Source organism: Lactuca virosa, chromosome 6 (assembly GCF_052849685.1).
Source record: "Lactuca virosa cultivar CGN04683 chromosome 6, Lactuca_virosa_CGN04683_v6, whole genome shotgun sequence".
Taxonomy (NCBI): domain Eukaryota; kingdom Viridiplantae; phylum Streptophyta; class Magnoliopsida; order Asterales; family Asteraceae; genus Lactuca; species Lactuca virosa.
Genome location: NC_136431.1, coordinates 178,218,934 through 178,286,098, shown reverse-complemented (window position 1 = coordinate 178,286,098; position 67,165 = coordinate 178,218,934). Strand labels below are relative to the sequence as shown.

The following is a 67,165-nucleotide window of genomic DNA, read 5'->3' as shown; positions in this document are numbered from 1 at the left end:
GTGTATGGGTGTATGGGTACATGGTCATGGTTAGATCCTAGTTGTAATGTATAGTCAGGTTTTTGGTTGAATGCTTGTTTGATCAGTGTGTGTATGGGATGTTAAATGTAATGGAATGTAGATGTAATGGGATGGCAGTACATGGGAACAATTGTAATGACTTTGTGTAGATTCAATGAATGATATGAAAGATCCTAGTTGTGATATACCTTGCTAAATTTTATAATATGCATGTGCTCCTTTTAAAAATTCAAGTGTGGGTACCACATTGTCGGCCATAAGAACTCACTTGGTCAACTTAAAAGTGCATTGTGTTTAGAGTTATGTGCAGGGGTATATATGGAAAAGTAAGGGTTAGTAAGGGTATATGGACCACTGACCACACGTGGTATATAAGGACATAATCAATGACAATTTTAAATTATCTATATATGAAAATATATTCCCTTGCCATGCAGTTTAACCAGACAAGTCCTTGGCATGCATGCAACTTCAAATAAACACAACAAAAAGCTCAAAATAACAACCAACTTATTTAACACAAAATACACATCACATAAACCAACATAGTTTCATACAAACTAACATAGTTAATAGCAGTTTCATAAAAACAACAACAATACACCAAAACACATCATTTCACACTACATACCATGTTCATATCACATAAACCAACACTTAAAGTTATTCTAGAGTAACAGGTTTAGCTTCTGAATTCCTAGGTGCATCTGCACCACCAACTTTCTTGCCCAGCTTCAACTTGATAATCCTTTCAGATTTCTTTTTCCTGATTTTCTTCAACAGGGTTGCAACTAGTGTTTCTCTAGCCTCCTGTTCTTGCACATGAACCTGACTAGGTTCTCCATTTGTTGATGCATCAAACTCCAAAGGAGTGAATCCCACCTCATCATAGTCTTATTGCACATGCACCTCATTGACTGCTTCTCCACCATCATTTACTGCTCCTCCATCATCATTTACTGCTTGATCACCCTCATGCACTTCATCACCTTCATTCATTGCATTAGCTTGATTACCTTCATCATCCTCATTGAGTGCTTCAACTACACCCTGATTGACCAATATGAAACATTATTAGAAATTTAAAAAGAAATTGTAAAGATTAACCATTTAAATACTTATGGGTTTAGGTTATTTTTGGTCACTTAACTTTTCGTTTTGTGCTCATTTGGTCACTTAACTCTTTTTAAGTTTTAAAAGGTCATCAAACTTTTGGTTTTTTGCTCATTTAGTCACTTAACCTTTGGCTTGGTCACATTTAGTCACCTAACTTTTAAAATTGTGCTCATTTAGTCACTAAACTTTTAAATTTTTTCAAAAGTTTAGTGACTAAATAAGAACAATTTTAAAAGTTAGATGACTAAATGAGCACAAATCTAAAAGTTAAGTGACCAAACCAAAAGTTAAGTGACTAAATTAGCACAAAGTCAAAAGTTTGATGACATTTTAAAACTTAAAAAGAGTTAAGCGACCAAATGAGCACAAAACCAAAAGTTAAGTGACCAAAAATGACCTAAACCCAAATACTTATTTACCTGTTTTGTTTTTCTTCTAGCTTTGATTTTAGGAGGCCTTGTCAAAGTACAAGCTCTTTTGTTGTGTCCTTCAATCTTACAAAGGCTACATTTTTGTTTTTTTCCAGCCTTGGATACCTTCACCTGCTCCTTACCTTTGTTTTGTGTTTGGGTAGTTTTCTTTGATTTTTTACTTGACTGGTTTGAGTTTTCTGTTGCATCCTTTTTCCTTTTAGTTGCAGGTCTCCCAGGCATAGTTCTACGAACAGGAGGTAAATGTGGGGTGTAATCAGTTGCAGGCCACAAATTACTTCTATTCATAGGTGCTAACCTAAACTTGTATGACTTTATGTAAGTGATGCTACTAAACAATTTGTCCACATATGACTCCACATCCCTATTCATAAAACTAATAGCTGCAACAGAATGGACACAACCGATTCCATTAAGTTGCCAAAGCCTGCATGAGCAAGTTATTTCTTCAAGATCCACCTCATAAGCATCTGTAGTTCCTCTTACTTCAAACTGATTTAGTCCACTAGGTAAAACTTGGTAATGTCTTAGACCCTTCTTAATCTCATTCACTATTTCTCTAATTATTGGACAAATTTGGTTGCCCCATCCTAGACCCTTGCATTTCTTGTTGAACACCCTCTCCATCATATACATCCTCAACTCCTCTAGCATGGTGATAATTGGCTTCTTCCTAGCATCAACAATCACAACATTAAAACTTTCTGACATTTCATTCTCTACAGCATCACAACATCTTCATGGTTGGAAGTAGGCCCTTGACCATGTTTTGGGGTCTTTGTCCATCAGATACTGATAAGCACTTGGGTCTAGCACTTCAAGCTCTTTCATGGAAACCTTAAAATCTACCTCTGTTGTTGCTTTACGTGCCTTCCAGAATATGCTTTCATATTGGGCACCACTATACCTTTTCCTAAGGTTTTGGCTAATATGCTTGGCACACTGCCTGTGCTCTACATATGGAAGGAGTTCTTTCACAGCCTCAATCAAACTCTGTTAACAAATTCCAAATATAGTGAATAAGGATGCAAATAGATAGGGAAATTATTTACAAACAATTAAATTACCTTGTGTTGATCCAATATTACATTGTATCCATAGCCTAAGTTAAGTCCCAAGTCATCAATGAGTAAATCCAAAAACCACCTCCAATTTTCCTTATTCTCCACACATACTACTGTCCATGTAATAGGATAAATCCCATTGTTTTCATCCCTTCCAACAGCACATAATAACTCCCCTTTGCATATCCCTTTAAGGAAACAACCATCTAAACTATTATCTTCCTGCATCCCTCCTTCCACCCCATCTTCAATGCATCAAAGCAAACATAGAACTTACTAAAGTAGTTCTTCCCATCTGGCATATGATTTACATCAAGCTTCACAGTGCTACCTGGATTTGATCTCCTAATCTCTTCTGCATACGACCATAACTTTGCATAATGTTCAACTAGGGTACCATCTATTAGTTGGAGTGCATATTTCTTAGCTCTCCATCATTGACCAACACTAACATGAATACCAAACTTATGTGACACAGTTGTTCTTAGCTTTCTAACACTCATCTTTTGTCTAAGTAAGAACTCTCTTGTATAATGACTCCCTATCTAAGCATAAGTGACCATGGACCCTAACTTGTAGTTCCTTGCACATTTGTGGACTGGCTTTAAAGACTTAATTTGGAAGCTTGATTCATCACTCATCCAAGATGCCCACAACCTGAATGTGCACTCACCCTTGAAACACTTAACCAACAATCTTTTCCTATCATTTTTCTCAAAGCAAAGTTGGTACCCATTCGCAACAGCATAGTTGCATAACATTGATTTTAATTGAGATGGATCTTTGAACCTCATACCAAGTATTGGGAACTGCTTTTACCATGGAACTAACTCATTCAAAATGGAATGTTGTTGAGTTACATTGGCATCCTCTTCACGCCCATCATCATCATCATCTATGTTGTTATCATTCTCATCCTCCTCTTCGCCACATAATCTATTTAGAAATTCATCACCCTTTGTCCTATTCATAGTGACTATGTCCTCATTAAAGTCCACATCCACATCTGTTAGGTTATCAATTTCTTCCTCATTCTCACCACCATCAATGCATGAATCATCTCCATCCTCCTCTTCTATTTCAGAACCAAACCAATCTTCTATTCCTTGACCATCATGGTCCACATACATACAAATTTTACCATCTGTCCCATATGCCTGAAAAATGAAACCACCATAGTCTTCATCATTAGCGATAACAGTTATCCCAGATATTAAGGGCTTACCTAGTTCACAATAGTATAACTTCTTTATACTTTCTTGCATGGACCGTTCGAGAAAGGTGATACATTCACCGTATGTCATTCCAAAAAAATCGTGATCATTGAAAGTGAAGTTGATACCATGGTTATACGAGAAAGGATTTCTAAGAAAAACACCTTTGAAGTTCAGCTCCACTATAGGGTGGAGTCCATCAGGAGTTGGCCTCGAGCTAGACATTGTGGGTTGGTTGACTGCTCACTGACTTCGATCGGAGAAAACGACTTCGAACCCTAGGTTTAGTGCTTCGTATTCACTGTAAGATGAGAAAAAAGAAGAGCGAAGAAGGAGTCATCTGGCTAAATAAATGTGTTTATTTTGACTTCTAAATCCTACGTGGATAAAATAAATGACATATATAATGTAAACTTATTCCACATTAGGAATACCACCGGTTGTTCCGTTTACCAGGTGCATAAGGGGGTAATTAGCCGGTATTTACTAACATTAAGGATCAATTGAGCACAAAAAAAAAACTTTAGTGACTAAATGTGCAAATTGACCAAACATTGATGTGCTACACTGTCAAAAACCCATATCTAAATTGGTCACATTCTTTATTGAAATTGCAGTTTGGTCCTTACTCTGTTCCTATTGGTTAAACAACATCTTTAATCCTTCTAAAAACAGAGTTTTCATATTACACCTTCTCATTTTTTTTTTGTTTTCTACCCTCCGTAGATATTTTCCTTTTTGCTTTTTTGCTTTTCTATCACTTAATGCTCTCCATGGTTGGAGAGCTCATTGTACACGTGCTCACTTCGGGATATCGATCGTATACGTGTTTCCCTTTCAATATTGTTTTGTTTTTTGATCACCGATCAACTCTCTTCTTCACTTCTTTCAAGGCTGCTAATAAATTTTGGGTCACAAGTTTATTCGTTGGTGTTCCTCGCTTGTTTCTCCAGGTGTTTCACTTGCTGCAAGGTCCCTCCTCCTCTCTCTGGAGAAAGAGGTCGTCGTCCCTCGCTCTTTCCCCCTTCTCTGTCTCTGCCACGATCAAGAAGAAGATGTGTTTGTGCTTTCTTACATCCACCGCCATCGCGAACTTTTGTGGAATCCAGGTTCCGATCTTCTCCGCTCTACTTCTTCCTTTTCTTACGGTCTCCAGAAACATCTGACACGAGTACTCTTTCTGACAAATAAACTTCAGCCTCCATGAACCATAATCGACGTCCCAATCAGCCATCAAGGATTGGACCCTGTTGCTCGATCAGATAAAGGATGGATGTGATGGACCAGATCATAAATTTCATTTTTTTTACAGATGGAGTCAAACAAACTTCAGATGATGAATCAAGAAAGAACAAAGCAGAGCAGTTAAAGCTTTTCAACCTAACTTGCTTTTGTCTGCTCCTCCCTCACTTAATGATCAGGTTAGCATTTCTCTTCCGATTTTATAAAATTTATCTTAATTTTAGCCTTCCAGTTGTTAGATTTGAATGGAATTGGACTTTGCTGAAACCACCATTGATAGGTACAAAGAACAGACACATGTTATCTTTGCAAGAGTTGCGCATACCAACTGTTCGACATGTTGCTCCAAAGAATAATCATCTTTTCATTTTTTAATCTATTGGCTTTCTTTGATGTTCATTTACTGAATTTGAATATGAATGAAGATTTGTTTACACTTTTTCAGGTAACGATTTTCTTCTCTTCTTCTTGTTGCACTGTAGACCCAAATCCATAGTGGGCACCCCTGCATACATTGCTCCTGAGGTTTCTGTGTACTTTGTGTATCTGATTGCTGACAGCTTGAAACTCAGTCATTTTTTTCAACCGAAATTTAAATTAATGATTTGTATCTAACTTTATAAAATAAGTGATGACATTAAATAATAAAGTAAGTGCTAAAAAAATAAGTGATTTTTTGTATCTAACTTTATAAAATGAGGCAAAGATACTCCATCAAGTGTAGCCCTACGAATGACACGCCCAACACTCCGAGAACAACATTCCATGTTAGATTGGGAACAGATAGAAATATAGGAATACATGGATTATTTTCTTCAAAACCTGGACATTATCAATTCCAGAGAGGTACAATTAACTTCATTGAGCACTCTTTTTTTAAACTAAAATTGTTTTTAAAGCCTAAGTTCGTTTGGTCTGGGAGGTAATGTTGGCTTTTGATTATTGTAATTGTTTTCAAATAGTTCAAGAAAAAAAATGAAAAATGTTAAAATTTTCAATCATTTCTCTTTTTGACACTCAAAACCAATCAATGGACCTAGGGGTGCATGAAAAGTTTGAGAGAAAACGGAGAAATGAGCAAGTATTTTGTATCTTTTTGAAAGGTAATATGTGATACATACACCGCACAAGGCGTACCTATCCCAACAAAGAAACGTGGTAAGGCTGCTGAGATTTCAATGATCCTAAAGTTGTATCACAAGTTCCCTCGTAGGTTTTTTGAGTGAAAATTTTATGATTTTTTCATGCAATTAAATTTTGACTTATCTTGGTTTTAAAGATAACTTATACATCTAGTTCAATGATATATGATTTAAGGTTTAGAATTGAGCAAGAGTACACTTTGCCTCGAGAAGATGTCAAGTGGCCTTTGGGTTGACATGTTGGAGGGTACCCTGCTGCTCCTCAGGTATAATCATGATCTTTCTTTCTCAACTCTTGTCTGTTTTCAAAATTTATTCCTAAAATGCGTATCAGGGGCATAACAGTCAACATCACAACACCAAACGGTCGTAACAAACTCCACACATTTCCAAGAGCAAGGGACAAAAGAAGTTTCATGACGAGTTGGGTACTTATCTGCACTTTAGCACCGCTTTTCACCCGCAGACGGATGGTCAGAGTGAGCGGACCATCCAGACTCTGGAGGATATGTTGCGGGCGTGTGTTTTAGACTTCGGAGGTAGCTGGGATACTTACCTTCCTTTGGCTGAGTTTTCCTATAATAACAGCTATCATGCGAGTATTGATCGTCCTCCGTTCGAGATGTTGTATGGGAGGAAGTGCAGGACCCCAATATGCTGGGGCGAGGTTGGGCAGAGAGTCATGGGGAGTACCGAAGTGGTACTCAAGACTACAGAGAGGATCCAGCAGGTTCGGAGTAGGCTTCAGACTGCTCAGAGTCGGCAGAAAAGTTATGCTGACAAGCGTCGATCGGACCTGGAGTTCCAGGTCGGGGATATGGTGCTCCTGAAGGTGTCGCCTTGGAAAGGCGTCATTCGGTTCAGGAAGCGAGGCAAGTTGGGCCCCAGGTACATTGGACCTTTCAGGGTCGTTGCCCGGGTGGGCAAGGTGGCGTATAGGCTGGACCTGCCAGCCGAACTCAGTCTGATTCATAACACTTTTCACGTCTCCCAGTTAAGGAAGTGTCTGGTGGACGATTCGGCAGTGGTGCATTTGGAGGATATCCAGGTGGATGACAGCCTGAACTACATTGAACGGCCTGTGGCGATCCTCGACAGGAAGTCGAAGGATCTAAGGAACAAGAGGGTGGAGCTGGTGAAGGTGCAATGGCAACACCGCAAGGGCTCGGAATGGACTTGGGAGTCGTAGGATGAGATGAGGGAGCACTACCCCGAGCTTTTTCAGGACTCAGCAGCAGACTTCGAGGACGAAGTCTAAAATAAGTGGGGGAGATTTGTAACACCCGGTTCCTGTTACGTATTTATATTCAAGTAACTCCATGTTTTGCTTTGGGACTCGGCGAGTTGGAGGCCCAACTCATCGAGTAGACTCGACTTTCGATCGGGGGTTAAGTGACCTACTCGATGAGTCGGGAGACCGACTCGACGAGTAGGACTGTCTGGATGAAACCCTAATATTTGGGTTTGCACCCTATTTAAACAACTTATAACGCCCAAACCCCGCCCCCATCGTCCCTCCCAACCCAGAGAAAACCCTAACTCGAACCCTAAGCCTCTATTGTGTGTTCTTGAGCTTGTTAGTACCTTTTTGTGTGTTTTTTAAGTTGGAAAGGAGGAAGGAAGCTTGGGAGTTCAAGTAGAAGCAAAAAGATCCATAGGTTTTGCTCCATTCTCAGCTCATTCAAGGTAAAAAGCTGGAACCTTCACCATCTATGTGACATCCCCATTTTCACGGCAGAAAAGATCGATTTTGTTTATGCTTCATAAAAATCAGAGTACCTCTTTTAGTGAAAATGTTGCGGAATTTGTTCCCAGTAAAACATGATAAATATGTTATCAAAACATTTCCGAAGAAATGTATTTTTATTCATTTTAAAACATTTGGGATGTCATCATCAATACAGAAACATAAGCATAAACAGAACTTACATTCATTTACACTAAGTAGCTTCGTATCGACACCTGTGATACAAATAAGCTTGAGTGGGTCAGGTTGGGAAACCTGGTGAGTAGATAGGGTTTTCAACCCACAATAATATAATTATTATGTTTAACCATCAAACAATCAACCCAATTACTCATCCCCATTATCTTCTTTACTCTTAAGGGTCTACCCTAAGAATCAACAATTTCTCATTCATTCATTCCCAAGGATTATCCTATGGAATAGACACAAAGTCCATCGTTACCAGGGTTTATGGATTACAATTGGTGAACACGTAGTCCAAAATATCTGGTGAACACTTAGTTCAAAAATACCTAGTGAACACACTCAGTTCAAAATACCTGGTGAACACTTAGTTCAAAAATACCTAGTGAACACACTCAGTTCAAAATACCCGGTAAACACTTAGTTCAAAAATACCCGGTAAACACACTCAGTTCAAAGTACCTACAGGTTACGAGCCTGCTAGCGTTCCATTGGAATGTCTAGTAAAGTCTGTGGTCGTCATCTATACTCCACTAGATGACCGGATCACTGTCAACCTTGAGGTCTTTCATCGTATTATCACACAACAACTATTTCATCTACCCATGTTTTACCCAACACATTTTGTAGATATAAAATATATATACAGTTTAAAACATTTAAAACATGTATAAAAAAAATCTTTCACCCAGCATAGACAGCAAATATTCAGACAATATGCACACATAGCACGTAATTTATATTAAATACTTCATATTTATGTGTAAGATGAAAGGAACTATGCACTCAAATGATAAGGTGGTGACTCGGTACTCGGACAGCACTTCGTTATCTCAAAACAATTTTCCCTTTACAAAACCTAGTATCAATACCATTAGGGTTTAGTCTAACGTTAACCGCGACTAATTAATAGTCTAGCTATTATTATTATTATATAAGCGTTAAACAACACTCTATATAACTCATAATAATAGCCAAAATAATTATTTTAAGGTCTTAATAATGTTACTATAATTATTTAAAAGCTATATTAAAAATTGCATAGGCGTAGCTCACTTACAGCGGGTTTTATAGAAAACCGGGCTTCGCTTGGAGCAGCGTTTCCGAACCGAAAGACCCTTTTTCTCGGGACTCCGGGAGCCTCGGGGCTTCCTTCGGGTGCTAGGGGGTTTACCTAGGCTTAGGAGGGTTTTAAGGGCTAGAGAGAGAAAGTAGTGAGATAAGGAATGAGAGAATTGTGTGTGAAATCGGCTGGCCCTCGCATGCCTTTTATAGGCCTGATCTGCGGAGCACGCTGGGCGTACTCTTCGGAGTACGCTGCGCGTAGTGATTGGTCGTACAACACGCGTCGCTCTTCGGATGGGTCATCGTGGCGAGTTCCGGAACCGCACAAGGTTAGTCCGTTGGGCGTAGAGACTTCGTACGCGAGGCGTACTCGTACGCGGGGCGTCGGTTGCGAACACTGGGCGTCCGAGGCGATACGTGGCATCATCTTGTGCGAGACGGTGGGGATCAAGCAAGGGTCGAGATTTGGCCACGTCATCACCCCCTCGCAGATTCGCAACTTTCCTTCCCGACTTCAAAAATTCATAACTCTCGCATATGTGTAACATCCCAATTTTCAAGTCCAAAAATTTCTTGTAGATTAACTGACTCATAAAAACATTAATAAGAAAATACTGTGAAAACACATCATCTCATAAAACAATGTATCATATCTGAAAGCCAAAGTCATAAAATAATAACATATCAGAGTACAATCCCAGAAAACTCCATGCGGAAATCATGTGTGTGTGATGCGCTGCTACACTGCCGGCTCCTTCCTCTTAGACGAAGAGGTACATGGAACCAAAACTAAAACTGTAAGCACAAAGCTTAGTGAGTTCCCCCATCATACCACATACCATACAGACATATCGCATACATACTGCCGGACAATTCTGGGGTGCCCGACCTACCCAGTACGGCCATTCTGGGGTGCCGACCTACCCGTGTCAAGCCATTCTGGGGTGCTGACCTACCCATGTCAAGCCATTCTGTGGTGCTGACCTACCCTTCGGTCCTATCAACCGAACCTCGGGGACTATTCCACCCCTACTGCTACTATCACATATATCATAACGTAAACATGCTGTCAGACGTTTCTGGGGTGTCCGACCTACCCTTCGGTCCTAACAACCGGACTTGAGGACTATTCCCTCCCTACTACCACTATCACATATAACATATCATGCCAGAATATAATCATATCATCACATACTGTCAGACATATCTGGGGTGTCTGACCTACCCTTTCGGTCCTAACAACCGGACTCTACTACTGTCACCTATACGTATCATGCTAGCATATAACATATCAAGTAGTAGCAAACATAGCAAACATAGACAATTATCACGAAAACAATCATCTATAACAACTCCTACTGGTGGGCCGGCATTGTGGTCGTAGACCCACCGTTACTGGAAGGTAACTCACCTCGTACAAGTAGTTGCTGATAATTTGTGCGGGAAACCTCTGTCTGCTGCCGCTCCGGAAATCCTCCGGCTACAATCCCCACAAAATACTTGATCAGAGTCTGATATCTACTCTTAGGGTAAAATGACCATTTTACCCCCAACCAAGTCCAAGTCAAAGTCAAAGTCAACCTCCAGTTGACCCGACTCGCCGAGTTGGGCCGTCAACTCGTCGAGTCCCTATCTCTTCAACTGTCCTCATCCACGATTCTACTCGTCGAGTTTAGCGACGACTCGACGAGTTCCTCTTCGATATGAACATCGAATGAACCTTCATCCGACTCGCCGAGTTGTATGAACACTCGTCGAGTTCACCTTCATCAGATGAACAAGTTCTGACCTTGACTCGCCGAGTTGTATGAACAACTCGTCGAGTTCATCTTCAATCATAAGGAGATTGCCTTGGACTCGCCGAGTCTGTTCTAGCACTCGTCGAGTCCCATGAACTCCAGGTCTAAAACTAAGTTCAATGCGTTGGGTCACCCTTTCTGTCCTGCTACAACCCTTCTAACACCCAACTGAGTTCTTTGACCCTCAACAGATATGAGACTTAAAGCCTTGGACTCGTCGAGTCCCAAGAACGGACTCGCCGAGTCGATAACATCCACACCCTAAATCCTCGATTTCTGATGTACAACACTTGACCAAATGATAGATCCAAGCCCCTAAGCTCGATCTAGCACGTAAAGTTACGAACTTTACGTGCATGCATGAGACTTTTGAGCCAAAAAGGCTCTAAAATGGCTCTAGTGTTGCATGGGGCCTTCCTTGGGTGCAAAAGCAACCCAAATCTGTCTTGTGACCCCTTTAAAGACCTGATTCCAAAGCCTCAACCCCCAACCATGTTTGCAATCATGGTTGGTTACCAAAAATGGCTTATAAAAGCCCTAAATCTCCCCAAAAAGGGATTTATCAAATGAAAGAGCAAGGTACAGACTTTATACCTCTCAAAGACTGCAAATGATGAACCAAACTCGAATCTTTCAGTTCCCTCTTGATCCTTCTATGCTCTTCCTTCTTCCTTGTGAACAAAACCACCAAAATCACTCAAAAGCCTTAGATCTTGCACCAAAACACTTAGGGTTTGCTATGGAGGGTTTCTGGGAGCATAAAGGGGCGATGGAGGCTACATAAGGTTGTTTAAATAGGGTGCAAACCCTCATATTAGGGTTTTGTCCAGTCAGAGCCTACTCGTCGAGTTCGGGACCCGACTCGACGAGTCCATCACTTAAATCCCGCGCCTCATCCCGCTTCTACTCGGCGAGTTGGTTCTTCAACTCGCCGAGTCCAAGGTCAAAAATGCAAAATACTTAAATAAAAATACATACCAAGAACCAGGTGCTACAATATGAGCTCTGTTTACGACGTTCTTTATATCCACGTGTAGGCGGGAACGTACTCTACAACTTTCGTTTAGACTCCGTCGGCTAATTTTGACTTTATTTTAAAAGTTATATTATTAACAGGCCGAGACAGGATTGGTCCGTTAAAATCTCATAACTTCTTCATCCGACGTCCGCTTTCGTTTGTCTTTTTATCGTTATGCTACTATTAATGAGGTCTTCGATTCTCGTTTAGGTTGTGTCGGCTAAAAACCGCTCGATCTAATATTCGAACTTCGGGTTGTACACTGCTAAGCCGAAACTTCGAAAAATCATAACTTCCTCATACGAAGTCAGATTTGGGCGTTCTTTTCATGCACGCTCTCGGTTGAGCGTATTCTACGACTTTCGTTTAGATTGCTAAGGCTAAAAGTCGCTCTATCGTAAATTCACTATTTAAGTCTCCCGGTGTCGTGTTAGTTCTGTCGCGAAACTTCGACAGGTCATAACTCCTTCGTTATAACTCGGATTTCGGCGTTCTTTATATGTACGGAACCCTTGTGACATATTCTACAACTTGGTTAAGATTACTCCTTCTAAATAATCTTCCATTAAAAACTCATTTTTTTATGCTCATTGTCTCTAAATTGACTAGCCTGGATCTACGAGCGTTACTATCTATCTCTTAGATCTTGATTTGGGGCTATTTCCTACCCTTTTATGAGTTTAGAGAAGCTATAATTGGATTTGAGAGTGTGCTTGGAGTTGCACTTCAGATCTGGAGTTATTGGGGGTCCTTATGACATAAAGGTGCCAACTTTGTTGCCATAAGCACCCCATGCATCTTATAGACTTCTTTTTATGGTCTTTTGAGTCAAAAACCCCATGCATGGACATCAAGTTTGTAGTTTTACGTATAAAATGGACCCTAGAAGGCCAGATCTATGGTTTTGATGCGTTAAGACCCATTAGAATCGACTGAATAGTTTTGGACAAAGAGGGACTCGGCGAGTCACTTGGGTGACTCGGCGAGTCGGGTCGCATTTTCCCCCAACTGTCTTCTGGATATGGTTTTTGGTTGATTGGAAGGAACACTCAGCCTGTTAGGGGTTTGTTATGGACTTGAAGATCGAAGGACTCGACGAGTTCAAGGAGGAACTCGGCAAGTTCAAGGCTATGTCCCAACCACATGAAGACGAACTCGACGAGTTCAAGGATGAACTCGGCGAGTCATAGACTGAACACCTTCATATGGATGAAGATGGACTCGACGAGTTCAAGGACAAACTCGGCGAGTCGGTTGAAGATAGTCTGATGTGTTGTTGAAGGCGAACTCGTCGAGCTCTTGCTAGACTCGATGAGTAGGGACGAGATTATGGCATTTTGTGGACGTGGGGACTCGGCGAGTTGGTAGACCAACTCGTCGAGTCGAGTCAACCAGATGTTAACTTTGACCAAAGTTGACTTTGACCAAGGTGTTGGCCTTGACTTTGTCTTGGACTGGAGTTGACCCTTGTAAGGGTTACGAGTATGGATTGATGAGTTAGAAAAGTTGTTGTGTAGGAATCGAGGATTCGAGGAGAGTTGGTTTTCATACCGAGATCAGTGCAGACACTACACGACTTTGAGGTGAGTTTCCTCCTAGTAGGAGTGGGTCTACGGTCACAATGTCGACCCACAAGTAAGAGTGTTGGATATATGATTGTCTTTGTGATAATTATCTAGTGTTGATATGTGATATGATTATTGTGTCTGATATGATTATTGTGCTTGATATGTTATTGTGCTTGATATGTGCTTGCAGTAGTATGGGGTGAAATAGTCCCCGGTTACCGGTTGAAAGATACCGAAGGGGAGGGTAGCTCCCAGTTACCGGTTGCAAGATATCGAATGGGAGGTTAGTTCCCGGTTACCGGTTGAAAGATATCGAAGAGGAGTCCAGCTCCTGGCTATGCTCGACAGTTACCGGTTGAAAGATACCGAGGGGCGAGGATTATGCATTATTTGGTATGGGTATGATGGGGAACTCACTAAGCTTTGTGCTTACAGTTTTTAGTTTTGGTTTCAGGTACCTCTTCATCCAAGGGGAAGGAGTCGGCGGGGTAGCAGTGCATCACACATATACACACGACTTTCCGCATTTGAGAAACCTGGGATTGTACTCTGACATTTTATCATTTGAAGTCATGGTTTTCAAGACTTGTGATTTTTACTTGATGTTTTGAAACGATAACAATGATGTTTTCCGTGAACTATTTTATTAAGTAATATGAAATAAAAAAAATTGGGTCTCGATTTTGGGATGTTACACTAATATTAAAAAGACCATTTACCATGTATATGATAAGTAATATTGAGTTTTTTTTGGTGTGATATAGCATCTTAAAATGAACAAAATACTACACTTATTATGTTTTACATGACAAAAGGGTAAAACAGTCTTTTGCTTTTACAGGTTAATGAAAGTTTAACGAGTTGGAAAAATAAATGGCTTGGTGAAGTCGAAAGTGATTTGTATGGTTAGTCTCTTATTTCATTGTTATAATGATTTTTTTACGATTAAATCAATTTAGTCACTTGATTATTTTTTGTAGTGATTAAGACATTATTATACTTTTTTAGGTGAAAACGCTGGGGAGATCACAACTTCATTATCAGTCAAAGTCGTGGTCCCCTTTTTACACTTAAAGAAGGATTCCAATAGGTATTGTTTGATTATTTTTTCCAAATGGAGTTGACGGGTTAAAGGGTTATTTCTTTTTTGACATTATTTATAATTCTTTGCCTGTTTCGAAGCTCCTTTAATTTTTCACCCTCCACATTTATGAGTTATTATATGTCTAAATGATTCCTTCTGCACTAATTCAAGTACATCAAGGGTTTTCTGTAACTAGGATGAGAGATGATAATGGCAGTAAGGGAAATAGGGGTAAGTTGGTCATTTTTGAGGATCACCGAGTGTATTATTGCTTTTGCAACTTAGGATTACACTTTTAATTCTTATACAATTGCTTTTGCAACCTACTTACATTTCGATACCAATATGAGCAATGTATTTTATATGTTTTCTTTTTCTTTTTGTTTTAATAATATATATTTATTTCACAGGACAAATGACAAAATATTTGGAAAGCAAGTGGTCTACTAATGGGAAGCAGGATATAGGTTAGTTATCTTATTTTATCTTCTATTATTTGAATGCCACTAATCTTTATAGTTTTTTTTGGTAAAAAATATTTTAATATGATGATTATAAATGAATGGAAAGTTTGTGCAAATCACAGAATGAGCAAAAGAGATGTCAACAATGGCGTCCATTGACAAAATCAATATTGGCAAGGAGACATGTAACCTGTTTTTCTCTCTCGAGTACAAATGGTGTTGTTTTTGTTTTGTGGGAGATTCTAACACAAAATCAATTTTGGTAACCTGCAATGGATATGCTATTTGTTTTTGGTTAGAAAATCATTAAGTTTTTGTTTTTTGCAACCTGTTTTCTCTCTCGAGTACAAATGGTGATGTTTTTCTTTGGTGCGTGATTTGATCATTCAAGGAAATGAAATCAAAGAAGAATATAAGATTGTATTTTCATTGTTTTTTAAAATCTATTCAAATATGACATTCTATTTCTTTTACTAACATGATTTATCGTTACATTTCCACTCATCCGATTGATGGCGAATTACACAGAATAGCAACATACTTTAATGTGGATACCAATTCATGCAATGTACTTCATTATTTGTCTCACAAAACGAACACGTTCCGCCCCTCGCAACGCACGGGAAACCCCTCTAGTTGTTGTTGTTGTTGTTGTTATTATTATTATTATTATTATTATTATTATTATTATTATTAAACATTTACATTTACATAATAGCTTTCATTTAATTAATTCATCTGTCAAACCTATAAAATTTAGTCTTTAATCATATAATTATTCGATATTATTTATCAGCCTTATTTAGAAATAATTAAACGGAAACGGGGTGTTACACGAATCCACTACCATATCTTGCTTGGAACTCCTCCAAGTTACTAATCCACCATTTATTAAGAACACCAATCCCGATTGCGAACGAGAATCGACTTTATCATTTTGGAAGCTAGAATTAGTATAACCCTTTACATTGAGAAACTTGAGAACATGTCCTTTTTCTGTTGTCCTCCTTATATCCTTGAGAATCCTATTGACATCAGTCCAATGATTTTCATCAAGATTAGATTGGTATCGACCTGTCTTGCTTAAAGCACACAAGACATCATACCTTGTACATATCATGGAATACATGATCGATCCCACAATCAAAGCATATGGAACTCGACTCATTCTCTCTAACTCATATATATAACTAAGACACTAGGCTCTGCTCAATGTCACACTATGTTGCATAGGCATGAACCCTTTCCTACAGTCTTGCATCTTGAATTTCTTCAAGACTTTATCTATGTATGTTCTCCGGCTCAATCTAATGATTCACATAGATCTATCTCTACAAATATTTATACTAGTATGTATGTTGTTTCTCCTAAGTCTTTCAAAAAAAAAACAATCCCCAAGCTATGATATATACACATGGCTCATCTTTAATCCTCGAAAAAACAAACTCTTTGACTTTCTCATCGAAGCAAAGATTACAACCATGAGATGCTTTTTAACTCCATAAATTGATTTTTCAAACCCACACACTTTATTTGGATACTTGGACTATACATAATACAAAACCTTATGGTTGTACCATATACACATCCTATATTAGTTTCCCAATAAGGAAACCGGTTTTTACATCCATTTTCCATATTTTATAATCATAGAATGTTGTTATGGTAAATAATACCCTAATAGATTTAATCATTGTCACTGCTGAAAAAGTTTTCTTATAATTAATTCTTTGAGTTTGAGTGTAACCATTTTCTACTAGTCATGCTTTGTATGTATTGTACCTTACCATCCATGTTTGTCTTCTTTTTGAAGACCCATTTACATCCAACTATTTTAAGGCCATGTATATGATCAGCTAAGTGTTGGGTTATAATGATCTCTAGAGCACAAAGCAACGAAACCATTACATAAAAAACATGATTATCATATCTCACAAAGAACTTGTTCTAATAACCTTTTAGTAAAAAAAAAAAAAACAAGAAAGACAAATCATGTACTCTTGTAACCTTTGATCAAAATCTCCTTGTTATTAAATGTTATACATATATGAATTATAAATCCTCTCATGAAATGTTTATGATTATGAAAGTTCTATATGGTATAAAAGCATCATGCATTGTATAATGTGATGTGTGAATGGTATGTTAAAATGAAAGAAATAAATGTTTGCGTTGTGGTCATGCATACATGAATGAAGATCATTGCATTGGTTAAAGGTCTAGACACCAAGAAAACTATTGTGATGGTACTTTCTGTAATGCCCGTAGATCCGGGCTAGTCAATTTAGAGATAATAGGGGTCGAAAACGACTTTTCGACAAAATATTATTTAGAATAAATAATCTTAACCAAGTTGTAGAATACGTCTCAAGGTTTCCGTACATATAAAGAACGCCGAAATCCGAGTTATAACGAAGAAGTTATGACCCGTCAAAGTTTTACGGCAGAACCGGCACGGCACCGGGAGACGTAAATAGTGAATTTACGATAGAGAGACTTTCAGCCTTAGCGATCTAAACGAAAGTTGTAGAAAACGTTAAACCGATAACATACAAAAAAAGTACGCCCAAATCTGACTTCGTATGAGGAAGTTATGAATTTTCTAAGATTTGGCATCAGTGCACGACCCGAAACTCGAATTTTAGATCGAGCGGTTTTTGGCCTACGCGACCTAAAGGAGAATTGAAGATCTCATTAATAGGAACTCAACGGTAAAAAGACAGATGAAAACGGAGTCCGTATGTAGAAGTTATGAATTTTACGCGGACATTTAACAGTATAATCTCCTCGTACTGTTAAATTTAAGATCGGTCGAGAATTAGCCGACGGAGTCAAAATGAAAGTTGTAGATCTTATTTTTACCTACGCGTGGATATAAAGAACGTCAAAAACGGAGGTCGTATGTGAAAGTTACGGATTTTAGAAGTCGGAAGTGTGTTGTGCGAAAATGGGTGATGTGGCACAATCTTGGCCATTGCTTTCTCCCCAAGTCTTGCCACTAGATGGTGACATGTGGCACCAAGTTCAGCCATTTTCACCCTATAAATAGAACCTCTTCCACCCTCATTTTCTTCACACCTTTCCCATTCTTTCTTCTCTTTACTCTCTCTCTAGAACCTCTCTCTAGCCCCGAAATCCCCCCGAAAAGTCTAGGGAACCTCCCTAGCACGAGGCGGAAGCCCCGGAGTGCTCGACGGCTCCGAGAAGAAGAGCTTTTCGGCTCGGGAACGCTGCTCCAAGCAAAGCCCGGTTTTCTATAAAACCCGCTGTAAGTGAGCTACGCCTACGCTATTTTTAATATATCGTTTATTTAATTATAGTAGCGTTATTAGGAACTTATAATAAGTACTTGGGCTATTATTATGGGTTATATAAGTATTGTTTAACGCTTATATAATAGTAATAATAGCTAGACTATTAATTAGTCTCGGCGAATAATAGACTAAACTCTAGTGGTAATAATACTAGGTTTCGTCGAAGGAAATTATTTTTAAGAAGCGAAGCGCTGTCTGAGTTCGGATTACCACCTTTTCAAGTGAGTGCATAGTTACTTTCATCTTACACATAGATATGAAGTATTTTAAATAAATTACGTGTTATGTGTGCATATTATCTGTATACTTGCTATCTATGCTGGATGAACGATTTTATACATGTTTTAAATGATTTAAACTTTATATATATATATATATCTACGAGAATATGTTGGGTAAAACATGGGTAGATGTAATAGATGGAATATGAGTTGGATGATGAGTTGAGAGGTGTTATAGACCACGAGGTAAGTGTGAGAGGTGGACGATGTGAGAATCCTTTCCCAAATGATGGCCCCGTCATCTAGCAGAGTATGGATGACAACCACAGACTATTCTAGACAGTCCAGTGGAAAACTGGCAGGCTCGCAACCTGTAGGTGTTGTGAACGATGTGTTCACCGGTGTACTCTAAAAACCCATTGACATGTATTGCGAGTGGACTCTCGAAGACGATATTGTCAATAAACGAGATAACCCTAGCAGCTGTGCTCGAAGGACAATACTGGTAGCTGCGCCTCACATAGAATGTCACAATTCTGGCAGCTGCGCCTAAGTGATAGAACTAGCAGTTGTGCTTGACAGCTGTGTCATTGACAACGATGGACTTCGTGCCGATTCCTTAGGATGATCCTTAGGAATGAATGAACGAGGAATAATTGATTCTTAGGGTAGATCCTTAAGAGTAAATAAGATAATGGGGATGGGTAACTGGGTTGATTGTTTGATGTTTAAACATAATAATTATATTATTGTGGGTTGAAAACCCTATGTACTCACCAGGTTTCCCAACCTAATATGATAATGTCTATTTGCGGAACAACCCACTCGACAATGAAATTCTCTACATGGAACGACAATGAAATTACCTATAGGGAATGACCCTGAGGGACATCATGGTGTCCGTATATAAGTTGATTTATTCTTCTCACTATGGTGTGGGGAAAATAAGTGTTTGGATCATGCATTGAATTACATAGCATAAATACATGTAAACATTTATAAATTAAAATGCCTTTGACAAATGTTTTGAAATATATATGTATCGTATCAAAATGTATGTATCTTATGAGATATTTTTGTATTACGTATTATTTTTGATGTATTTCCAAGTACATGCATTCTTAGCATTGGATTGGGATTATAGAAGTATAGAAGTCACACAAGACTTTTACGAATAGAAGTTATGACCGGGAGAACGACTACCTCCCTATAAGTTATAGTTATTGTATGTTATTTGAAGAACAATATGTATTGGTTTAGTAACATCATATTTGAGTGTATTCTAATCGTTTGGTTGTCTCATATTTGTTTTAGGTTGGTCATTTACATATGTTCGTTTATGATTTTGGCCGATTTACACAAAGGTCGTTATAAAATTTGTGCAATTTACGCAAAGGTCGTTATAAAATTTCGATAGAAGTGTTAGAATATTTTTGGATAATAGATCCAAGTGATTAACCGATTATGATGCAATGAGATCATGTATTAATCTATCTTCCAAATGTATCAAATGTGGATATAAGAGGTGAAGTGTTACGACGTTGCCCTCTCCAATCTACTAAATCGAATCTCAAATGAAGGGTTATTCAAATCAATTCCGAGCTTTGTTACCTCTATAACATTGTCCCATAATATGAAGCTGATATCTTATCCTCTTGCCCCTACGTTATCGAAGTTTGGCAATGGTTCTAACAATTGGTGTGTACTGAACTTTGCTCCTTCGATAGAATGAAACAAGATGCAAGATGCCCATGGAATATTTCTTTCCCGAGATAAAAGAAAACAAAGTCAAAAACCACACATAGAAACTATTGACGATCGTCTATTTAAAAATCCATAAAATCTGTGGAAAGGCGTACATTTGTTGGGATTTGGCGCCATCTGTTCAAACTGACGTCCGCTCTGACTTCAACCCACAGAAACCTCCCTCATTTCCTTTTTCTCCTACGAATCTTGATCTCCCCTTTAAATTCTACCTCGCTTTCCTCTCCTTCTCTCTTCCCATTTCCAAAAATAAATAGATCAAAGAAGACGCCCACAGTACGCATAGAAACTAAGAAGATAATACGAAGAACAAAATGGGAGAAAATGGAGTTTTCGCAGCTATAGTCGCTGGAGATACCTTCAAATACTACTCAGAAGGCGAATGGAGGGTTTCTTCCTCCGGGAAATCTGTTCCGATCATCAACCCAACCACCCGAAAGACCCAATTCGAAGTCCAAGGTACAATTAATATGTTGTCGATCTATTTACGTACCCATGGTTTTCTTCTTTCTCTGATTCTCTCATATGGGCATTTAAAGAAATCATGAAGTTCCCAACTTTTTAGGGATTTTGACTTTTTTGGTTATCGTGTATTTGTTACACAACATGTAATCAACAAGATTTTAACATTTTTTTTTTCAATTCATTTCCCCATACCCATAATTTAAAGAAATTTCTACGAACCTTTTAGGGATTTTGACCTTTTGTTCTTGTGATGCAGCATGTACACAAGAAGAAGTGAACAAGGTGATGGAATCAGCAAAAATTGCCCAAAAGTCATGGGCTAAAACGCCTCTATGGAAAAGAGCAGAATTGCTACATAAAGCTGCAGCAATTCTTAAAGATCACAAAAAGCCCATAGCTGAATGTCTTGTTAAAGAGATTGCCAAACCAGCCAAAGATGCTGCTACTGAAGTACGTTACATAAACCGTTTCTTAATTTCTGTGTATCTTATATGTAAACTGTTGCTTAATTTAGTCGATGAAATGATCAGTTTATGTTTTACGTCAATCCATAACATGTAAAATCACAATTTGCATCATTAGTTTTGCAGAAGAATATGGGCAAATAGGTAAATTTAACTGGAAAGTGTTATATAATATGTTCTATGTACATGAGATAAAGTTGGAAAAATGAATCATAAAAGATCGATTATCTATCGCTAGAAAAGTTATGCTTCTGCCATCTTCTAAAGAATCTAATAAAGATAGAATCTTTAAGTACAATCCATTATGACGTAAAGTGGAACAAAGATTCTCTCTTTATCTCTTGCATGCACAAAAGACATAAATGCCCTTCTCATTCTCATCATCAAAAATAGCCCTAGAAAGTAGCAAATGTGAAGTTGTAATTTTTTGATTTTGAAGATTGTGAGGTCTGGAGATTTGGTGGCATATTGTGCTGAAGAAGGTGTTAGAATCCTTGGTGAAGGAAAGTTTTTAATGTCAGATAGTTTTCCTGGAAATGAAAGGACCAAATATTGTCTAACATCAAAGGTAATTTTTCTACATTGATACATATACATAACTATAATTACATTTCTATTATATCTAAAGAAATGTAAATTATTGCAGATTCCTTTAGGTGTTGTATTAGCAATCCCACCCTTCAATTATCCAGTCAATTTGGCTGTTTCAAAGATTGCTCCTGCTCTTATTGCAGGCAACTCCCTTGTACTCAAGCCTCCTACACAGGTATGTAAATTATAAAGGGTTTGAAAACTGTTGGTGAAATGTCTAAAATACCCTTTAATCGGTTTCAGGGTGCAGTGTCTGCACTCCACATGGTACATTGCTTTCACTTGGCTGGTTTCCCAAAAGGTGTCATTAGTTGTGTTACTGGAAAAGGTTCAGAGATTGGTGACTTTCTCACAATGCATCCCATAGTTAATTGTATAAGGTAATTATTAACTTAACAGAAAAAAAAAATAATCGAAATTGTTTTCTATAAAATAATAAATATTGTTATTCAGCTTCACGGGTGGAGACACGGGAATTGCAATCTCAAAAAAGGTGTCAATGATTCCATTACAAATGGAATTAGGTGGAAAAGACGCTTGCATTATCCTTGAGGATGCAGATTTGGAATTGGCTGCATCCAATATTGTCAAAGGAGGCTTCTCTTATAGGTTACACCATGTTCTTCATCTTAAGGGCATTTTGGTCATTTTCATTCAACTAGTCTTAGGTGTTGTTTCTTTTTGACTTAATTAGTGGTCAACGATGCACGGCTGTTAAAGTTGTGTTGGTGATGGAATCCGTAGCGGATATTCTCGTGAAAAAAGTCAACGAAAAAGTCGGAAAGTTGACCGTGGGCCCCCCGGAAAACGATTGTGACATCACTCCCGTGGTTACGGAATCGTCTGCAAATTTTATAGAAGGTTTGGTTATGGATGCAAAGAAAAAAGGAGCAACATTTTGTCAAGAGTATAAGAGAGAAGGTAATCTTATATGGCCACTTTTGCTTGATAATGTCAAACAAGACATGAGAATAGCATGGGAAGAGCCATTTGGACCCGTGTTGCCTATTATAAGGATTTCTAATGTTGAAGAAGGGATTCATCATTGTAATGCAAGCAATTTTGGGCTTCAGGTATGCTTAAACCCTAAACCCTAAACCCTAAATAAGCCAGACTTAACGTGTACATTTATGATTTTTTGTATTTCATCATAAAGAAAATTTTAAATCGTGTTTCAATAGGGTTGCATATTTACAAAAGACATTAACAAAGCAATGTTGATAAGTGACGCGATGGAGACGGGTACGGTTCAAATAAATTCAGCACCGGCTCGAGGACCGGACCATTTCCCTTTCCAGGTTCATGTCAAACACAGTACAACCTGTTCTGTTCTGTGTAACAAACGGGTCCCTTTAGACCCTTTTTTTGTGCCAAGTTTGACTTGTAATGGAGCGAGTTTGTTTGGTGACAGGGTTTGAAAGATAGTGGGATTGGTTCGCAAGGAGTGACAAATAGTATTAACATGATGACAAAAATCAAAAGTACGGTGATCAACTTGCCCACTCCTTCGTACACAATGGGCTAGTAGTAGTTAGAGGGGAATGCTTTTGGTGAAGGTCGTTTGTATATAAGCTTATGTGAAGTGTTGAAGAGGGTGATATTATGGTATTATGTAATCTTGGTGTTTGAATAATGATTTTGTTAATTGGCAAACGAGAAAGTAGACTTGAACATTCGAGTTCTTCTTTTAAGGCCCTTGAGAATAATGTATCTAGCACTAGATATCACTTGTATCATCTAATAAGGGTGAGTATGGTTTGGTTTTGAAAACCAATTTATAATAATACGCCTTTTAGCTCTAAAAATTGTTTTGAGTTTAAGGTTTTTTTTAGCAACACGTAAGTTGATTCACACTGCATAACAAGAGAATCGTGTGACATGTAGATAAGACACAAACACACAACATTCCCCTTGAATCTATGTAGTGGATTTTGTCTTGTATTTCAGCTAATATTTTTGTCGACATTGTGATTTACATCATTTATGTTGGCTATAGAAGCGATACGTGGATGTCACATATAGGTATAACTTTTTTTAGGGATAATGAGTTAAAAGGGTAATATAGTTTTCGATTTGTATACATTTGGTCAATAAAAAAAAATTTCGTACACATTTGTCCCGTCAACTTGTTTAACTGTATACATTCAGTCCTTATGACCGGCAATTCCAAGTAAACCGAAAAAAATAACTTAATATGTTAATATATTTCTCACTTTGTACACATTTAGTCCTTAATTAATTTTTGCACATTTAGTCCTTAATATTTTTTTGGTGCAAAATTAGTCCTTAATGTTTTTGTAACTTCTTCATACGATCTCGAGTTTTAACGATCTTTATGTCCACACATTCGTAGTTGAATTTACTACAACTTTCGTTCATATTACTCCGGTTAAAAAGTAATATATTTTTAGTTATGATCTTTATATACATGCGTTCTTTATGAATGTATGTATGAACATTTTTTTAAAAATTGTAAATAAAAATATATTACTTTTTAAAGTGAATAATCTAAGCTAATTAGTTGTTAAGGTCTTGTGGTTTGGCCGATGTCTTGTATTTTGAACGTCGTAACTTCTTCATATGATCTTATATTTGAACGATCTTTATATCCACGCGTTCGTATTTGTAACACCTGGTATGACTTGAAACCCTCAAGAATTTACATTTTAGCATAATTGGTCCTTTAAGTACGTTGGGCGTACTTAAGTGTACGCTTAGCATACTATGCATGGTTGGTCGCGGAGGAGCTGGACGTACGTTGGCCGCACCAGCAGTACGTTGGGCGTACGTGTCAGGGGTCCAAAACCCTAATTTTCGGACATGAGGCATATTTAAGCGACCTTAAGTCCCATGGACTTAACCCTAGAGGCCTCCACAGCTTTAGAACGTCCTTCCACTCCAGAGAAACTTGTGAGACCATTTTGAGCTTTAAAGAGTGCATTTATGGCCCTTTTACTGTTCATTCCAAGAAGAAGAGGTGGTTAAACAAGCTTGGAACGAGTTGGTGCTTCAAGAACCTGCATCTTAGTCATCTTGCAAAGCTTCTGGAGGTAAAAAGCTTGGATCTTTCATCTTAAATCTTTAGATTTAGCTAAGGTTTTCTACCTTGTCCCTTTTGGTTGATTTTGGACCTCCATTTGTGAGTTAAGCAACTCCAGAAGATGGGAAAGACAGATCTGAGGTCCCTTGGTCCTTTAGAACCATAAAAATTGAGTCTTGATGGGAGTTTTGGCCTCATGCATGGGTTAAAGACCTTGGAAAGGTCTTAATGGAAGTGTTGGGTGTATATGAGGCGTGCAAGGGCATAAAGTTGCCAACTTTATGCCTTAGGACGTCTTAACAAACTTAGATATGGCTTTTGGACGTAAAGGAAACGAGTATTAAGCACTTAATGGATAAAGTGCTTAAACTGGTTGTACGCTGGGCGTAACCCAGTGTACGCCGCGCGTAGTCCCAAGACCCTAGTACGCTGCACGTACCAGGATGGTACACCGAGCGTACGCATCACAGATGTGCCGAATCTGTTTTGGGCCTCATTTGATTATTGGGCATGGTGTACTCTGGGAATTATGAGTCATATCATCTGTTATGGGCCATGGACATATTGATTGGGCTTTATTAGGCCAAGAGGCCAATTAAGGATTTTAGACTTGGACTTTGGGCCCATTAGCAAGGGATGGATAATTGGGCCTTATGGAAGGGTTTGGAGTTTGGGTTTCCCTTGGTTAATTAAAGTCCTAACATTGTTTAATATTATTATTCAGCACGGGAGGTTAGGGACCGTTAGGAGAACAACTTCTGTATTCAGCAGGCAGAGGTGAGTCTTCTCACCATACCCATGGGTCTAAGGCACCAAGGCCGGCCCATTATGTGATTATGATATATGTGTTAGTCATTATGTGTTTTGGTATGTCATGTGAATGTGTGTTTTGCATGGAAGACCTCGGGGGGAGCCCGTGGCATTGGATGTAAGACCATGCGGGGTAGCCCATGGCAGTCCTAGGTAAAGGCCATGTGGGGTAGCCCATGACATTGGATGTAAGACCATGTGGGGTAGCCCATGGCAGTCCTAGGTAAAGACAATGTGGGGTAGCCCATGGCATTCTTACAGGTTGTATGTATGCATGGATTATGTGATATGTGCGTAGCTTTAATTAGCTAACAGGATATGTGTATGTGTATTGTGTGCGGTATGCTCTGGGGAACTCACTAAGCATTTCGCTTACAGGTTGTTAATTTGTTTCAGGTACATCTGAGCCCAAGGGCAAGGGCAAGGCATGATGGCGCAACGTGCACTCTATCTCTCTTTCACTGATATGTTTTTGGGGACACTCTGATGATTTAAATAAGTTGTAATGAATACTGATTTGAAAACAATTATGTTGGGATTTCATGGTTTATGCAAATGTGTTTTATTAATTAAAAATGAAAATTTATTTGAAAACTTGGGTCATTACATGTTGGTATCAGAGCCTTGGTTTGAGAGATTCGGGCACACTCTCGGGTGTGTCAGGACTCAAACTAAGGACATGATAAATTGTTTTCAAAATAAAAGTTAAAAACTTTTAAGAAATGAAAAGAAGAGAGTGCAACGCGCGCGATCGGCTGAGCCAAGTAAGTAGTTCCCAATGTGTTAGCCATGTTATACTGATATTTGAGCTTGATGATCGTATGAGACTTGCTATGTGTATGCTTTTAAAATTGTATACGGTTAGGAGCTTATAACCTCAGAATGATTGATTTGGCCTTATTTCCTATTCCTTGTTTGGTTGTGGTCCTAGGGTAGAATCTTTTATTCGAAAGTCTATTTGGTCCTATTCTGTGTATAATTTGCATGCATAAAGGCAACCTGCTATGATTGGTCTGATTGATATGGGTAGGGCAAATCTTAGGACAACCTGGGATTCGGGTTAGGCAGTGGTTGTGGGTTATGATTTATTTTGGGACGAATTGGAGTTATCAGGTGGAGCCTTGGGGAAAGGTACAGGTAGGTGTGGAAGGTAGTATTGGGCCCGTACTACTGAAAGCACAGGACATGTACCCAGACCATTGCTAGATCTGATCACTCTAAGGAGGACCGGTGTGGGAAGATCCCCTATATATAATGTGTCCTGATTATTATGGTTTATGACATTTCAGTTCAGCATGGTGGTGACACGATTTGGGGTAGGGGGTTCAGGATCAGGGTCTGGATCTGGGTCCGGGTCTGGATCGGGCAGCGGTACTAAGCCTATTGATGAGAGACTGCGCGATATCATTGCAGCCGAGGTTACGAAGGGCATCCTTGATGCTACCCCAATCATTTTTGGGACGGTCAAGGAGGGCATTATGGAGATCATGGAGGAGAGAATCAGATCATTCAGGGCTGAGATTGCTACGGGCCAGATTGGGGCCCGGACTCCCTCGTTCCGGGAGTTCAAGGCATATGGGGCGCAGGAGTTTTTCGGGGTCAGGGGCCCCATTGTCAGCCGACGCTGGGTGGCGGATATCGAAAATGCCCAGCGCACGAGTTCTTGCCTGGATGTTGCTTCTTGCATGTTGAGAGACAGAGCTCGGGATTGGTGGGGCGAGGTTACTAGACAGGTGGGACCAGCCGGGGTGGCTAAGATGACATGGGCCGAGTTTGTTCGACGATTTGATTTGGAGTTTGCACCACCCATTGAGGTGCAACGACTAGTACGGGAGTTTCATGATTTGCAGCAGACCACCGAGACTGTGGCGGAGATCACCGTCAATTTTTGGGAACGAGCTTTGTTGATCCTACAATATGCTACCAATGTAACGCTCGTAGATTCTGACTAGTCAATTTAGAGACAATGAGCATCAAAAATGAGTTTTTGATGGAAGATTATTTAGAAGAAATAATCTTAACCAAGTGGTAGTATATGTTACAAGGGTTCCGTACTTATAAAGAACGCCGAAATCCGAGTTATAACGAAGAAGTTATGGCCCGTCGAAGTTTTACGGCAAAACCGGCACGGCATCGGGAGACGTAAATAGTGAAATTAAGATAGAGGACTTTTTAGCCATAGTGATCTAAACAAAAGTTGTAGTATACGTTAAACCGAGAGCGTGCATAAAAAGAACGCCCAAATCTGACTTCGTATGAGTAAGTTATGAATTTTCTAAGATTTAGCATAGCAGTGCACGGCCCGAAACTCGAATTTTAGATCGAGCGGCTTTTGGCGTACGTGACCTAAATGAGATTTGAATATCTCATTAATAGGAAGTCAACGATAAAAAGAAAGACGAAAACGGAGTCCGTATGAAAGAGTTACGAATTTTTCGCGGTCATTTAACAGTATAATCTCCTCCTACAGTTAAATTTAACATCGGTCGAGAATTAGCCGACATAGTCAAAATGAAAGTTGTAGATCTTATTTTTACCTACGCGTGGATATAAATAACGTCAAAAACGGAGCTCGTATGCGAAAGTTACGGATTTTAGAAGTCGGAAGTGTGTTGTGCGAAAATGGGTGACGTGGCACAATCTTGGCCATTGCTTTCTCCCCAAGTCTTGCCACCAGATGGTGACATGTGGCACCAAGTTCAACAATATTTCACCCTATAAATAGAACCTCTCCCACCCTCATTTTCTTCACACTTTTCCCATTCTTTCTTCTCTCTACACTCTCTCTAAACCTCCCAAAAACTCCCCTAGCGCTAGAAGAAAACCCCGGAGCGCTCGACGGATCCAAGAAGAAGAGCTTTCGGCTCGGAAGTTCTGCCCCTGCAGAGCACAACTTCTAGCCAAACCCCCTCGTAGGTAAGATACGTCTGCCTAATTTTTAATATAGCTTTTATTTAAATATAGTAACGTTATTAGGACCATATAATAATTATTTGAGCTATTATTATGGGTTATATAAGTGTCGTTATAATATCTTTTTAACCACTCGCGGTACGGGAAATCCGGTTTGAAGGGCCGCCTGGGTTGTTGGATTTCAGAAGTGCTATATGCCAAAATGATCCTGCCCTCCGGTGTTTTATGTCTGGCCCCTGTCTGTACATAGTGGTTGGAAAATATTGTTTAAACGCTTATATAATAATAATAATAATAAGACTAATAATTAGTCACGGTAAACATTAGACTAAAATCTAGTGGTAATAATACTAGGTTTCATCGAAGGAAATTAATTTAAAGTAAACGAAGCGTTGTCCGAGTACCGAGTCACCACCTTATCAAGTGAGTGTTATGTGTGGATATAACCTGTATACTTGCTATCTATGCTGGATGAACGATTTTATACATGTTTTAAATAATTTAAACTGTATATGTATTTTATATCTACGAATATATTGGGTAAAACATGGATAGATGAATGATGAGAGATGAAAGATGACATGAGTGAACATTGGCAGCTATAGACTTAGTGTCTAATAAATAACATCGGCAGCTATGGACTTAGTGCCTATTGGATAAACGCTGGTAGCTATGGACTTAGTACCTATTAGATAAACACTGGTAGCTATGGATTTAGTACCCGATGAATGAACTTTAGCAGCTATGGAATTAGTGCTTTACGAACGAGCATTGGCAGCTATGGACTTAGTGCCTGTCATATGAACCCTGGAAGCGATGGACTTCGGAATGAACGAATGCAGGATAGATGATTCTTAGGGTAGACCCTTAAGAATAACGAAGATAATGGGGATGGGTAATTGGGTTAATTGTTTGACGATTAAACATAATAATTATATTATTATGGGTTGAAACCCCTATGTACTCACCAGGTTTTCCAACCTGACCCACTCAAACTTATTTGTATCACAGGTGTCGATATGAAGTTACATTACACTGAGAGATTAAAGGGATGTAGATCATTAGTGTAAATGAATGTAAGTTCTGTTTATGCTTATGTTTCTATATTGACAATGACATCCCAAATGTTTTAAAATGAATAAAAAATACATTTCTTCGGAAATGCTTTGATAACGTATTTATCATGTTTTACTGGGAACAAATTCCGCAACATTTTTATCAAAAGAAGTACTCTGATTTTTTTTATAAAGCATAAACAAAATCAGTCTTTTCTGGCCGTGAAAATGGTGTGACAACCCGAAATTTCTATTATGTACAACCATTCACTTCAATAGGAGTCAGAACTGTTTCTGCTAATTTTCAAGCTTTTTGGAATAAGTTTGAGTATTTTAAGATTAGTACTTCAGGAGATAACAGGAGAGAGGATGCCCTAGGGTTTATTGTGAAACAATATTATTCCAAAACTCCACGAGTTTGGAGTTTACGGCATAAACAAAGGTGTTTACGGCCGTAAAGCCTAAAAGAGGGTATAAATATGACACTTAGTCATTATTTATCACTTCTCACAATTTCAAGATCCAAAACTCAATTCTCTTTCAAGTATCATCCAACATTTCTTCAAGATCTTCAACTTGTAAGTGTTTCTTACCCTGATAAGTTGATATATACCTTAATCTAGTGATCTAACATGATTCCATCCGTGAAATCATTCCAAAAGTGTAGATCTTCAAGTTTCACCAAGAACACCAAGAACACACACTAGTGTTCTTGGACTTTTAGCACCTTTTCAAGCTTCTGCCTAGTAAGTACTTCTATCCTAGAGTATTATAGAGCTTGTTACACTTCTAAACATCAAGAAAACACCCAAGAAACCAAGGATCAAAGGTGTTTACGGTCCAAGATGTTCTTGGACCGTAAACCCCAAAAGGGTGCCAAAGTGTGCCCTAGTCCCTTCTAAGCCTTAGAAACTAGCCTAGATCCATTACTTGATGTGCTTAGTACTTGAAAACATCAAAAGACCATAAACCATTTGGGTTTACGGCCGTAAACCCAAAGGGAAATGGTCCAAGGATCGTAAACTCCTAAAAGGAGTGAAATGGTGCCCTAATCTCTTCCTAAGGCTTAAACATGAAGTAGGAATGCTTCTTGTGATCTTTAAGGCTTCAAAACACAAGATGGTCAAAGAAACATGACTTTACGGCCGTAAACGCATGGGTTTACGACCGTAAACTCAATGAGTTGTGGTCACAAAACCGTAAACTTCAATAAAGGGTTCCCTTGAACCCTAAACTCAATAGCAATGTCCTACAACACTTAGATGCAATCCTTAGGACTTATAGCACTTAAATAAGGTGTTTTACATGTCCTAGGATGTCTTAACTTTGTTAATTAGTTGTTTAAAGACTAATTGGATACATATATGTGATATTATATGTTAACTAGGATCATCGTGTGTGTACAAGTCTTCACTTGACACCTAGCATCCTATACATTCCGTTCATCCAAACCACTCACTACAGGTGAGTTCATACCCCTTAATTAACCTTTTAAATGTTTTTAAATGCTTTTATGGGGGGGAATACAAGTTGAACTATTATAGTTATTATATCAATCACATGTGATTAATAACTACCAAACAAGTGGATTTCTTACTTTTCAAACTGTGTTATCAAACTGTTTTACTTCAAACTGTTTTACAAACTCTTTTACTTATCAAATACTTTTATTAAACTCTTTTAACTTATATTCTGTGTATCTATATGGATATAATTATATAAGTAGGATCGAAAGGACTTAGGACTGATAGCTCACCTTACTTCCTGTTCCTTGTTTGGTTGTGGACTTAGGGTATTCGGGTTATTTGTCCGAAGGTCGTTTGAATCCTAGTTATATATCATGTATATGTGTATAGATATAAAAAGTTACTTCTTTCATTCAGTTCAATGCCTTTGGGTAGCAAGGGTATACAAACATGTTCATATACACAAACAACATTACTAGTAAACTATAATAGGTATAGTTTAGGAAGATACTATTACTAGAACAATGAAACATACAATGAGTCAGTTCATTCATGAGTAATACATAGTGATGAGAAACAAACATAATACATAGTGATGAGAAACAAACATAATACATAGTGATGAGAAACAAACATAATACACAGTGATGAGAAACAAAACATACAGGCTAGACAGAGAAAGAACACACAATACAACTAGCACATACATATACATATACATATACATTACTTAAAGTTATGTGAGCCACTTAACGGGGGCATGGCACTACCTGTCATGACCCGTTTTGTATCCAGAATCTCCTTAAGTGGAGCGTATGAGTTTGTGTATAGATCTATACTGGATTGACTATCCTACACCTTGCTGCTCGCTACAGTGGGACTTGCAAGTCTACGGGTGCCAAACGTCATTTCTTACGACGTCTTACATCGTCGTTTTTCTATAGAGTTGGTAGCAGGATACATGCCGATCACATGATACTTTAAATAACAATTGGTTAAAAGTAATTAGTACAGCAGTAGTTACTTAATACAACACTACAGTACTATTTCATTTTCCCTTTACATTTACTTTGTGATATTCACACAATAAACAATAATGTAAAAACTATATTTTTGGTTAATGATAGTCAGATTTGGGAAAATACACACTCTTACAAGAGACACACACACAGATACTAGATGCCTTGGTAGAAGGCTACTTTTAGTAGGAAACATAGGGTTTTCTAGGAGAGTTCAAACAATTACAAACTTTTACAAAACTTATACATTACAGACTTACAAACACTTTCATATAAATATAGACACTAATATACTTATGAACTCACCAGCTTTAAAGCTGATAAACTCTTTCAAAATAACTTGTATTCTCAGGTCACCAGTAGACAGGTACTGGTGCCAGGTTTTGAGAAGATGGAGCTCGTTCAAGACTCATCTTTTTATTTTTGATGTATATTTTTGGTGCCTATATAACTTGACAGAACACACTTGTATGAAATTATATTATTAATGCAATGGATGATGTTGTTGCTTGTTTACTACTTTGCATTGTTGTGATACTGAACATGACGTCCTCCACCCCCGAACGTTTCCGCCGTTCCGGTTTTGGGGTGTGACAAATGGGAATGTCACAGTTGGTATCAAAGCATTAATTTAAGAGAACTAGGAATATGGATTTATTTCTAGACTTAAACTTAGAATGCTAAGCGATGATCGTGAGGAGTGTGTCTAATAAAATTTAGGTAATACACCTGAATAGACACAAGCACTAGCTAATTTAGGGAAAATGCCTAAGATGCTTTTATGTGCTAAATGATTTATGATGCTAAATGTATGATCGGATCTATGGTCTGTTGCCGACCAGATCTAGAAACTTTATGTGTTCAGATTTCTAAACGTTTAAATACGATATTAGAACCGGCATGTAGCTTTTCGGAGTGATGGGGAGGTTTTGATAGCTTCATTTTATTTACTTCTTTTTATAGTTTATTTTAGCATATTTCATTCGCATTTTAGTTAATTTCCATGCATATTTTCCTTTTTGTTATTTTATGACCACTTTCGGGTTCTTTCGAGTTTTGTGAGCTTAATTACAGATTTTAAGGAGACTAGCGGAGCGGGATCTTTTGGAAAGCAATTGGACTTGGAGGACAACGAAGATTTTAGGCTTGATGGCTATAGAGGTGATGCATGGAGTGGGATTGTCAATTATTTGAAGGCGTGGAAGTGTTGAACTTTAAATTTGAAAGACACGGGAGAATTCTTGAGTGTGCAAGATCGATGTTTGGGGAGTTTGCGGAAGTTTTGAGTGATGTGGAGAGACAAATTGGGCTCAAATTGAAGAAATATTGAAGAGAAATGGTCTAGAAGCATATTGGATTCGAACTGGGCCAAATGATTAGCTGTGGGGGCCCAAGACTTGAAGAAGCCCAAAAATTTCCGTCGAAGTCACGCGGCCCGCGTAAGATTCCCCGCGGCCCGCGTGGATTCCTGACAAGGGCAATTTCGGGATTTTACTTAGAGCTCTATATTGGGAAGGTTGGTGTGCCTCTTTAGCATAATCTTGGAGGTCCGATTTTGATACTTTCTCTCTGGAGTTTGGAGCACTTTTGAAGGCCAAGAACCCTCAAGAACTTCACCATTTCATCTCTTAATTCTTGCTAAATGTTTGGTACAATCTTAACTAACTTTGTTTCCTTGAGTTTAGTCATGCTTGGCTAAACTAATCTTGGTTGACTTTTGTTGAATCCTTTGAACTTTTGTTGAATATTGAAGAATCCATGAATTTGTGTTTGAATCTTTATGAAAATGTTTTGTGTTTTAACATCTTATCATTACTTGCATGTTTTTATTCATGAGTTTAAATGTGTTTGTGGTGATTAGTTGGCTAAATTCTTGATTAAGTAAAGGATCTTCAAATTAGCAAGCAACAAGTGATTCTTGTGTTAGTTTTACTTCACACAATCATAAAAACATTTTCTCCAACATGGTGGTGAAGGCATTTGACCCCTCTTGGATTTGGTGACTTTTTGGTTCTTAATGCTAGTTGACTTTCACTAATTACATGCTTAATTGAAATTGTGACTTTGACTAAGGAAATTGTTATGAGCTTCTCTAACCATTTTAACAACTAAGAAAAGTCTAGGTAATCTCAAGCTTCTTGGATTACTATAGCCAAATTAAGGATTTAAAACAAGTATTGCACCATTGGATTCTAATGATATGTTCATCAAAAGTCAAAGTGAGGAAACCTTAAGTCAACCATCTTTCTCTTATTGATTTCACATCAAATTCTTATTTTTGCCAAATTATTCATTTAAGTTCTAGTTTAATTCTAGTTTTAGTTTAAGTATTTCAAAAATATCAAAACCCCTATTTTTATTTTATTGTCATTTTCCAAGTATTTTTACAAAGAGATTTTTCATAGAGTTATTAAATTGAACCAATCCCCGTGGATTCGATCCCTTTACCACTATATACTATTTTAGTGTGTAATAATTAGGGTTATTAATTTTGTTGGCCTCGACAACCACCAAATTTTGGCGTCGTTGCCGGGGATTGGTTTATTTTTAATCAATTTGTTTCTCTATGCCCAGATCTCAGCGTACAGGTGACTTGATTTACAACCCAGAAATTGAAAAAGAAGCAAGGCGTTTGGCGAAGGAAAAACGAATTGAACGTGGTCAAACTTCTAATCCTCACGGGGATCCGGAGGTTGAACCCGCTTCATCAAGCGATACGGAACCCGATTCTAGTCCCGACCCTCGCCAAGAAATTCCCGAAACACCACCTCTACAACAAAATCCACCCATTATTGAACCAATTGCAATGGCGGACGGAGGAGAAGTTCCCGAAAGAACTTTGAGGCAAATGATGGAAACCGATGTTACACAAACTCCAACCGGCATCAATTACCCGGTTTTGGAAGGAGGTTCGGAATTGAAGTCAAGTTTAGTCCATCACCTCCCGATTTTTCATGGATTGGAGAACGAAGACCCGCATAAGCACTTGAAGATGTTCCACATTATTTGCACTAGTATGAAGCCACAAGGGTCAACCGATGACCAAATCAAGCTAAGGGCATTCCCCTTTTCATTGGCCGATAGAGCAAAAGATTGGTTATTCTATCTTCCCCCGGGGTCAATCAACTCATGGACCGACATGGCAAGAGCTTTTCTTGATAAGTTCTATCCCGCTTCAAGAGTCTCAAGTCTTAGAAATGAGATTTGTGGAATCCGCCAAGGTCAAAATGAGACTTTTCATGATTATTGGGAGAGGTTCAATAACTTGTGCTATAGTTGCCCACAACACCAAATTCCGGAACAACTCCTCATTCAACACTTCTATGAGGGATTGTTGCCAATGGAGAGAAGACTAGTCGATGCCTCAAGTGGTGGTGATGTCTTTAGTAAAACTCCACAACAAACAAGACAACTTTTCAACACCATAGCCGCAAATTCCCAACACTTTGGCCCGCGCCAAGATATGAAGAGAGAAACTCAACAAAAAGTCAATGAGGTGGGAACATCAAGCCTCGAGTCTCAAATCAAAGATCTAACTTCCGTTGTCCAAAAGCTAGCCATGGGACAAACTCCACAAGTGATGGTTTGTGGAATATGTGCAACAATGGGACATCCTACGGATATGTGTCCCATTCTCCAAGAAGATGTGGAACATGTAAATTCCACGGGAGAGTTCCAAAACTATCATAACAAGCCATCCGGTTACCAAAATGCATATAATTCAAGTTGGAAGCCAAATCCCAACATGAACTACAACCCAAGACCATTGCCTCAAAATGCATTGGTTAGACCATCCTATCCACCACCACAACCTCACTACCAACATCCACAACCACACTATCAATCCAAACCACACCCTCCACATCACCAACAACCTCCTCAATCCCAACCAAGTAGCTCCGGAATGTCTCTTGAAGACATTGTCAAATCCTTAGCCACTAGTACCCAACAATTCCAAAAAGAGACAAGAACTAGTATCTCCAACCTTGAAGCACAAATGGGAGATATAGTTACATCCATAAGCAAGTTGGAGTCCCGTGGGAAATTGCCTTCTCAAACCGAAAAGAACCCAAATGTCAATGTGGTGGCCTTGAGAAGTGGCAAACAAGCCGGAGAGAGTAGTTCAAAGAAGAAGCCAAGAGATGAAGAGGAAGAAATAGAAGTTATTCCCGTTGAAGAACCTATAGTCAAGAACGATGCACAAGCCGGAGTTCCAAAGAAGACTACCCCTCTAGTAACACCCATAGCCACTCAACCGCCATTCCCCTCCCGACTTGCGACTTCGAAAAAGAACATGGAGGAGAAAGAGATTTTGGACACCTTTCGAAAGGTGGAAGTAAACATCCCTCTACTTGATGCAATCAAGCAAATCCCGAGATATGCAAAGTTTTTAAAAGAACTTTGTACCAACAAGAGGAAGTTGAAGGGGAATGAGAAAATTTTGATGAATGAAAACGCATCCGCGGTTTTACAAAGGAAACATCCACCCAAATGCAAAGATCCCGGAATGTTCACGGTCCCTTGCAAGATTGGAGATGTCACTTTTAGTAGTGCTATGCTTGATCTTGGTGTCTCTAGCAATGTCATGCCCTATTCGGTGTATGAATCATTGAATGTCGGACCCTTAAGTGAAACCGGTGTCATAATCTCTCTTGCGGATAAATCAAGTGTCTTTCCTAGAGGTGTTTTGGAAGATGTCCTGGTACAAGTGAACCAATTGGTCTTCCCGGCGGATTTCTATGTGATTGATCTAGATGAGCAAGTGTCCTCCAAATCGGCTTTAATCTTGCTTGGGAGACCGTTTTTGAAAACGGCTAGAACAAAGATTGATGTATATGCGGGAAGTTTGACAATGGAGTTTGATGGTGAAACAATAAGCTTTAATATCTATGATGCTATGAGATATCCTAGTGACGTTTCATCTATGTACTTTGTAGATGTTGTTGAGCCACTGACCCAAGAATTGTTCGAGTTGTCTAATGGCGATGTGTTGGAAATGATTTTAAGCAAAGGATTTGATTTTGGGAAGCTAGTCGAGCAATTAAAGTTTTATTCCTTGGATCCGGAGGTTGAGAAGTTGGTCAATAATTTAGAGGTGAAGAAATCCACAAGATTTGATGTCAAGCAAATTGAGTTGACCCCAACCCATACGAAGTTGTCTCCATCCCTTGTTCAACCACCCGAATTGGAATTAAAGGTCCTACCTCAACATTTGAAGTATGCTTACTTGGGCAAGAATGAGACTCTTCCGGTTATCATTTCGACTCATCTAACCGAATTTGAGGAAGAGCAACTCCTCAAGGTGTTGAAGGAACACAAGGAAGCCATGGGTTGGACGATTGCGGATATCAAAGGTTTGAGTCCCTCCACTTGTATGCACAAAATCTTGATGGAGGATGAATGCAAGCCGAGTCGGGATGCGCAAAGAAGGTTGAACCTGCCTATGATGGAAGTTGTAAAGAAAGAGATTTTGAAGCTACTTGATGCGGGGATGATCTATCCAATCTCGGATAGCAAATGGGTGAGCCCGGTGCAAGTCGTTCCCAAGAAGACGGGAATCACGGTGGTCGAGAACAACAAAGGTATGATGGTCCCCACCCGTGTGCAAAACGGGTGGAGAGTATGTATTGACTACCGCAAACTCAATGCAAGCACAAGAAAGGATCATTTTCCATTGCCTTTCATCGACCAAATGTTAGAAAGGTTGGCCGGGAAATCTCACTATTGTTGTCTAGACGGGTACTCCGGTTTTCACCAAATCCCGGTGGCACCGGAAGACCAAGAAAAGACAACATTTACATGTCCATTTGGCACTTTCGCATACCGGAGAATGCCATTTGGATTGTGTAACGCCCAGCCACTTTCCAACGTTGCATGGTTAGTATCTTTTCCGAATATGTCGAAAACATAATTGAGGTTTTTATGGATGACTTTACGGTATATGGGAACTCGTTTCAAGAATGTTTGACCAATCTCACCAAAATTTTGAAAAGATGCATTGAAACAAATTTGGTTTTAAACTTTGAGAAATGTCATTTCATGGTGAGTCAAGGTCTCATTTTGGGTCACATTGTGTCTGAAAAAGGAATTGAGGTAGATAAGGCCAAGATCGATGTTATTCAAAGCTTACCTTACCCGACTTGTGTTCGGGAAGTTCGTTCTTTTTTGGGCCATGCAGGTTTCTACCGACGATTCATCAAGGACTTTTCAAAGATAACAAGACCAATGTGCCAACTCTTGCAAAAGGAGACCGATTTCAAGTTCAATGAGGCGTGCAAAGAAACTTTCGACAAGCTCAAGGAATTGCTTACATCCGCCCCCATCATACAAGCACCGAATTGGGATCTCCCTTTCGAGATCATGTGTGATGCAAGCAATTATGCTATCGGCGTCGTTTTGGGTCAAAAGAATGGAAGAGCCTCCCACGTGATCTATTATGCATCAAGGACACTAGACAATGCTCAAAGCAACTACTCTACCACGGAGAAGGAGCTATTAGCCATAGTGTTCGCTTTGGAGAAGTTTCGACAATACCTACTTGGCACCAAAGTTATAGTGTATTCGGATCATGCGGCTCTCAAGTACTTGATGACAAATAAAGATGCAAAGCCAAGACTCATCCGGTGGATCTTATTATTGCAAGAATTTGATTTGGAAATCCGAGACAAAAGTGGATGCGAGAACCTTGTTGCCGACCACTTAAGCCGGATCACTTCAAATGAAACTCCTCTCCCTTTGCGGGACGAGTTTCCGGATGAGCATCTCTTTTCCCTTATTCAATCTATACCTTGGTATGCTGATATCGTTAACTTTTTGGTCACAAAAAGGTATCCCGACACATTCTCACGTGCTCAGAAAGACAAGCTCAAAAGTGATGCAAAATACTATGTGTGGGATGAGCCTTATTTGTGGAAACATTGTCCCGATCAAATCATTAGGCGATGTGTACCCCAACAAGAGCATCAATCCATTTTACAATTTTGTCATGAATTTGCTTGTGGGGGACACTTCGGACCTAGCCGAACTTTGATAAAGGTTCTTGAATGTGGATTATTTTGGCCAACCATGTCACGCGATTGTTATATGTTTTGTAAAAGCTGTGAACGGTGCCAAAGGACGGGAAACATTTCACAAAAAAATCAAATGCCACAAAATCCAATCCTTGTTTGTGAAATTTTTGACGTATGGGGGATTGATTTTATGGGCCCATTTCCCGTCTCGTTTGGCAACGTTTACATATTGCTCGCGGTTGACTATGTCTCTAAATGGGTTGAGGCCAAAGCCACAAGATCGGATGATGCCAAAACGGTTATCGACTTTTTAAAATCTAATGTCTTTGTGAGATTTGGTGTGCCTAGGTCTTTGATTAGCGATAGAGGGACGCATTTTTGCAATAAGATGATGGAGGCCTTGCTGAAAAAGTACAACGTGACCCATCATGTCTCTACCGCCTACCACCCTCAAACGAACGGTCAAGCGGAAGTCTCAAATCGTGAGGTGAAGAGTATTTTAGAGAAAACAGTGAATCCGACAAGGAAAGATTGGAGTTTAAGGCTTGATGATGCCTTATGGGCCTATCGGACCGCTTACAAGACCCCGATAGGAATGTCACCCTTTAGGTTGGTTTTCGGAAAGTCATGTCATCTACCCGTCGAATTAGAGAACCGTGCATTTTGGGCGGTCAAGCAATGTAATTACAATATTGATGAGGCGGGGAGACATAGGAAGCTTCAACTCCAAGAGCTGGAAGAATTGAGAAACGACTCCTATGAAAACACAAGGATTTATAAGGAGAAGACGAAGCTCTTCCACGACAAGTCCATCACCCGGAAGCATTTTGAACCGGGGCATAGGGTCTTACTTTACCATTCACGATTGAAGTTATTTCCAGGCAAGCTAAGGTCAAGATGGATTGGACCTTTTGTTGTGATAAAGACTTTTGACCATGGGGCGGTGGAAATCCAAAGTGAAGAAACGGGACAAATCTTCAAAGTCAATGGGCACCGATTGAAGCCATTCTATGAAGGTTTTAATGCAAATGCTCTTGAAATCATCCATTTGGATGTCCCGGTGTGTTGAATCAAGCTAGAAGGACGTCTCGCCAAAGACGTTAATGAAGGGCATTTTTGGAAAGCATTATGCTTTCACTTTTTCCGGATCCAAATAAATCATTTTTCAACGCGTTTTCGGGATTTTGAAAAAATAAATTTTTGAAAGGTTTCACCTTTCACTCCCCGTTTTGTTCCCAATTTTGTCAAATTTTTGAAACCGGGCCTTATGGGGATCGTTTTGGCTCAAAACAAAATATATATATATATATATATATATATATATATATATATATATATATATATATATATATATATATATAATAAAAATAAATAAATAAAAAATAAAAAAAAAGATAGTAAAAAAAAATATTAAAAAAAAAAATCATTTTTGAAGTGCAGGAATGACCCGCGGCCCGCGTGGCTTCGCGGATTAACGTTTGCGCGGCCCGCGTAGATCAAGGATCAGATAGAGTACAGCACCCGCGGCCAGCCCGCGGCCCGAGTCCTACCCGCGTGAAAGATCAGAGAATTCAGAAGTTTTTCAGACGCTAGACGCGGCCAGCCCGCGGCCCGAGTCCTACCCGCGTGAGTGTTCGAGCACTTAGCAATTTTTGGGCCATTCAGTTCCCGCGGCCCGCGCCCTGCCCGCGTGGTTGGTCGAATGACATTCTTTTGAGCTGTTGACTGCTTTGACTTTTGTTGACTAAGGGGTTTAATGAGTTGACCAACATTGACCGGGTTTGACCTTTCTTGACCATGGATTAAACATCTCCAGCACTCATCTTCTTCATTCTAACCTAACAAATTCCACCGTTTACTCTCAAGAACACCATAACCCACTCCTCACAAAAATCCATTTTCCCGGAGTTCTACCGGTCGGAATCTCGCGAGACCACCGCCATTCTTCGCCATTTTTCATCCTCTACAAACCCCACCCAAATTTCGGTCCGATCTCTGGCCGGAATTCCGGGCGCCACCACCACCCACCACCACCTTCTTTCGCATTTTCCGGCCAACTCCGGCCACCATTGGAGATTCCGAGCACGAGGTTTTGTTTCTCTCATCAAGGGCTTTCTAACCATACCCATCTTTTCCCAAAAACTCACGAAAAATTTCCGACCAATTCGGGTGCCGCCACTCTAGTCGCCGGAAAGTCATCTTGAAGCTCGTTTGTGGGGTTGTTTTAGCGATTAAAGCGTCAAATACGGAGCAAAAATTGTAAGCTTGGGGTGTGTCTTGACGAAATATTTTTGGTGGCACTTATTCATCCCGGGTCTAAGAAAATTGGGTACTTTCATTCCTTTATCTTGATTATTTGCATCTTGATTAGCCATTAGTTGTTGGAATTGTGTGGTCTTTGGTGTCATTTGAAGATTATTGTTGATAAAATTTTGTCCCGGATAATGTCTAAACGTGCCAAAACGGGGACAGGAGCTACTTCCTCTAAAGGTGGATCAAAAGGAAAATCCAAGGATCCCCCGTTTCGTTTGTTGAATCGCGAGGACCGCACAACATATGATTTTCTCGTTTCGAACAAACGTCAAGTCAAGTCAACAAAATTCCTCCATAGGGAATCTTTTGCTAGTCTTGGGGTACTCGATGGAGTCCAAGCGTTATTTAACAATATTGGATGGGGCCAATTCCTCTATAACCGCGCCGCCACCTATGTTGAACCAACCTTGGAATTTCTCGCCACATTCAATCCCGGAGAGGAAGGCGAAACCGTCACCTTCCAAATGCTCGGCGAGAAACGATCCCTACCATATCGGGTGGTGAACGCCCTGATGGGCACTCCAGTGGACAATCTATATCACCAACAAGACCCATGGCCCGGAAACTTCAATGAGCATCACTTTTGGCAGCAAATTACCAACGAGCCACAATACTCATCGTCTTCGTCAAAGGCCTCCTCCATAATTCACCCATGTTTGCGCCTAGCGCATCGAGTACTCACATGCACCATTTTTGCCCGCTCCGAAGTGGGACAAATTTCAAAGGCGGAATTATTTTTTCTTTGGTGCATGACTCGTGAGAATGGTCCGCGGCCGGATTTTGCCTCCTTTTTCTTCACCAAATGTTACAACCTCACAACTATGGACAAAGGAGACATTTTCATTGGGGGATTGATCACCCTCATTGCATCTCGGCCACCGCTTCAACTTCATCTCTCCACTCTTCCATTCGAGAAGGCTTCCGGCCCCTCTAGCCTTGACGGCCACGCACTCCGCCGAATGCAACTCGTCCGGGATTCAGTCGTTGGTCCCATGTGGATTCTTGACAACCAACCATACCTCATTCTCCCCCACGAGTATATAGGGAGTTTCGACCCAACTGACCCCGATCAATGGATCATTCCATCCGACTACCCTCCTCCTATAGATGATGAAGATGGCCAGTTTCAGCCTCCACAGCATTTTGCCGAGCCTCAATATCAGCCGCAGCAGCAGGGGGGACACGAAGTCCCACCATATTTCCCCCCTACGTTCTTTGACCAATTCGCCACAATGTTCTCCACGGTGCAGCGCATCGACACCCAAACGCAAGAGAACACGAGAGCCATCCAAGATGTGGTGACCCGTGTTGATCGATTGGAGCAGTCCTTCCCGCCCACTTCCCGCCAGGTCCAGGATATGTGGGACTACCACTATCGCCACGGGCATTTCCCGCCGCCCAAACCCTCCGAATTAGGTCATTTCCGCCCTTTCCTTAAGCATTGAGGACAATGCTTGTTCTTAAGCTTGGGGTGGGGCACTTCCCTTTTCTTTTACTTTTTCATGCATTTTTTTAACTAGGTTGCATAACATTTTAGTTTTAAGCTAATTTGCATTCATTTTTCTTTTATTTTTTTATAAAATTCCAAAAAGATTTTATTTTCTTCTTTTCTACTTTCTATTTTTGCATAACATTTAGCTTAGGGCATTAGCATTCATGCATTTTTGTTGTCTGTTTATTCTCACCCCCCTTGGATGCCATGGAACAGGTTCATAGTTATTGTATCATTATTGGTCCAGGATCTTGTTGCTATCTCATCCATCGAACCGGGACCTTTGGGATTTCATACTTGGGATCAGATGCTGGAAGCTTAAAGGGGTAAGTGATCATGGCCAGGTAGTTTTCATGAAGAATTATGCATGCAATACTAACAACTGTAGGATATACTATAGCAATGGATGTTCTTAGCCTTGCGGTCACTACCGCTGAGAGGATCACACTTGATCATGTTTGAACCGTTACGATGAAGCACTGGTGCTTGTCCCCGAGTAGAATCCATATCCGGTCTCTTTACATCACCATATCTTTTTGCGATTTTCTTAGGATCTTAGAGAGTCTTTTAGTCCGCATATGGACATTTTCATTATTTTTGAAAAATTGCAAGTTTGAAAAGGAGCTTACATTACATCTTTATGCTCCACACATGGTCATTTTCACACTTAGACCATTCGGATTATATTATTACCCTCTCGGTTCCACTTGCATACTCTTGGGAACCAAATTTTGAGTCAAAAATTTTCTTTGAAAAAAAAATAAAATAAAATAAAATAATAATAAAAAATAATAATAAAAAATAAATAAATAAATAAATAAAAAAATTCAAGCTGCAATAATCGTAGATAGGTGACCGGTTCAATTATTGAACAAATTTTCCTACATTTTGGTCACCCGGCGTTTGATATTCATTTATTTAGAGTTGTTTTGTTGTATATAGATCGAGTTGTTTTTTTTCGCAAATTGGTGATGTTAGGGAGACTGTCGAGTCGGATACTACAGGAGGTTTGGGCCAACACTAAGTGAACTGATTCCTACAACGGTGCCCGAGCGATTAAACCCAATTACACATGAGAGTAGCCGGCAGACGTGAGATCAGAGTGTACACTTAAAAGAAGAGCTCCACACGAGCCCATCTAGCTGCTTTCTCCCTACTACAGATGTTCTTCATTGTATGTATGTTCCATTGGGCTGCGACTGCTCATCCCTCCTTACTCACCTAAAGGAGTTGTCCTGGCTGTGGTTTATGGTCCCATTGTCATCGGATGAAAAATTCGTGAGGTAATAGCAAGATCAATTCTGACCATGTTGACTAACGGTGATCAGGTTCCGCGGTTCTATCCATTCTTTTTATTTTCCCTAGGATAGTTCATCCCGAGTTCATTTTAGTCTTGTCTTACTTGAGGACAAGTAAGGTTTAAACTTGGGGTGATTTGATAGCTTCATTTTATTTACTTCTTTTTATAGTTTATTTTAGCATATTTCATTCGCATTTTAGTTAATTTCCATGCATATTTTCCTTTTTGTTATTTTATGACCACTTTCGGGTTCTTTCGAGTTTTGTGAGCTTAATTACAGATTTTAAGGAGACTAGCGGAGCGGGATCTTTTGGAAAGCAATTGGACTTGGAGGACAACGAAGATTTTAGGCTTGATGGCTATAGAGGTGATGCATGGAGTGGGATTGTCAATTATTTGAAGGCGTGGAAGTGTTGAACTTTAAATTTGAAAGACAGGGGAGAATTCTTGAGTGTGCAAGATCGATGTTTGGGGAGTTTGCGGAAGTTTTGAGTGATGTGGAGAGACAAATTGGGCTCAAATTGAAGAAATATTGAAGAGAAATGGGCTAGAAGCAGATTGGATTCGAACTGGGCCAATTGATTAGCTGTGGGGGCCCAAGACTTGAAGAAGCCCAAAAATTTCCGTCGAAGTCACGCGGCCCGCGTAAGATTCCCCGCGGCCCGCGTGGATTCCTGACAAGGGCAATTTCGGGATTTTACTTAGAGCTCTATATTGGGAAGGTTGGTGTGCCTCTTTAGCATAATCTTGGAGGTCCGATTTTGATACTTTCTCTCTGGAGTTTGGAGCACTTTTGAAGGCCAAGAACCCTCAAGAACTTCACCATTTCATCTCTTAATTCTTGCTAAATGTTTGGTACAATCTTAACTAACTTTGTTTCCTTGAGTTTAGTCATGCTTGGCTAAACTAATCTTGGTTGACTTTTGTTGAATCCTTTGAACTTTTGTTGAATATTGAAGAATCCATGAATTTGTGTTTGAATCTTTATGAAAATGTTTTGTGTTTTAACATCTTATCATTACTTGCATGTTTTTATTCATGAGTTTAAATGTGTTTGTGGTGATTAGTTGGCTAATTTCTTGATTAAGTAAAGGATCTTCAAATTAGCAAGCAACAAGTGATTCTTGTGTTAGTTTTACTTCACACAATCATAAAAACATTTTCTCCAACATGGTGGTGAAGGCATTTGACCCCTCTTGGATTTGGTGACTTTTTGGTTCTTAATGCTAGTTGACTTTCACTAATTACATGCTTAATGGAAATTGTGACTTTGACTAAGGAAATTGTTATGAGCTTCTCTAACCATTTTAACAACTAAGAAAAGTCTAGGTAATCTCAAGCTTCTTGGATTACTATAGCCAAATTAAGGATTTAAAACAAGTATTGCACCATTGGATTCTAATGATATGTTCATCAAAAGTCAAAGTGAGGAAACCTTAAGTAAACCATCTTTCTCTTATTGATTTCACATCAAATTCTTATTTTTGCCAAATTATTCATTTAAGTTCTAGTTTAATTCTAGTTTTAGTTTAAGTATTTCAAAAATATCAAAACCCCCATTTTTATTTTATTGTCATTTTCCAAGTATTTTTACAAAGAGATTTTTCATAGAGTTATTAAATTGAACCAATCCCCGTGGATTCGATCCCTTTACCACTATACACTATTTTAGTGTGTAATAATTAGGGTTATTAATTTTGTTGGCCTCGACAACCACCAGGTTTACACGTCGATCGTCAATAAAATCTTTCCTATCTTAATTCTCGTCATTTCACACCAAATGCCTAATTTGGTGTATAAGATCGAAATGGCAAGAACCCGAAGCGGAGTCGGAAACATGAACAGAAACAGGAATCAACCCCCAGTGATTGAGCAAATACCTGTTGTGGTAGCCGCTCCTGAGCCAATCACTGTGGCCGGAGTACAAGTGATGATCCAAATGATGTTGGATCGTCAAAAGGAGGAGACCAGACGCTAACTCCAACAGAACCGAGAGGAAGCTAAAATACCGATCGTACAACCTGAACTGGTCCCCGAGCAATCAGAGGAAGGGAACTACACCCGCCATGTGAGTCAAGCTGGGACTCAAGGAGAACGAAGAAATGGCCCGGAGAGGGGAAACGACAAAGATGGGCGAATGTATAAGAACTTCTTGAGTGCAAAACCACCAAGTCTCTCAGGAAGCCCGAAGCCTGTAGAGATTATGGACTGGATCTCCGAAATGGAGATGGTGTTTGAGAGTTGCGACTGTAGCAACAAGCAGAAAACCGTCTTTGCGGTCAGACAACTAAAGACCGAAGTCTTGAGTTGGTGGAAGTTATTGGCAGATACGATGCCCAAAGGAGAAGCAAGCAAGATGTCTTGGGAAGATTTCCTGGTGCAACTAAAAATGCAGTATTGCTCTGAGCAGGATCTACTAGAGATCAACAACGAGTTTCAGAACCTAAAGAAAGGAAGAATGAGCGTTAGCGAGTACGCTGCAAGTTTTACGGAGAAAATGAAGCTTGTTCCTTACTTAGTTCCAACTGAACTCTCCAAGGTCAACAAGTTTTCCCATGGATTACCAGTGGACTTTGTTCCAATCGTCAAGCAAGCAACCACTTTGAAAGCCGCCATCTGGGCAGCCAAGAATGTTGAGACCCAAATAAGGGAAAAGGGTCTGGAAAAAGCTGCAGTTGGCGAGAAGAGGAAGCTTGAAGAATCCTCAAGACCTGATAAGAAAGGAAAGTTCACGAAGTCTAACCCAGATAACCAAAGTTATGGAGCCAAGTGGTGTGAAAATATAAGAAGAAGCACTTCGGAAGATGCGATGGAGAAGTAACCTGTTACAAGTGTGGGAGGATCGGTCACTATTCCAAGGATTGTACACAAAATGATAAGGTACACTATGGATGCGGAAGCAAGGGGCACATGTCTAGAGACTACCCAAAGAAAAATGAAGCAGCAAGGCCAGAGGCACCGCCAAAGCCAAGGGCATTCCACATGATCCTCGACGAAGCAGATAACAACGCTAGGAATCAAGGATGAGGACTTCATATCCGAAGATCGAGTTATGCAGTAGCCATAGTATCGTATGGTGTAGCCTAATAGAGGCATAGTCTAGGGTGAACTTGAACACCTATGTAATCGTTTCAAGGAATAATATAAAACCTTCGTTTTGTTATCTGGTGTGTTAAGTTGTTATGTGATTTTCTTGAATGGTGACTTGGAAAAACTGCGAGACAATACTTGGGACGAGTATGAGTAGGTGTGAATGGTAGTAGAGGCCTATACTACCGGAATCACATGACTCACACTTGGATCAGGGAAAGTCACAAGGTTACCAAGAAGCTAGTAGTTGATTCTGTTTTATTCAAGTATGTCGTTACCATCGTTTCGGTAATGATTAAGAAGATGATTGTTGTTTCAACCCTAGTGGTCATATCAAATTGAGTCCGACTAAGATGAGTATGTTACGTGGTTCAGAGAACCAAGTTCGATGTAGCATCTAACTTAAGCCAGAAGATTGAAGTGAAAGATAATCGAAGCGGTCAATAGAAGTATCGCACTAGTTAAAGAAGTTGGTAGCTAGGAATGCTACATGTTAAAATGTGATTATATCACATTAGAACATGAAGGAAAGTATATTCCATTTCAGAATTTGACTCTAAGAGACCTGAGTCTGAGCGTTGCAACATACGATGAGAGTTCATTGGAACATGATCCATCGGTCTATTGTGGAAATCAAACAACTTATCTTAAGCTTGTTAAGAAGAAGAAGCAGTATCCAGTAAGGATCGAGATTGTGACTTGAAGGTCATAATTAGGAGTCTACCGTGAGATAGGGAGCAGGTGCAAGATCGAGCACCGCCTGCAGTCAAGGAGTCCAAGAGTTAGATACTCGTTCGAAGCAACATAGAAGTTACGGTTATTACCTAGGATGAAGAGATAATGTAAGGAGTCATTATACAACCATGTTTCGTTGATGATTCCGGGACGTAATCTTCCTAAGGGGGAGATAATTGTAACGCCCGTAGATCCGGGCTAGTCAATTTAGAGACAATGAGCATCAAAAATGAGTTTTTAGTAGAAGATTATTTAGAAGAAATAATCTTAACTAAGTGGTAGTATATGTTACAAAGGTTCCGTACATATAAAGAACGCCTAAATCCGAGTTATAACGAAGAAGTTATGGCCCGTCGAAGTTTTACGGCAAAACCGGCACGGCACCGGGAGACGTAAATAGTGAAATTACGATAGAGGAATTTTTAGCCTTAGTGATCTAAACAAAAGTTGTAGTATACGTTAAACCGAGAGTGTGCATAAAAAGAACGCCCAAATCTGACTTCGTATGAGTAAGTTATGAATTTTCTAAGATTTGGCATAGCAGTGCACGGCCCGAAACTCGAATTTTAGATCGAGCGGTTTTTGGCGTACGCGACCTAAATGAGATTTTAATATCTCATTAATAGGAATTTAACGATAAAAATAAAGACGAAAATGGAGTCCGTATGAAAGACTTACGAATTTTTCGCGGTCATTTAACAGTATAATCTCCTCCTACAGTTAAATTTAAGATCGGTCAAGAATTAGCCGACGGAGTCAAAATGAAAGTTGTAGATCTTATTTTTACCTACGCGTGGATATAAATAACGTCAAAAACGGAGCTCGTATGCGAAAGTTACGGATTTTAGAAGTCGGAAGTGTGCTGTGCGAAAATGGGTGACGTGGCACAATCTTGGCCATTGCTTTCTCCCCAAGTCTTGCCACCAGATGGTGACATGTGGCACCAAGTTCAGCCATATTTCACCCTATAAATAGAACCTCTCTCACCCTCATTTTCTTCACACTTTTCCCATTCTTTCTTCTCTCTACACTCTCTCTAAACCTCCCAAAAACTCCCCTAGCGCTAGAAGAAAACCCTGGAGCGCTCGACGGATCCGAGAAGAAGAGCTTTCGGCTCGGAAGTTCTGCCCCTGCAGAGCACAACTTCTAGCCAAACCCCCTCGTAGGTAAGATACGTCTGCCTAATTTTTAATATAGCTTTTATTTAAATATAGTAACGTTATTAGGACCTTATAATAATTATTTGAGCTATTATTATGGGTTATATAAGTGTCGTTATAATATCTTTTTAACCACTCGCGGTACGGGAAATCCGGTTTGAAGGGCCGCCTGGGTTGTTGGATTTCAGAAGTGCTATATGCCAAAATAATCCTGCCCTCCGGTGTTTTATGTCTGGCCCCTGTCTGTACATAGTGGTTGGAAAATATTGTTTAAACGCTTATATAATAATAATAATAATAAGACTAATAATTAGTCACGGTAAACATTAGACTAAAATCTAGTGGTAATAATACTAGGTTTCATCGAAGGAAATTAATTTAAAGTAAACGAAGCGTTGTCCGAGTACCGAGTCACCACCTTATCAAGTGAGTGCATAGTTACTTTCATCTTACACATAGATATGAAGTATTTTATATAAATTACGTGCTATGTGTGGATATAACCTATATACTTGCTATCTATGCTGGATGAACGATTTTATACATGTTTTAAATAATTTAAACTGTATATCTATTTTATATCTACGAATATATTGGGTAAAACATGGATAGATGAATGATGAGAGATGAAAGATGATATGAGTGAACATTGCCAGCTATAGACTTAGTGCCTAATAAATAACATCGGCAGCTATGGACTTAGTGCCTATTGGATAAACGCCGGTAGCTATGGACTTAGTACATATTAGATAAACACTGGTAGCTATGGATTTAGTACCCGATGAATGAACTTTAGCAGCTATGGAATTAGTGCTTTACGAACGAGCATTGGCAGCTATGGACTTAGTGTCTGTCATATGAACCCTGGAAGCGATGGACTTCGGAATGAACGAATGCAGGATATATGATTCTTAGGGTAGACCCTTAAGAATAAAGAAGATAATGGGGATGGGTAATTGGGTTAATTGTTTGACGATTAAACATAATAATTATATTATTATGGGTTGAAAACCCTATGTACTCACCAGGTTTCCCAGCCTGACCCACTCAAACTTATTTGTATCACAGGTGTCGATATGAAGTTACATTACACTGAGAGATTAAAGGGATGTAGATCACTAGTGTAAATGAATGTAAGTTCTGTTTATGCTTATGTTTATGTATTGACAATGACATCCCAAATGTTTTAAAATGAATAAAAAAATACATTTCTTCAGAAATGCTTTGATAACGTATTTATCATGTTTTACTGGGAAGAAATTCTGCAACATTTTTATCAAAAGAAGTACTCTGATTTTTTTTATAAAGCATAAACAAAATCGGTCTTTTCTGGCCGTAAAAATGAGGATGTCACAACCTATGAGGAGATGATACGGACCCGATATCATTCCATGCTGAGGGATGATATCTGGGAGTTTGTGAGCTTTACGGGGTGCAAAACCCTGAATGAGATGGTGGAGAAGGCCCGTGAGAGGGAGATGGAGTTGGATTCCCACACGAAGCGGAAAACTGAGCAGGTGCAGGCAGCAAGGGGTCAGGATAAGAAGCCTAAGACCTCTGATTCATCGGGTAGAAGCCAGCAGGGCCGGGGCCGATGTGCCAAGTGCGGGAGGTTTCATAGCGGGGCTTGTCGGACAGCTGGGATATCGGGATGTTAATCTTGTGGGCAGCAGGGCCACGTGAGCAGGGATTGCCCCAAGAAGGGCTTGATATGTTTCCACTGCAACCAAATTGGCCATAAAAAGGCCGATTGTCCGAGGTTGCAGGGAGGGGAGGAGCAGTGGTAGCGCCCGCGCCTGCCACATTGAGGATCACAGATGGCCGCCCTGCTAAGGCGGATGCCCCGGCGGTGAAGAGTCGTGCTTTTCAGCTGACTACCGAGGAGGCTCGGGCAGCTCCGAACGTCATGGCTGGTACGTCTCTATTATTCTCTGTTCTTATTATTTTTATCACTTATGTGTACTATATGCTTGTATAGGGACCTTTTTGGTCAATGGTATGTCTGTTCATGTCCTGTTTGATTCGGGTGCTACCCGATCGTTCGTATCACTTGCGCTTAGTAAGAAGTTCCAGGACGTTCCCGGAGCTCTGGATTCCCCACTCGAGGTAGAGATTGTAGATGACCGCACCGTTAGTGATGCGAGGGTGTATTGGGACTGTGTCCTGAATGTGCTTGGAGAGAGGTTTTGTGTCGACCTAGTCCCGATACCGTTGTGAGGGCTGAAGGTGATTGTCGGGATGGATTTGCTGGGGGCCAATGGGGCCATGATTGATTGCGAGCGCCAGTTGGTCAGGGTTCGAACCCCAAGTTGGGGAGAACTGGTTATTCATGGTGAGAGGGCCTCGCAGGGACCGACCCTCTGTTCGGCGACGAGGGTTAGGAGGTTTTTACAGCAGGGTTGCACGGGATTTCTGGCTTATGTTCCGGATGCGAGAGTAGAGACCGTGACGGATGTGGGCAGTGTGCCGGTGGTACATGATTTTCGGGACGTTTTCCCTGAAGAGTTACCAGGAGTGCCTCCGGAGAGGCAGGTGGAGTTTCGCATTGACTTGGTACCGAGTGCCGCTCCGATAGCAAAGGCACCCTACCGGTTTGGCACCACCGGAGATGCAGGAGCTATCTACGCAGCTTCAGGAGCTGTTAGACCGAGGGTTCATTCGTCCGAGCAGTTCCCCGTGGGGAGCACCGATTCTTTTCGTGAAAAAGAAGGATGGATCATATAGGATGTGCATCGATTATAGGGACCTGAATAAACTAACGGTGAAGAACTGTTATCCGTTGCCAAGGATCGATGATTTGTTCGATCAGCTGCAGGGTGTGTCATGGTTTTCCAAGATTGATCTTCGGTCGGGATACCATCAGATGACGATTCGGGATGTGGATATACCGAAGACGGCTTTCAGGACTCGGTATGGGCATTATGAGTTTGTGGCGATGCCGTTTGGGCTCACCAATGCCCCAGCAGCGTTCATGGATCTTATGAACAGGGTGTGCAGACCGATGCTGGATCGGTCGGTGATCGTTTTTATTGATGATATCCTGGTCTCTAAGACCAGGGAGCAACATGAGCAGCATCTGAGGGAGGTATTAGAGACCCTGAGGGCGGAGAAACTTTATGCGAAGTTCTCCAAGTGTGATTTCTGGCTGTGGGAAGTACAGTTTTTGGGGCATGTCATCAATCAGGAGGGTATTTCGGTTGATCCAGCCAAGGTTGAGGCTGTGATGCGGTGGGAAGTACCGAGGAATGCATCAGAGATTCGTAGCTTCTTGGGTTTAGCGGGCTACTATCGGAGATTTATCCAGGATTTCTCCAAGATTGATGTGCCATTGACCCGCTTGACCAAGAAAAATGTGACTTTTCGGTAGGGTGCGGATCAGCAGATGGCTTTTGAGACCCTAAGGCAGAGGTTATGCGAGGCTCCGATTCTAGTACTACCTGAGGGTTAGATGATTTGGTGGTGTACTGCGACGCGTCGATCTCAGGGTTAGGTGCGGTACTGATGCAGAGGGGGCATGTGATAGCTTACGCCTCGAGGCAGTTGAAGCCTCATGAGGCGAATTACCCCACTCATGACCTGGAATTGGGGGCAGTGGTGTTTGCCCTCAAGATTTGGAGGCACTATTTATATGGAGTGCGGTTCACTATCTATACCGATCACAAGAGTCTGAAGTTTTTGATGGATCATCAGAACCTCAACATGCGACAGAGGAGGTGGTTGGATGTGCTGAAGGATTATGATTGTGAGATTCTATACCACCCAGGGAAAGCAAACGTGGTGGCTGATGCATTGAGCCGCAAGACGGCAGGGTTCCCGATTAGGGACATTTGTATGAGGATGACGGTGACTTCTCCTTTGTTGGACATGATCAAAGAGGCTCAGGTCGAGGGGGTGAAGAAGGAGAATTGGAAGATCGAGAGGATTCGGGGGAAGTATCCTTTGTTTGTGAAGGATAGCCGCGGCCTTTTAACGCAATGTGGTCGAGTATGGGTACCAGTGTCAGGGGCAGTGAGACAAAGGCTATTAGAGGAGGCGCACAAGTCCAAGTTCTCTATACACCCAGGAGCTACGAAAATGTATAGGGACTTGAGGTTGGGTTATTGGTGGCCCTGCATGAAGCGGGAGATCGTCTGGTTCGTGGAGTGGTGCTTGACATGTAGGAAGGTCAAGGCCGAGCATTAGCGGCCTCACGAAGGTTCAGCCACTACCCATTCCCATGTGGAAGTGGGAAGAGATCACTATGGACTTCATCACGAAGTTGCCTAGGACGGCGAAGGGAGTGGACGCTATTTGGGTGATCGTGGACAGACTAACGAAGAGTGCCCACTTTATTCCGATTTCCGAGAGTATATTCGTGGAGAAGTTGGCAGACATTTATGTCCGAGAAGTGGTGGCTAGACACGGGGTGCCCGTGTCTGTAGTCTCCGACAAAGATGTCCGGTTTACTTCCAGGTTTTGGAGGAAGTTCCACGAGGAACTGGGCACTTAGCTACATTTCTGTACGGCGTACCACCCTCAGACTGATGGTCAGAGTGAGAGGACGATCCAGACGCTGGAGGACATGCTTCGAGCATGTGTACTGGATTTTGGAGGGAATTGGGATACATACCTCCCACTGGCAGAGTTCTCGTACAACAATAGTTATCATGCTAGTATTGATCGAGCCCCATTCGAGATGTTATATGGTCGGAGGTGCAGGACCCCAATGTGTTGGGACGAGGTTGGGCATCGGGTCATAGGGAGCACTGAGGTAGTGCTCAAGACCACCGGATTGATTCAGCAGGCGTGTGACCGGTTGCGAGTCGCGCAGAGCCGTCAGAAAATTTATGCTGACCGACAGCGTTCGGATCTCGAGTTTCAGGTGGGGGATTTTGTACTGCTGAAGGTGTCGCCCTGGAAAGGGATTATCAGGTTTCGGAAGAGGGGCAAGTTGGGGCCTCGGTTCATAGGCTCGTTCAGGATCACGGCCCGGGTGAGCAAGGTGGCATATCGCTTAGAGCTCCCTGAGGAGCTTAGTCAGATTCACAATACCTTCCACGTGTCTCAGCTTCGGAAGTGTGTTGCTGACGAGTCTGCAGTTGTTTCCTTGGATGACATTCAGGTGGATGGGAGCCTGAATTATGTCGAGAAGCCAGTCGTCATCTTAGATAGGAAGACGAAGGGTCTTCGGAACAAAGAAGTGAAGTTGGTAAACGTACATTGGCAGGACCGGAAGGGCTCCGAATGGACTTGGGAGCCGGAGGAGCAGATGCGGGAGCATTACCCCGAACTGTTTACAGCTACGGACTTCGAAGACGAAGTCTAGTTCAAGTGGGGGAGAGTTGTAACACCCTAAATCTGGTATGACTTGAAACCCTCAAGAATATACATTTTAGCATAATTGGTCCTTTAAGTACGCTGGGCGTACTTAAGTGTACGCTTAGCGTACTATGCATGGCTGGTCGCGGAGGAGCTGGACGTACGCTGGGCGTACCAGCAGTACCCTGGGCGTACGTGTCAGGGGTCCAAAACCCTAATTTTCGGACATGAGGCCTATTTAAGCGACCTTAAGTCCCTTGGACTAAACCCAAGAAAGCCTCCACAGCTTTAGAATGTCCTTACACTCCAGAGAAACTTGTGAGACCATTTTGAGCTTTAAAGAGTGCAGTTGTGGCCCTTTTAGTGTTCATTCCAAGAAGAAGAGGTGGTTAAACAAGCTTGGAACGAGTTGGTGCTTCAAGAATCTGCATCTTAGTCATCTTACAAAGCTTCTGGAGGTAAAAAGCTTGGATCTTTCATCTTAAATCTTTAGATTTAGCTAGGGTTTTCTACCTTGTCCCTTTTGGTTGATTTTGGACCTCCATTTGTGAGTTAAGCAACTCCAGAAGATGGGAAAGACAGATCTGAGGTCCCTTGGTCCTTTAGAACCATAAAAATTGAGTTTTGATGGGAGTTTTGGCCTCATGCATGGGTTAAAGACCTTGGAAAGGTCTTAATGGAAGTGTTGGGTGTATATGAGGCATGCAAAGGCATAAAGTTGCCAACTTTATGCCTTAGGATGTCTTAACAAACTTAGATCTGATTTTGGACGTAAAGGAAACGAGTATTAAGCGCTTAATGGAGAAAGTGCTTAAACTGGTTGTACGTTGGGCGTAACCCAGTGTACGCCGCGCGTAGTCCCAAGACCCCAATACGTTGCGCGTACCAGGATGGTACGCCGAGCGTACGCATCACAGATGGGTCGAATCTGTTTTGGGCCTTTGAGCTATTTGGGCCTCATTTGATTATTAGGCATGGTGTATTCTGGGAATTATGAGTCATATCATTTGTTATGGGCCATGGACATATTGATTGGGTTTTATTGGGCCAAGAGGCCCATTAAGGATTTTGGACTTGGACTTTAGGCCCATTAGCAAGGGATGGATAATTGGGCCTTATGGAAGGGTTTGGAGTTTGGGTTTCCCTTGGTTAATTAAAGTCTTAACATTGTTTAATATTATTATTCAGCACGGGAGGTTACGGACCGTTAGGAGAACAGCTTCTGTATTCAGCAGGCAGAGGTGAGTCTTCTCACCATACCCATGGGTCTAAGGCACCAAGGCCGACCCATTATGTGATTATGATATATGTGTTAGTCATTATGTGTTTTGGTATGTCATGTGAATGTGTGTTTTGCATGGAAGACCTCGGGGGGAGCCCGTGGCATTGGATGTAAGACCATGCGGGGTAGCCCATGGCAATCCTAGGTAAAGGCCATGTGGGGTAGCCCATGACATTGGATGTAAGACCATGTGGGGTAGCCCATGGCAGTCCTAAGTAAAGACCATGTGGGGTAGCCCATGGCATTCTTACAGGTTTTATGTATGCATGGCTTATGTGATATGTGTGTAGCTTTAATTAGCTAACAGGATATGTGTATGTGTATTGTGTGCGGTATGCTCTAGGGAACTCACTAAGCATTTCGCTTACAGGTTGTTAATTTGTTTCAGGTACATCTGAGCCCAAGGGCAAGCGCAAGGCATGATGGCGCGACGTGCACTCTATCTCTCTTTCACTGATATGTTTTTGGGGACACTCTGATGATTTAAATAAGTTGTAATGAATACTGATTTGAAAACAATTATGTTGGGATTTCATGGTTTATGCAAATGTGTTTTATTAATTAAAAATGAAAATTTCTTTGAAAACTTGGGTCGTTACAGTATTTAAGTCTACTATAACTTTCGTTTAGATTACTCATGTTAAAAAGTAATATAGTTTTACTTATGATCTTTATATACATGCATTATTTATGAATATATGTATGAACGTTTTCTTTATAAATTCGTAAGTAAAAATATATTATTTTTTAACGAGAGTAATCTAAACGAAAATTATAATAGACTTAAATACGAACGTGTGGATATAAAGATCTTTAAAATCCAATATTGTATGAAGAAGTTACGACGTTCACAACACAAAACCTAAGCACCAAGTAATCGTAGTTGTGGTGGTCATAAGCATGAACACCCCCGGACACCTCGTTAAAGATTGTCCTATGTAGGATACCGTGAAAAAACCTAAAGAAACCTTCATAAGAATTGAATGTGTACAAAAACATTGACTTATTTTGCAATAGAAAAAATATTAAGGACTAAATATGCAAAAAAAAAAAAATATGAATGACTAAATATGTAGAAAGTGAGAAATATATTACCATATTAAGTCATTTTTTCCGACTTATCTGGAGTAGTCGGCCATAATGACTGAATGTATACAGTTAAACAAGTTGAAAGGGACAAATATAAATAGAAAAAAAAAACTTAGTAACTAAATATATACAAATCGAAAAGTATGTTATTTTTGTAAGTCATTATCCCTTTTTTTTTACATTGAAGAAACATTCATATAATCCATTATATAACTTCTAAATGTGTGATTGGGCTTCTTTTGTTATAAGGGGGGGGGGGGGGGGGGGTGTAACTGCCTGAATTGTGCATTCTGAATTTTTCTTAATAATTGAGAATTTGGGTATGATTTTATTAAGTGCCTTATCTTAATAATTCAGAATTTGGGTATGATTTCTTTTTGCAAATATGACAAAGCAAAGATAAGACCTTTTATCTTATGTTTTCTTACGTGGGGAATCGCCCCTCCTCTTTTTTATTTTGTTTTGCAAAAAAGTGAATTCAACAATCGTCCAAGCAGTTACAAAGGAAGTGAACAATTATATTGGTACACAAATGTGGATTCTAATGTGAAGGTTCAAATAAATAGTATAGAAAAGCATTTAGTTCGTAAAATGATTTTGGAAATAGAATCCGTCAAAAACATTTAGATATAGAGAAAATCATGGTCTTTTAATCCATTTGCCAATTGATAAAAAATAAATAAAATAAATCGCCACCTTTGGGAAGCCTACGTCAAGCCCATCCTAAAACGTTATGTTTTCAACCATAAACATATGAAAGTATGCACTTCAATTGCTAAGGCATCGTGGAATTATGGGTCTCCATTTTATTTGTAATATATATATATATATATATATATATATATATATATATATATATATATATATATATATATATAATTATTTAATGTTTGGTAGGAATCAAATCCACAAAAAGTTTGTACTTTGGACTAATAGAAACTTTTTAGATTTTATCCAAAGTTTTAGGAAATCACGGGGATGAAATTTGTAGTTTACTCTTTATTAATAAATATTAAGTTACTTGATAATTAAATATACACAACAAAATCCCACATCATATTAGGATCTGTTCAAAATTCAGATTTTGACCAAACTTGATTGGATAATCTCATCTACCATATTATAACTAGATCTAATTTGATATCGGATAATAAAACCAGATTTGTCAAAATCCGGATCAAAATCCATCCTAAAATCCAATCCATGGCATACTAAAATGGTGTTTGGGATTGCTTTTTCCAAAAAGTCAAAAAATTTAAAAAGATATTTGGAAAATAGAAAAATCATTTTTAATGTAACTTTTTGTCAAGAAGAAAACGAAAGTTTTTCAAAAGTCAGGAAATTGTGTCTTTTTATGACTTTTAGCATTTTTAAAAGATAAATTATATTTAAAAGTCAAAAAATACAACCCAAATACTTTTTAAAAACAATTTTTTAGCTTTTACCAAAACTAAATCAAAAAGAATTTTTACAAAAACACCCCCTAAATCTGTAAATCATATCAAACTGGTTCGAATCCGGATTATAACCGGATCTAAATAAACCTTAAAATCCAATCCAAACAGGATCAGATTTTGACTGGATCAGATTATGATAACGTCACCATATCCGGATCGGATTTTGTGTTTATCAGAGGGAAAGGATGAGATGGAAATTGAAGAAGGAGGCTGAGCAACAGCTTAAGGATTCAAGGAAACAGCTCTTACATTTACATCCCCCGGCTTCCGTCAATCAACTCCTCCCTATTCTTGATGTAAGCCCCAATGTGATTTTTGTTTCCAAAACGAAGCCCATATTTATCTTTGATTTTCAAACTTTCACCTTTTCAAATCTAGAATCAACGTCAAAATCTACTACACAAGCAAAACAACTCTTGTTGATTTCTGAATTCACAAACAGTAGACACAATTTGACACTCGAAAGTAGGAATTACTGAGTGTTTCTTCTGTTCATACTCTCAATTGGTCCAACGAATTCTTGCTTTTCTCTAGGTTCCTTAGCAAGCTGAGAAACATCTATTCAGTAATGAAGGCGTTGATACATGATGGTCTTTCAAGACATTCAGATGTTGATGTGAAGGTTGCAGACGCAGTTACTTCATCCATCAGTGAAATAACAAGAATCACAGCACCTGATGCACCCTACAACGATGAACAAATGAGGGTACACATACAACCATACACACCACTTGTTACAAAACTTCCATATCATAAATTTTGTTTCTAAACCATTTCTGTTTGCACAGGATGCATTCAATTGATCGTTTCTTCGGTTAATTGGTTCTTATAACAAAAGGGTCTCAATTCTTGAAACCTTTTCTGAAGTCGAATAATTTCTCATCATGATTGATCTTGAATGCGATGAGTTGATTGTGAACATGTTTCTTTCAACATTTTCTTGGATCAGTATTCAGTAAGGTGTGTTGTAGATCCTTATGTATTATGTACAAAATTTATGTATTATATTTATAGCTTGGTACTTTCATTTCGTCCTATTTAATATTCTAGCAATTTTATCCAAATAAAAAAAATATTTCTCACTTCTATAATCAGGTAAAATTTCCAAATTGTAATGTGTACTAAAAAAAAAGAACAAAAATGAAAGTAGAAAACTATAATGAGGTAGATATTCTGAAGTTCAATGCCTTGATGAGAAACAAAATGCAATAGAAAGAAAAATAGTCAGGATGTTATAATATATAAATAAATGAAGGAAGCAACTTTTTGTCATGAGTACAATAGAGAATGGCAAACTCATGCTGCCTGTTTTAAAGATTTCAAAATGTGAGTTAGATGCATAAATACATAAGTGAAATCTCATATTACAACTTCTTCTAAAAGTCCACAAGCTAATTCATCCGAAGTCTTCTTTAAATCTTCCAATTTGGAATAATGCCAAAATTAGGGATGTCAACGGGACCAAACGGGAGCGGAAATAACTGCCCCTGCCCCCGAAATCAGTTGTTGCCCCCGCCCCCGGATCCCCCATTTACATAGCCCCCGGTCCCACCCCCGGTTTATAGGCTTAAAATTGAACTTTTTTTTGCTAAAAAAATGTTTTGTTTTAGTCTAAAAATATTATTTTTAATAACTTTAAAAGCTTAAAACCTAATCTTTTAGAAACTAAAAAAATTAAAAATCCAACATTACAAAACGACACTTCCAACAATCTAATAAATATAAAATACGACAAATCTAACATTACAAATGTAAAATACGACAAATCCAACATTACAAATATAAAATACTGACATGTCTAAAAATATATGACCAATTCACTACATTTTCAATATCCTAAAATTAGAAAATCTATTTTGTATATGTATTTTATATTAAATATATATTTTTTTACATAAATGTACAACCGAGGCCCCCGCGGGAGTACGGGACGGAAATACCGACTCCCAACCCCGGTCCCGAAAATAAACGGGGTTTAATTCTGCCCCCGCCCCTGCTCCCGCTCCCGGGTTTTTTTAATAATTTAGTCTCGTACGGTATCGGGGTCCCACGGGGGGTTTTTGACATCCCTAGCCAAAATACAAGTGTGAGTCTTGGAAAGCCTACTGGATACCCATATATACTCTCGAAGGGCCGATGATGTGTGCGATCATCCAATCCCAAGGTCAAAACCCCAAAAATAGTTTTCAAAACATGAAATGGTCATTAGGATCTCAACTCGGGGGAACAGTTCAAACAAATCTCATAATAACCATTCGTAAAATACATAAAAAAATAGAAGTATGCAATGCATATGCAACTACTCTTAATTCCCATGTTATTCTCATAGTGCTAACTCACCAAATATGGCTACAATGGGCACGTGTGAAGATAACAAGTAGCATACCCTATACTCTACCCTCCAGACCCATGTGAATAGATCACATAGTTGTCTGGTGCTTGGTTCTAGGATGCCACCATGTAGAACCAAACGTAAGTCCCTGCGTTCTAGAATGGCAACACCTATCTTGACTTGACTGAATACCACGTTTTGGATATCCAAGTATCAAGCTCGACCCTCCAGACCCATGTGAATAGATCACATAGTTGTCCAATGTTATGTTCTAGGATGCCACCATATAGAACCAAACGTCAGTCCCTTGTGTCAGTGGACGTTCTAGAATCTAGAATGCCATCACCCATCTTGCCTTGACTGTATATCATGTTTTGGATATCCAAGTCTCAAGCAACCACATGTCTTAGCCCATCCTAATATGGATGCATAAGTTAATGATCAAAATTATTTCTAACCAAATATTGATAGGCTTTTATATACAATCTAATTTTTAATATCACACACACACACACACACACACACACACACACATATATATATATATATATATATATATATATATATATATATATATTACAGCTGGTTGTATATTCTCATTGGAATATACAGCTAATATATGAATGTGTAACATATAACTTAACTGTATATTTATCATAGAATACAACTAAAACACCATCTTGTTGTATAAGCACCGTTAACACATTTTAATTGTGTATTCATAACGGAAAATACAAATAACACATTAGATATTTTTAGAAATGATCATAACTAAGAAATTAACTAGTTGATTATTCTAATGTGAAATACCAACACCTTAATAAATTGAAAATACTAATGAGTTTCTTAGTTATACATGACATTATGAATACATAACTAACTGATGTGTAAGAATTATGTGGGGTAATTTTAATTTTGATTTTGAGAAAATAACATGTGGCATTTATTTAGTCACCACCTAAACTTTGGAATGAGAGGATCACGGTACGACATCGCTCTTGCCATCATTCGTCCATGGGCTTAAAGACTCACGACTAGCACCTTGATGGGCCTATAGGCATGTGACCATCATCCTACTGACCTGCAGGAACCTAATTAACATCCTTTCCGACACCTGCCAACGATCTGAACGCATCCTGCAATAGGCGATACCAAGGACCACCAAAAATAATACTTACAAATGTTAACACCCATCAATACCTCTTCATCAATTTCTATGGTCCGACCATAGCCTTCAATTTCCATTCCATCTCTAGCACAAGCATCACCACTATTATTATTGAGCACAACCCATGAAAAAACACACTAACTGCCTTAGATACACAAACCTCAATTCCCAACTGGCATCCGAACAACGATGGATGCTAAGTCTAACCGTCGCCCTACAACAACCTACACATGCTATAGAGAAACCGTATACAACATCTACATATGAATGTTGTTAGGGCCAAGATCCTCAATCCTATACAGGATCCTGAATCTCTAAAATATATGAGGATCCTTAAACCTATCCAGGATCCCGGATGTTAAAGGAGTCTCAGGAGCCCGAACATTCATCAAGATCCTGAACACCGCCATTATTATTTCCTAACAAGTTTAACGGCTATATTTCTTGGTTATTTCTTACATGTGCAGAATTGGTCAATATAAGACTCATTCTCAATTAAGAAACGTTCCAATAAGGCTTAAGATCCAGAAATACCAAGTCAAAGCACGTGCAAACACCAGTTCAACAGGATCCCGGAAATCTCGGATTTATAGTTACTTACCCTAGACTATAAATACACTTGTAAAACTCACACAACCGGCACAATTAGCTGACACCTTACTCATTTAGACTCATTTTATCATTTTTAATCGTATTATCAAGCTCATCTTTGTAATTTACGTTCAAATCAATAAGATCATACAAGGCAGGTGATCATTATCACCTCCCAAGGTTTTATGTCAGAGATCCTAGCAAGGATCAAGGGCTTTCCTTGTAAACCATCTGTGTTATTTTGATCTCAATTTCATATTCACATTAATAACAACACCACAGCCTCTCATGCAATTTGGTTGATATCCTTCTGATCGATTTTTGACCAAAAAAATTTGGCGCCCATCGTGGGGCCGTGGTGTTCATAATTCTCGAAAAATCATGTCTACGCAATCAACCTCAACTTCTTCCTCTATTCCTCCCATTTATTATAAAAACATTCCACCACCCCAGGAGGCGACACCATCAATCTTGCAACCCATGATCTTGAACTTCGATAACACATGATCCTTAGGGAAACGCTTGGAGACTACAGCCCCATGATCCTCTGTTGTTTCAACTTGGGGTGTAATCCCAACTAATTAAGCTCCTGTGATCTAGGATCTTGATGAAACTTCCACTACTCCTCATAACAAAAATATTGCTAACTTCTTGGACAATAATACCCTTACTAACTCTGTGAACCTTGACACAGGAATAAGTCTGGTCATGGCTAAAGAGCTTCAGCGACTCAGAAAGATGATCTCGAGCGTGTCAGGAATGGTCTAACCTATACCGGAAGTATCCCCCACCAGTCACATGATCTCAAGATTTATCCGCTTGATAACTGACACTGAAGTTCCAAAGCGCTTCCAAACTCCCAGCATGAAGTCTTACGATGGAACCACGAATCCTAAAGAACACATAGCACAATATAGAGATATAATGGAGATCATTCCTTTTCCACCAAACTTAAAAGAAGTCTGTTTATGCAAAGGCTTCGGATCGACTCTTACAACCTTAAAATGGCTTTTTAATGTTTCTCCTTGCTCTATTAATCCATTTGCACGTTTAGTTAATATTTTTAAAAATCAATTTTCATGTAGTAGAACATTCGAAAAGATCACTAGTGATCTTTATCGGGTAGTCTAGGATCCTAAGGAATCCTTTAGGGACTTTGTGAACAAGTTTGGCAGATATTTCCTCCATGCGTCTTCCCAAACCTATCACACCGACTACGACTTTCCTGACCTGGTGATGAACATCAACAGACTTGGACCCTTAGCTTCTAATGGTTACTGATCATGCACCATCCCATTCGTTCCCTGTTGGACCTCCAATCTGGACTTCAGAATCATATACTCAAAGTACCTCAGAGACACATGCTTTTCTCTAAACTGGGTCGAAGACTTCACTCGCAACATGGCCTCCACCGCAGTCGCCGAATCGATGAAACAACCAAATTTCTATGATCCCCTCATTATAATACGAAAATGCTATGCAACGATCTGAACCTTGCCCCTTTGTTACGTCCTTTTCGTGAGCCCTACACTCATCTATTTGTTCAGGAGTAGCTTTGGTTTCATTGATCTCGTTCAGTTGCTTGTCGAGAACGTATTCCTTTTCTTCATATCGCATGGCCATTCGAATGTTGTGAATCCAATCATTGAAATTGGATCCATCGAAGGTGATCCTCGCACAAATATTCATAAGATAAAAGGAGCTTGAGGAGTTGGAGTTCGAGCCAGAAGCGTTGTTTGAGCCAAACATCTGAAAAGGAAAAATGACAAAGTTTTGATTAGATAATGAATCCTTAATATAGCACTCAAATGATTAAGGCTAGGACCCAACACAATAATTCACAATTCGGAAGAGGGATGACGTAATCCAATTGTAAATTATTTGAAGGTAGGCAAATGACGATTTACCAATTTCACCACAAAAAAAACGAAATGAAGAATTAGGTTTTAAATGAAATGAAATTCCTAGATTCTTTTGAGATTCATCGAACTTTTCAATGACATGTTTAATCTCGATTATGCCCTTCAAGTTTGTGATTGGGATACCAATGATCACAAACAAGGTGTGAATAAGCATGCAAATTAGCTTGGCACTCTCGATGTCAATTACCACCTAATCAATGTGCCGGTTAACCACACACGCTTCATTGATCTATGATAATTTACGAGCTACCATTTGCTACCCTTGTTAGTCCAAGTTAGTGTGTCGATTAACCACACACGCTCCACTAACGACTTGGCAAGGTGCAAAGTGAAATTTCATAGACTAGCATCATTTTCACATTTTTCCTAAAGTAACTAAGATTGGGAATTTTATATAAAAAAACATTTAGTTACTTTATATTTATAATTATACTTATTAATGAGGAATTAATGTCCTATCCTACCCGTTCGGCTAACGAACCTCCACTAGTCAAGAGTGCGGTGGGTAAGAATGCATACCTAATGACGGTCATTTTATAGGTCGCTTCCTTAAACACCCCTGATAGACCAACTTCGTGAATGAGACCTACTAACGGTAAGACTGACTCATCTTATACATATATATACATATTAATCTTTTAATATTATAATAGTATAAGGTTTGTATTTTAAACTTTTAAAACACTAGGGTTTTAGAATTTAATATTTCAAAATTAAAACTTTTAATCAAATTTTAAATTCCAAAACTTGAGGGCAAATTTTAAAACTTTTCAGAACTTTTTAGATCAAATTTTAAACAATCAAACTAATCACATAATCTTATAATTATCTTAAAATTTTGATCAAATCTCTTATTTATATGAGGATATCAATTACCTTTACAGAAAATTCGATTTTAAACGGTTAAAACAATTGATAAGTGTTACAAACCTACTTAAGATGTGTCACTCAAGTCATAATCTTGGAGTACGATTCTAAGACTTGATTTTAGAACGAAGTATGACTCATCCTTTTGATTTAACCTATTTCAACAATTTTCGATTCCTCTTCTTAGCCATACTAGTGCACTAAGATGTCCGTAGAGAATCAATTGTGATATGGTTCTTAATCATTAAGACGATCATAAAATACGATACAAAAGTACTCTCCCTTCTTCTTAGATTGAAGAAACTTTTATCTTTCTGCCTTCATTGATTCTTGTTATTCGTTTTGCCATTCATTTAAACTTTTCAATGATTCAGAATTACACTTAATCTTGTAAGTATAACCACATTTACCAGACTTTTGGTAAATTATGACGAATAGTCTCTTTGTTATTTGTGGTGGACTTGACTAGTGCACAACATTGTGTTCTAGTCCTTTAGTCCTTCACTTGACTCACATACTTGTGTGATCAAGAAATTAGTGTTAATTTCCTAAGTACCAAGATTTCCGTACATCACATGATTCAAATCATATGATTCCAAGCTTCTGTCCAATTGAAACTTGGGCGATGGGAATCTTTCCTTACTAAGAAAATTTCCATAAATAATATAACTAAGAATCACATCCATTTATTATAGAAATACGCAAACATCAATTTTCCACAACGATTTCATTGCAAGGATATAAATAAATAAGTTAAACCAAAAATTTATTTTATTCATAAAGCAGCGGAAAAACACGTCCTTACAATGCAAAATCAACTGAAAAACTATGTAATCAAATATTTCTAACAAATCTATCATAACTTTCTAAGCTCAAAATCTGATCTTCGAATCCATGCGATCGTAATCCATTTCTTCGTGATCAGACTCATCTTGCTCTTCCATCAAGCTTCCTCTCTTTTCTCTGATCCTGCAAAACATTCAAATGTAATCTTATCACATTATATATTAAGAATCAATGAATAGGAACTTAATGAAGTTATATAGTGGATTTTACCTGAAGTAGAGCCATACTTCTTGACTCTCACATCTCTTAGATTCTTCAGGTCCTTTGGGCAACTTCGTATCCAACGCCCCTTCTCTTGGCAGCAGAAACATGTGGGTTTTTCTGGAATGACCACGGAAGCATGGTTGGTTGAATTACCAGACAAATATGCTCCATTACTTTGCCAAATCATTTCTGATTCGGCAGCAATAAGCATGCAAGTTAGGTCAATGAGGGTCGCGTCAAGATCCATCATATAATACTCTCTTTTGAACTTATTATATGATTCAGGGAGTGACTTAAGAACCCAGTCTACAGCCAACTCCTTTGGGAAAGTCGCACCCAACATTATCAACCTATCGATGTGTGATTTCATCCCTAGGACGTGAGCACACACGTATTTTCCATCTTCATGTTTCATTGCCAACCGGGCTTGAGTGATTTTGAACCTTTCAATTCTTCGGTCTTGTGGGTTTGGGAGAACAACAGGAGGAGGTGGAGGAAGTGAAACCAAGCTAGTCCACAATGCAAGGATCGATCTTTCACCTTCATTGTGTAAAAGACTTTCACTTTGAGCAGGAAAACATTTTCCATGGGATTCAGGAAGACCACGGTTAGATTCAGACATCTACAAAACGGGAGAATAATCAAGTTAGTTGATTAATTACGTCCTTAATAAATCACCCAAATGAGATATTAAGGCTAGGACCCAACACAATACTCTACAACTTGGGA

The 67,165-nt window shown here is 39.4% G+C and overlaps 2 protein-coding genes and 1 long non-coding RNA gene across 19 annotated transcripts; all 3 read left to right on the top strand.

The window, feature by feature from the left end:
- Positions 1-4,629: 4,629 nt before the first annotated feature.
- LOC145119343 (uncharacterized) lies at positions 4,630-15,587 on the top strand. Of its 17 annotated transcripts, none has more exons than XR_013713799.1 (8): positions 4,630-4,955; positions 5,045-5,267; positions 5,369-6,496; positions 13,560-14,003; positions 14,065-14,515; positions 14,619-14,700; positions 15,105-15,161; positions 15,281-15,587. It is a non-coding gene; the product is annotated as an uncharacterized LOC145119343 (long non-coding RNA). The 17 variants fall into 17 exon arrangements; XR_013713802.1 differs by adding an exon at positions 14,866-14,925 and having other exon boundaries at positions 13,560-14,515; XR_013713809.1 differs by lacking the exon at positions 13,560-14,003 and adding an exon at positions 6,565-6,658.
- A 4,759-nt stretch (positions 15,588-20,346) lies between these two features.
- Positions 20,347-23,782, top strand: LOC145120142 (NADP-dependent glyceraldehyde-3-phosphate dehydrogenase-like). The gene is made up of 9 exons (XM_079055936.1): positions 20,347-20,916; positions 21,179-21,372; positions 21,826-21,954; positions 22,033-22,152; positions 22,221-22,357; positions 22,431-22,586; positions 22,672-23,050; positions 23,159-23,275; positions 23,389-23,782. The coding sequence occupies exons 1-9, from the start codon at positions 20,772-20,774 to the stop codon at positions 23,500-23,502; spliced, it is 1,491 nt and encodes a 496-aa protein (XP_078912062.1). The 5' UTR covers positions 20,347-20,771; the 3' UTR covers positions 23,503-23,782.
- Positions 23,783-36,277: 12,495 nt separating this feature from the next.
- Positions 36,278-40,359, top strand: LOC145122105 (uncharacterized). The gene is made up of 3 exons (XM_079057764.1): positions 36,278-37,862; positions 37,980-38,157; positions 38,727-40,359. The coding sequence occupies exons 1-3, from the start codon at positions 36,278-36,280 to the stop codon at positions 40,357-40,359; spliced, it is 3,396 nt and encodes a 1,131-aa protein (XP_078913890.1).
- The last annotated feature ends 26,806 nt before the right edge of the window (positions 40,360-67,165 follow it).

Excerpts from the sequence above, each read along its gene's own strand:
- LOC145120142 (XM_079055936.1), top strand. The coding sequence starts at position 20,772 with ATGGGAGAAAATGGAGTTTTCGCAGCTATAGTCGCTGGAGATACCTTC. Across the intron at positions 21,955-22,032 it reads AATATTGTCTAACATCAAAG|ATTCCTTTAGGTGTTGTATT; the intron begins GTAATTTTTCTA and ends AAATTATTGCAG. Across the intron at positions 23,051-23,158 it reads CAAGCAATTTTGGGCTTCAG|GGTTGCATATTTACAAAAGA; the intron begins GTATGCTTAAAC and ends GTGTTTCAATAG.
- LOC145122105 (XM_079057764.1), top strand. The coding sequence starts at position 36,278 with ATGGGAGATATAGTTACATCCATAAGCAAGTTGGAGTCCCGTGGGAAA. Across the intron at positions 37,863-37,979 it reads GGTGGTCGAGAACAACAAAG|AAAGGTTGGCCGGGAAATCT; the intron begins GTATGATGGTCC and ends ACCAAATGTTAG. Across the intron at positions 38,158-38,726 it reads CCACTTTCCAACGTTGCATG|GACACTAGACAATGCTCAAA; the intron begins GTTAGTATCTTT and ends TTATGCATCAAG.